The 72,089-nt window shown below is 40.4% G+C and overlaps 2 protein-coding genes and 1 non-coding gene across 3 annotated transcripts; 1 reads left to right on the top strand and 2 right to left on the bottom strand.

The window, feature by feature from the left end:
* The first annotated feature begins 36,518 nt into the window (after nucleotides 1–36,518).
* On the top strand, nucleotides 36,519–40,981 carry LOC122029735 (phosphoribosylformylglycinamidine cyclo-ligase, chloroplastic-like). Its single transcript, XM_042588851.1, has 8 exons — nucleotides 36,519–36,916; nucleotides 38,606–38,700; nucleotides 38,776–38,877; nucleotides 39,002–39,061; nucleotides 39,702–39,874; nucleotides 40,155–40,266; nucleotides 40,352–40,510; nucleotides 40,687–40,981. The coding sequence occupies exons 1-8, from the start codon at nucleotides 36,616–36,618 to the stop codon at nucleotides 40,855–40,857; spliced, it is 1,173 nt and encodes a 390-aa protein (XP_042444785.1). The 5' UTR covers nucleotides 36,519–36,615; the 3' UTR covers nucleotides 40,858–40,981.
* Nucleotides 40,982–46,729: 5,748 nt separating this feature from the next.
* Nucleotides 46,730–47,964, bottom strand: LOC122029072 (RNA-binding protein 39-like). The gene is made up of 5 exons (XM_042588031.1): nucleotides 47,773–47,964; nucleotides 47,429–47,507; nucleotides 47,274–47,353; nucleotides 47,079–47,141; nucleotides 46,730–46,873 (listed from the first exon to the last, which is right to left on the bottom strand). The coding sequence occupies exons 1-5, from the start codon at nucleotides 47,962–47,964 to the stop codon at nucleotides 46,730–46,732; spliced, it is 558 nt and encodes a 185-aa protein (XP_042443965.1).
* Nucleotides 47,965–68,066: 20,102 nt separating this feature from the next.
* TRNAR-UCU lies at nucleotides 68,067–68,139 on the bottom strand. The gene has a single exon. It is a non-coding gene; the product is annotated as a tRNA-Arg (tRNA).
* Between the last annotated feature and the right edge of the window lie 3,950 nt (nucleotides 68,140–72,089).

The raw sequence follows: 72,089 nt of genomic DNA, 5'->3' as shown, positions 1-72,089 counted from the left end.
CCGTCGTTCAGCACATGGCCTCCAGGCGTCCAAAACCAAAAGAAAAGGTATGGACCCCTATGTTCTGTTCCTTCCACCAGTCAACAACTCACAATACTCGCGATTTGTCACGGATACAATTCGGTCGCACAACCGGTGCCCAGAAGTTATCGTCGACGGTCTCCCTCCCCTGACCGGCGACTCGGGCATCAGAATGTTGGGCGGCGAGAGGATGCAAGTGGATCACCCCAACAACCCCATAGGAGAAGTGTCGACCCCGCCTGAGCCGCACGCGAGGGAAGCAGACCGTCCGCTCAGGAGGAGGAGAACAGAAGTAATGCTGCGCGAGGCGAAATCAACATCATCGTCGGCGGTCCAACCAACGGAGACTCCAACCGAGCCAGAAAATTATACTCCCCGCGACTAGAGATCCACGCAGTAGGCTGCAGCCGAGAGCAGACGAATGGGCTAGAGATCATCTTTGGACCCAAAGATCTAGTGGGAGTTGAAGTTCCTCACGACGACACCCTCATCATCCGAGCGGTAATCGCTAACTATACTATTCACTGAATCTTCGTTGACAAGCAGCTCGATGAATATAATTTTCAAGAAGGCGTTTGACTAGCTCCAAATCGACTAGGGCGAGTTACTGCCAATGACAACCCCACTGTACGGGTTTACTGGCAATGAAGTTCTGTCGACCGGCTCGATGAGGTTAGCTATATCTCTCGGGGAGGAGTCACTCAGAAGGACGAGGACCACAAATTTCATCGTGGTGGACGCTCCCTCAGCATACAACGTCATCTTGGGCCGACCGACCCTCAATGAGTTCCGAGTGGTAATCTCCACCTACTGCCAGAAGATCAAATTCCCGGTGGAAGACCGGGTGGGAGAAGTCAAGGGTGACCAGTTGGATGCTCGGCGTTGCTATGTCGAGATGGTCAAGACCGAGGCGAAGTCCGCTCGGAAAACACCCCGGCTGGAGGTAAGTACCATAACCGAAAAGCCCCCTACTTTGGTATACGAAGAGAAGAAAGAGGTGCAGATCCACCCAAGCCGAGCGGAAACTACTACCTTCATAGCTACCGATCTGGAGGCCGAGCAGAAAGTCGAGCTGATCGCGTGTCTCCAACAGAACCACGATATCTTCGCATAGTCGACACACGAGCTTCCAGGGATCTTTCCAAGAGTTGCGTAGCACGCACTCCATATCCAATCGGACGCTCGGTCGGTGAAGCAGAGAAAGAGAGATTTCAGCGCCGAACAAAACCTCATCATCCGGGCAGAAATCGAGAAGCTCCTGGAGGTCGGTCACATACGGGAGGTTCAGTTCCCGAGCTGGCTCGTAAACGTTGTGTTGGTCTCCAAGTCCGGCAATAAGTGGCGAGTCTGCATCGACTTCCGGGACCTCAACAAGGCGTGCCCAAAAGACTTCTATCCCCTGCCCAGGATCGATCAGATGGTAAACTCCACTGTCGGGTGTGAGCTGATATGTATGTTGGACGCATACCAAGGGTACCATCAAGTGTCGCTCGCTCGAGAAGATCGAGAGAAGGTCAGCTTTATCACGATCGACGGAAACGGGAGCCACCTACCAAAGGCTGATGAATAAAGTGTTCCGGGGGCAGATCGATTGCAACATGGAGGTATATGTCGATGACATATTGATCAAGTCCCTCCGAGCTGCTGACCTCTGCGCAGATATCAATGAGACCTGCCAAACACTTAGGACATATGGAATCAAGCTGAATCCCAATAAGTGTTTGTTCGGCGCAAGAAGTGGGTGTTTCCTGGGCTGCATCATCACCAAGCACGGCATTGAGGCAAACTCCAGCAAAGTAAAGGTCTTGCAGGATATGCCACCACTAAGAAATTTGAAGGAAGCACAGAATCTCACTGGTCGGATAACCACCCTGCCACGATTCATTTCTAAGTCATCCAACTGGAGCCTGGCCTTCTTCAAGATTCTATGCTAAGCTACCAAGTTTCAGTGGGACGAGGAGTGCGACCGGGCATTCGAGGAACTTAAAGCATACCTCAACTCGTTGCCTGTACTTGCTAAACCCATTGCCGGTGAGCCGTTTTGAATTTATCTATCTTCGACTGAGCATGCAGTCGGCTTGGCACTAGTCAAGCAGAATGGCGATGAGCAGCCGGTGTACTTTCTTAGTCATATATTGAAGGATGCTGAGTCTTGCTACACTGGTCTTGAGAAGTTGGCTTACGCATTGATACTTGCCGCTCGAAGACTCCAACCATACTTCCTCACACACTCAATAATTGTTATGACCAACAGCCCCTGGGGAGGGTCCTCCTTAATCTTGAGGCTTCCAGATGGCTGATCAAATGGACAACAGAGCTCAGCGAGTTTGACATTCAGTATCAATCCCGAACGGCCATCAAAGCGCAGTCTTTGGCGGATTTTATCACAGAAGTACAAAATTATGAACCAGAGGTTGTCTGGAAGATATATGTGAATAGATCGTCCACTCGGCAAGGAAGCAGGATCGGCATACTGTTGATCTCCCTCCAAGAAGAGCGGATACAGCTGCCCGTTCGACTGAATTATCGGACTACCAACAACGAAGCCGAGTACGAAGCGCTTATAGCTGGGCTGCAGGCTGCTCGGCACGTCGGAGCCCTGATAACAAGTCTGTCACACTCGTAAAACAAATTAACAATGTATATTCACTGAACCCCTTAACTACACAATAATGTTGTAATAACGAGCCCAGGATCGAACCTCAAGGAACTACGGTAGGATGTAATCTAGGATTGTATTTTATTCCTATTTTTAGAATTTTTAATATGAAAATGGAGGAGTTTAAGCCTTGAATCTAAATCTAACAAAAATGAAGCACAACAAATAAGAACTAATCTAATGCATAAAGAAAATCTAACTAGGTGCCAACAATCAAACCATAACGCATTGTCATCCTACATTATGATTAAATTGTTAACACACTTAAACTAAAAAAGAAATACAAAACACAAGTGAATTTAATCTTAAGCATAGAAATAAGTAGCAAGACATCAGAAAAACCTAATCTAAAGCACCAATTAAAACCCTAATTTAAAACCTATCCACTTAACAATTAACCAAGCACAAATTAAACACAAGTAAAGCTTCAACAATGAAATGAAATGCTAAATTACTTGCTAAAAACATAACAAACATAAAAGGAATCAGTGCGAAGCTGTAAAAACAGGAACAAAATGAAATAAAAGGGTAAACCAATCCATTCTCACAATCAATTCCACAAACTTCACACTCTTGCCGTCACACAAGAGGTCGGAGACGAGAACGCCCACTCCAGACCTCAGTGGAGAATCTCAGTGGCGTATCAACTCGAGGTATGCTCAACAGTGCCGACGGAACACCCCCGACATGCTAGAAACACCCCAAAACCAATAATGGCCCGAAATATGGAAATCTAAAATCCTTCACCTCTGAATCTGCAAGGGAAGTGACGGATGATGGATGATCATCGGATGAAGCTCAGGAACACTGGAGGAACGCCGCCGAGTGTCCTGATGGGAGGCGAAGCTCAGATCTGAGCAGTGGCGGATCCAAAAATTCAAGTATAGAGGGTCGATTTACGCGGAACAAGAGGCGGTATCCTCTATCTCTACTAGTGGAATCCTATAATATTAGGGGTTCCACTCCCGGAAAGAGGGGGCGACCGCCGATGCCGCCCCCCCTCTGGATCCGCCCCTGGATCTGAGGGAACGCCCAACAAATCTGGCGAAAATAGAGGATCACAGTGAACAGAATTCCGCCAGAGGGAACACCAGCCGATGACTCCAGATGAACGGGATGAAGTTGTCGTGAAGCTCTACACCGAGGTTGAAGGTTGAGAAGTTGATCGGAGAAGGAAAGGAATCGGAAATCCCGGAGAAATGCCGTGAGACTCGAAGCTCAGCGCGAGGACTCGACGAAGACACGAAGATACTGTAGCTTCTCATTTAAATCAGATCCAGATCTGAACGGACGGCTGTGATTGATTTAGAGCTTGATCAACGGTGAAAAGTCACTTAAAATCCGATCTGAAGGTGCTGATCTTGATCAAGGGTCTGAATCTACTCTCCCTTAGGTCGGATGAACCAGATCTTTACTAGATGGTTCAGATCTATCCAATCTTTGATGAACGACCCATAATGCTCCATAGCTTGATCTTCTCGTTTAAACTCCGATTTGAGCACAACTTCGGTTCAAATAGATCCAAATCCAAGATCCTTTCATGCCTACAAAATAAGAATCAAATATTAGCATCAAATAACACGAAAATAAAATAATTTGCAATTAAGTCCTAAATCAATACAATGCATAAAATGTGATGTAACTATGATTTAAACCTGTGAAATAAACATCAAAGCATGCATATATCAATCAAAATAATACAGTAAAATCATGATTATCAATTCCCCCACACTTAGTTTTGAACGTCCCATGAAAGTAAAGAAAACTAAAAATCATTTCCACACAAATTCCCTAACAATATCTAGAAGATAGTAAAAGGAATTTAACTAAGACCATCTAAAGATCACAAACAATCATGAATACAATCCAAACAATAATTAGTAAGTATGGTAGTTTCAATCCAAATGAAAAATTAAGCAAGTTGCATCTCACAAGGAATTTACCTATTTTAGCTCTCACACTCAAGCATGTGTATAAGTGGAGCTCACTCAATGCAACTCACAACATTTCACTACCATAAGCTTGCTTATTTTCTAATTCTCCACCACTATAAACATAGCATACATGAATCAAAAGGATTTATCAACAAGAATTGAAATGAAAGCAAGAAGAACAATAAAAGTGAATGAAATAGGCAAAAGAAAAGAATTTAGTGAAAAATTGAGGAGATAAGAGAATTGGAGGAATATACTTGATGAGTTAACTAATTTTGATGTGTAAAAGATGAATACCATTTGTCATTATCAATACAAAAGATCAAACTAAACTCTCCTTCAATTTGATGGCTAATATAGAATCTTGATACTCTATCTTCACACCTTGATACTCTTTGTCTTGCCAATTTTCTCTTTTCTATTTTTTCACACTTCAATTTCATCTCTTGAAGACAAAATAAATCTCAAATCCCCTTTTGGAGAAGAACTCCCTCCCCCACACTTAAATAATGGTCGTCTTGGACAATGAAACACATCATGCATTCAATGTATTAACACTCTTGAAGCTACTGTTTTACTCTTCATTCTGCAACAGAATTTGTTCTCTGTTTCTATCTTCTTTTCCCCCCTTTTCTATTTTTTTTAACTCAAACAACTAAGAAACTTAATTCAGAACCTCAAAACTAGCAAGAACCCATATCATTACAGCTTTTCCTGATCCACAAATGTATTGAAAGGTAGACACAATTGCATAGCTCTGATTCCATATCCAGCACTCCATTACATTCTGAATTCGACAAGGTAAAGAACAAAATTCAGCAACAAAATTAGAATTCAGACCTTGAATTCACCCATTCAGACCTTGATGAAATGGATACATCAACAGCAAATCCATTTTTGCACTTATTAAACTTCTCACTTTCTTTACTGAACTTAAGTTATATCCAATCAAAAATTCCACTTCTAAACATTCCAAAGCTTTTGAGTCAATAACAGACTGGTCTCATGGAACAAATAAAACACAAGCTTTTGAGCTTATATCTGCAAATAAATACTGCAGTAACAATTTCAAAAACAGAGTTTACCTACTACAGCAACAACTTATTACAACCCCAAAATTGACTTAAATTCTGAATACATATCCATTATAGTTGCTTGCTTAAAATTATGTAAGATTTGAAAAGATTAGAACACCAAATGGTATACATTGAACTTCACACTGACCAGGAATAAGCTCATAATTACCACTGCTTGATCACAGAGTTCAACGCTATATTATGATTGTAGAAATGGAATTCTGAGATTTTCCTCCTTCTCTTGAACACATCGATCAGTGGGTTCAGCTTAAAAGCATTTCAGTATTCCAGTAACAACATAATTCAAATTCTACATTGGCACAATTTCAGAACTCATTTCTACAGATTTTCCAATTCTTCAGCTTCATGTCAACTTCTTTTCCTAACATCGCCTCTCCAATTTGATCTCTATATTGAAATGTAGGAAAAGAATCTGTTTGTCAAAGAATTAAAGCTACCAAAGAAAGGTTCAGAAGCTCAGCAACCTGGTTCAACATCAAATATCAAGTAGAACTCACTTGGTTATGAATTCTGACTAATAATCTGTAAACAATATGGCACACAGAAATTGAAATGGTCTACTTGACTATCAGCAAAATAGATTCCTTTATTGTTTTTCTTCCAACAGAACCTTGAACTCAAATTTCAGAATTTAGAAGTTAAAGTCATTCCATCTTATCTCATAAACAATTCAGTTAAACACAATTCTGCAACTTCTGCATTCAGGTTGTTACTGATTTTTCCTTCGAACCCACACTCCTCCATTTAAATTCTTCAATGATCCACCATTACTTCTGCTTGTTTTCAGAAGCTCAGAAATCCAGTTCGAATTCAAGCTTAAAAGAAATAAATCTGATTAGTTACATCTCTTGAATTCCATCTTCGACCTTCTTCAACTACTGCAACTACCAGCTGAACTTTTCATAATTCCAAATCTTAGTCTCAAATTCGAAATTGTGATTCCAAAGTAGCTTCCTTGATCCTTTGCAGTTTTGGCCAGCTGCATCACAGTGTTGAAATCAGCAACTTCAATGTCAAAGACTGCCATTCATTCAACTGCAATTTCTGAAACCCTGATTCAGTATTTTTTTCCAGTCCCAGCAATAGGAACTTAAGCAACAACTCAAAAGAAAGGTAAATTCTGCCCTTCAGAAATTCCAACTTCAGTATTCAGCAAATTTGCATTGATTCAGCTTAAACTTCTGGATATGCAACTAGGTAACAAATTCCCAAGTTCATTGTATCAAATTTAAATGTACCATTCAAATCTCAACGTAAGACTTCAGCTTTAATGAAATTGCAGAAGTTACACAGCAAGATCCAATATTTGAATATCTTTCTAAGCATTTCAACTCACTGAATGCAGTTGGCTAATTCCAAAAATCAGTAACTCTATAAGATGTTAGTCTCAGAAATTTGATTTAAGAGCAACTTGGCACACATGTAAATCTGAAACAATTGCTAAATTCTTGTTCCAGTTTCTTAACTCATTGTTTCTTCCTTAATTGGTTTTAAGGCTGCTACTAAATTTTTGATACACCATTTGATTCAAAACAATTTCCAGCTGAATTCATTTCAGAATTATGTCTTAGACCAACTCTTCTTACTGATTTCTTTATTTCTTTTCTGCAGGAAAACAAAACTAGGACTAATCTCAATGGAGTTTCGAAACCTGATAACAAAAGATGACAGAATAAACTCCAAATCAGTTCCGAACTGAAACTGCAAATCTTAATGTGATCTGCAATCAGATTGTTTCTTCTAACAACATCTTCCAATTCATGTTTTAATTTCCAGCATTATGTGCTCACTGATTCGGAATAAATTCAGAATTCTTGGACCTAAAACTTCTTAATAGAAGTGTAAAAGCATCCTTCTTAAAGTATTGTTATCAAATATTGCACTAACATTGTTTGCAGCTCTTGAATTCCAACTCCAGCAACCTGAGAGTTCAGATATTTAAATATCCATGTTCAGAGCATCAATTGAATCATTCAGGAAATCAAAACTAAGATTCAAATTTAATGAAGTTTCAACTTCATACAATTCTCGGAACCCCTCTGTTGTCAACTTGATACAAACGGTTTACAATTCCAAATACATGCTAATATTGTACTTCAGTTTCACATCTTACAACAGGACATTAACAATACTCAGGATTAGGATTTTAGCTTAACAAGGACTCCATTTAACCTAAATTTTTGCATTCCTGCATTTCATCAATTCTAGAAACGTACAACAAAACTTGGCACACTGGAGACTTAACTTGTAATTGGTACATACTTCCAAAGCTTCATCGAATTAGCCTTGGATTGCGAGTTCATCAGTTCTGATTTCTTTCTCTGTACTGTATGACTGGACTCCTCATTTCCGACTTCATTTCTGCTGATTTTTCCCTTTCTGTATATTCCTGTCAGTTTCTGTGTATCAAACATCTTATAAATGCATTCATTTTGCATACCCTTAACTTTGCTTGAGCCTTCCATTAATTCAAGAATCGCAAGGAAAACTTGGCACACAAACAAATCTAAATACTAGGTTCTGGAATTCAGCTACAATCAGCAAAAAATATTTCTAAATTCAGTTTCCATTAAATTTTGTATTACAGAATCAATACTAATTCTATAAAGTTCTAGCTCCTTAGTTTCAGCAATTAAATTTAATAAAATTCTATTTAAAGCATGAAGAAATCAGCTCATATTAATGTATCACTTCAGGCTTTCTTCAAAATTTGAGTTGTTGAAGGTTCTTAGATCTTCCAAAAATCTGAGTTCAGAAACCTGCCAGAAATGATCTTTAGAATTGAATCTGATATCTTAGTTCTGGTTTTCAAACTCCAGTTGCTTCTTACTGATACAATGATTTTCTTAACATGATTCAATTTAGACTTCAACTTAAGGATTCAGCTTCAAGTGGCAAAAGGCGATTCGCTCGCTCCCAGCGCCCCCGCCAACCCGTCCCTAGGCCAACACGGAGGAGGTAAATCACGGGTGGCTACTAGCCATTAGTGCAAATGACCAAGACATGGGGGAGGTTATGCTCGGTCACGCTGAGTTTCGACCCCAAGACCTCATGTGACAACACCCCATGCCTTATCCATCGCACCGCCCCGAGGGGACTAAGGATTCAGCTTCAAGGACATTGCAGAAATGTCAAAGCCTAAGAAGTCCATACAAATTTTCCACTCAATCTTGATATGTATATTTAAATCTAACTGCTGTAATTCCAGTTGCTGCAGTATTTAGATTCAAGCTAAGAACTTGATAAATCATAGACTTCAAATCCAAAATTTTGATTTCCCAAAGAATCCCTTCTTTTTTCAATATAGAAATTCAAGCTTAAAATGCATGCCAACTTCTGAATTCTGGAATTGCTACATAGAAAATGCAATAGCTACATAAATTGGCACCAACAAGCTACACACATTCACTGAAATGTGCCTATTAATTTAGTAACCAATTGACCATGCTTAGCTCCAAATTCCAATAAACCAGTGTCTTGCTAATTGATAGAATTTCAGTGAAAACACAATACAGCCTGACTTGATTTCACAATTTCAGAATTTCCAGTCAATTAGTAATAAGAAACCTCCATAAACCTCAAGCATAAGCAATCCTCCCCCACACTTAAAACTTAATTCATCTTGCAAATCTAACTCATCAAAGATTCAACCAAAACTCTCGATAAGAGAATGACAAGCAAAGGCAATCAAAGGTTAAAATGCTAGATGAGAATGTTTCAAGAAAATTATAGAGGAAGAAATTAGAATTTATGATGAAACAAGAATGACAAACATCCTTCCTTTTCATGCATTATATGCTATTGTGATTTTGAAAAGAAACAAAGCAAGTTCTAGAGTTTAATTTGCTATGAGTGCATGTCACACAAAAGAAATAATAGTGTTTAGGCCTAAAGTGGCCATTCTAAGAATTTTTATATGCAATCAAGCTCAATTGATCAAATTAGAATCCACCACCATTTTAACTAATATCATGTAAGAAAAACATTCAATCATGTCACATGACCTAAACTTGATGATCAAATTTAAGAAACTTTTACCATCTTAATGATATTACTAAACAATTCCATAGAGACTTTTATTCAAAATGAAATGCTATATAACCTAAACTAAATGCAAATTATGGAAGCAAATGTGGAAATAAAATGCAAAATGTAAAAAAAACAAAGTGCAAATGTAAAGCATAGAACTAAAGAAATGTATAAAGAATTTATTAGACACAAAGCATGAATTAAAATGCAAAAGGAAGCGAAATTGGAACCAACTCCCCTTTAATTCCCAGTGGTTGAAGAAGGTTCAAAAGAAGTATTCATGCCGATAGTGGAGTAATCATGGTTCCATTCAAATTCTTCTTATTAATCATTTTTACTTTCACCATTCTTTTTGAAGGTCGAAGGCGGTTCAGTGTAAACTTCCACTCCGAAAGCTTATGTTCTCCTACAACATCAATAAAAGAAAACTCCTCCCACACACATGTGGGATAAAAAGAAAATAGAAGAACATTAGTGTGGGTAAAAGATATTTCAAGAAATGAATCACATCTAATAAAGTCAACAATTAGTACCTCTATGAAATTTTCTGAAAAATCACAAGAAATTCTCACATTGTCATGTTGAAAGGTACCTGGAGTGGTGTTTGTTACCTCTTCCTCATCAAGTAATTGCTCAGACTCCAGTTCTGGTGAATATTCAACCTCATGTAGTGATTCTTGGGTGCTTGGCTGTATAGCACAAGTCCCTACACTTACATCCTCATGATCATCAAATCCAGGTGATTCTTGAGGTAATGCTTCCAATAAGCATTCCCCTACACTTAACTTTTCTTCATCAATTAAATCTTCATTTCCTGCATCTTCAACAACATCTAGAGCAACTCTATTAGTAGAATAAAAAATTTTAACAACTACATCATCATCACAAATTAAACTAGAAAATTCTTGTGAAGAAATGGGAGTAGAGATTCTGTCAAGCCTGACAGAATCACTACTTTCCATCTCTCCACTGGAGTTTCGTGCTTGTAAATCACCGATGGATGATGCAATCTGATCTAACTGACTCTGATTATTCTGTATCCTTGCAAATTGTTGCTCTTGATGTTCACTCATTTGTTGCATAATTTCATTAGATTTCCAAATTGACTCTGCAAATTGTTCTTGTACATCCTCATACTGATATTCAGGCGCATAAATCTCAGTCTGAGGTTGATAATAATAACTCTGACTCCAATCTCCAAAATGTTGATAATATGGATCCATGGTAAAAAGAATTTCCTATTCTTACACTGAAATACTAGCAAATAAAATTAGAAGACTCAGGAACAAATAAAATCAAACGCATGAATATATAATCATGAAAGCAATTGAAACAACAAAATTTTTTAAAGTTTTCCAAAAAAAAGAACAATCCTAAATTATCAAACATCGTTTTCCCAAGCAACGATGTCAAAATTTGATAACAAGTCTATCACACTCGTAAAACAAATTAACAATGTATATTCACTGAACCCCTTAACTACACAATAATGTTGTAATAACGAGCCTAAGATTGAACCTCAAGGAACTACGGTAGGATGTAATCTAGGATTGTATTTTATTCTTATTTTTGGGGTTTTTAATATGAAAATAAGGGAGTTTAAGCCTTGAATCTAAATCTAACAAAAATGAAGCACAGCAAATAAGAACTAATCTAATGCATAAAGAAAATCTAACTAGGTGCCAACAATCAAACCATAACGCATTGTCACCTTACGTTATAATTAAATTGTTAACACACTTAAACAAAAAATGAAATACAAAACACAAGTGAATCTAATCTTAAGCATAGAAATAAGTAGCAAGACATCATAAAAACCTAATCTAAAGCACCAATTAAAACCCTAATTTTAAACCTATCCACATAACAATTAACCAAGCACAAATTAAACACAAGTAGAGCTTCAACAATTAAATGAAATGCTAAACTACTTGCTAAAAATATAACAAACATAAAAGGAATCTGTGCCAAGCTGTAAAAATAGGAACAAAATGAAATAAAAGGGTAAACCAATCCATTCTCATAATCAATTCCACAAACTTCACACTCTTGCTATCACACAAGAGGCCAGAGATGAGAACACCCACTCCGGACCTCAGTGGAAAATCTCAGTGGCGTATCAGCACGAGGTATGCTCAACAGTGCCGATGGAATACCCCCGACACGCTGGAAACACCCCAAAACCAATGACCGGCCCGAAATCTGAAAATCTGCAATCCTTCACCTCTGAATCTGCAAGGGAAGCGATGGATGATGGATGATCGTCGGATGAAGCTCAAGAACATTGGAGGAACGCCGCCGAGTGTCCTGATGGGAGGCAAAGCTCAGATCTGAGGGAACGCCCAACAAATTTGGCGAAAATAGAGGATCACAGTGAACAGAATTCTACTGAAGGGAACACCCGCCGATGGCTCCAAATGAACGGGATGAAGTTGCCATGAAGCTCTCCACCGAGGTTGAAGGTTGAGAAGTTGATCGGAGAAGGAAAGGGATCAAAAATCCTGGAGAAACGACGTGGGACGTGAAGCTCAGCGCGAGGACTCGACGAAGACACGAAGCTACTGTAGCTTCTCATTTAAATCAGATCCAGATCTGAACGGACGACTGTGATTGATTTGGAGCTTGATCAACGGTGAAAAGTCACTTAAAATCTGATCCAAAGGTGCTGAAATTGATCAAGGGTCTGGATCTACTCTCCCTTAGGTCGGATGGACCAGATTTTCACTGGATGGTTCAGATCTATCCAATCTTTGATGAATGACCCATAATGCTCCGCTGCTTGATCTTCTCGTTTAAACTCCGATTTGAGCACAACTTCGGTTCGAATAGATCCAAATCCAAGATCCTTTGATGCCTACAAAATAAGAATCAAATATTAGCATCAAATAACACGAAAATAAAATAATTTGCAATTAAGTCCAAAATCGATACAATGCATAAAATGTGATGTAACTATGATTTAAACCTATGAAATCAACATCAAACCATGCATATACGAATCAAAATAATACAGTAAAATCATGGTTATCAATTTCCCCACACTTAGTCTTGAACGCCCCGTGAAAGTAAAGAAAACTAATAATCATCTCCACACAAATTCCCTAGCAATATCTAGAAGATAGTAAAAGGAATTTAACTAAGACCATCTAAAGATCACAAACAATCATGAATACAATCCAAACAATAATCAGTAAGTATGGTAGTTTCAATCCAAATGAAAAATTAAGCAAGTTGCATCTCACAAGGAATTTACCTATTCTAACTCTCACACTCAAGCATGTGTATAAGTGGAGTTCACTCAATGCAACTCACAACATTTCACTACCATAAGCTTGCTTATTTTCTAATTCTCCACCACTATAAACATAGCATACATGAATCAAAAGGATTTATCAACAAGAATTGAAATGAAAGCAAGAAGAACAATAAAAGTGAATGAAATAAGCAAAAGAAAAGAATTTAGTGAAAAATTGAGGAGATGAGAGAATTGGAGGAATATACTTGATGAGTTGACCAATTTTGATGTGTAAAAGATGAATACCATTTGTCATTATCAATACAAAAGATCAAGCTAAACTCTCCTTCAATTTGATAGCTAACATAGAATCTTGATATTCTATCTCCACACCTTGATACTCTTTGTCTTGCCAATTTTCTCTTTTCTATTTTTTCACACTTCAATTTCATCTCTTGGAGACAAAATCAATCCCAAATCCCCTTGTGGAGAAGAACTCCCTCCCCCACACTTAAACAATGGTCGTCTTGGACAATGAAACACATCATGCATTCAATGTATTAACACTCTTGAAGCTACTGTTTTACTCTTCATTTTGCAACAGAATTTGTTCTCTGTTTCTGTCTTCTTTTTATCCTTTTTCTATTTTTTTTTAACTCAAACAACCAAGAAACATAATTCAGAACCTCAAAACCAGCAAGAACCCATATCATTACAGCTTTCCCTGATCCACAAATGTATTGAAAGGTAGACACAATTGCATGGCTCTGATTCCATATCCAGCATTCCATTACATTCTGAATTTGGCAAGGTAAAGAACAAAATTCAGCAACAAAATTAGAATTAAGACCTTGAATTCACCCATTCAGACCTTGATGAAATGAATACATCAACAGCAAATCCATTTATGCACTTATTAAACTTCCCACTTTCTTTACTGAACTTAAGTTATATCCTATCAGAAATTCCACTTCTAAACATTACAAAGCTTTTGAGTCAATACTGCAGTAACAATTCCAAAAACAGAGTTTACCTACTGCAGTAACAACTTATTACAACCCCAAAATTGACTAAAATTCTGAATACACATCCATTATAGTTGCTTGCTTAAAATTATGTAAGATTTGAAAAGATTAGAACACCAAATGGTATATATTGAACTTCACACTGACCAGGAATAAGCTTAGAATTACCACTGCTTGATCACAGAGTTCAACGCTATATTATGATTGTAGAAATGGAATTCTGAGATTTTCCTCCTTCTCTTGAACACATCGATCAGTGGGTTCAGCTTAAAAGCATTTCAGTATTCCAGTAACAACATAATTCAAATTCTACATTGGCACAATTTCAGAACTCATTTCTACAGATTTTCCAATTCTTCAGCTTCATGTCAACTTCTTTTCCTAACATCGCCTCTCCAATTTGATCTCTATGTTGAAATGTAGGAAAAGAATCTGTTTGTCAAAGAATTAAAGCTACCAAAGAAAGGTACAGAAGCTCAGCAACCTGGTTCAACATCAAATATCAAGTAGAACTCACTTGGTTATGAATTCTGACTAATAATCTGTAAACAATATGGCACACAGAAATTGAAATGGTCTACTTGACTATCAGCAAAATAGATTCCTTTATTGTTTTTCTTCCAACAGAACCTTGAACTCAAATTTTAGAATTTAGAAGTTAAAGCCATTCCATCTTATCTCATAAACAATTCAGTTAAACACAATTCTACAACTTCTGCATTCAGGTTGTTACTGATTTTTCCTTCGAACCCACACTCCTCCATTTAAATTCTGATCCACCATTACTTCTGCTTGTTTTCAGAAGCTCAGAAATCCAGTTCGAATTCAAGCTTAAAAGAAATAAATCTGATTAGTTACATCTCTTGAATTCCATCTTTAACCATCTTCAACTATTGCAGCTACTAGCTGAACTTTTCAGAATTCCAAATCTTAGTCTCAAATTCGAAATTGTGATTCCAAAGTAGCTTCCTTGATCCTTTGCAGTCTTGGTCAGCTGCATCACAGTGTTGAAATCAGCAACTTCAATGTCAAAGACTGCCATTCATTCAACTGCAATTTCTGAAACCCTGATTCAGCATTTTTTTTTTCCAGTCCCAACAATAGGAACTTAAGCAACAACTCAGAAGAAAGGTAAATTCTGCCCTTCAGAAATTCCAACTTCAGTTATTCAGCAAATTTGCATTGATTCAGCTTCAGCTTCTGGATATGCAGCTAGGTAACAAATTCCCAAGTTCATTGTATCAAATTTAAATGTACTCGCCGATTGCTCCAGATGAACGGGATGAAGCTGTCGTGAAGCTCTCCACCGAGGTTGAAGGTTGAGAAGTTGAATCAGAGAAGGAAAGGGATCGAAAATCCCGGAGAAACGCCGCGGGAGGCGAAGCTCAGCGCGACGACTCGACGAAGACACGAAGCTATTGTAGCTTCTCATTTAAATCAGATCCAGATCTGAACGGACGGCTGTGATTGATTTGGAGCTTGATCAATGGTGAAAAGTCACTTAAAATCTGATCCGAAGGTGCTGATCTTGATCAAGGGTCTGGATCTACTCTCCCTTAGGTCGAATGGACCAGATCTTCACTGGATGGTTCAGATCAATCTAATCTTTGATGAACGACCCATAATGCTCTGCAGCTTGATCTTCTCGTTTAAACTCCGATTTGAGCACAACTTCAGTTCGAATAGATCCAAATCCAAGATCCTTTGATGCTTACAAAATAAGAATCAAATATTAGCATCAAATAACACGAAAACAAAATAATTTACAATTAAGTCTGAAATCGATACAATGCATAAAATGTGATGTAACCATGATTTAAACCTATGAAATTAGCATCAAACCATGCATATATGAATCAAAATAATACAGTAAAATCATGGTTATCAAGCCCTCAAAGTCCTAATTCATTCGGATTCACAACTAGCCGCTTAGCAGTTGGTCGAGTCATTTGAGATAAGTAACGTGCGGCTCAGGCTCTATGCAAAAGCCTTCGACAAGCTGAAGGCTGATTTTTGGGAGATCATCATACAAAAGATCCCCTGAGCGGAGAACCAAGCTGTAGATGAATTGGCCAAATTGACCAACTCGCTCTCGTCGATCGTCATCGCACGATCGATCGAGCAGGTATCTCTAGTGGCTCACATCGATCGGATGGAAGGACTAACCTTCCCGAATAATTGGAGAATGGCGCTGATAGAATTTTTACGATCGGGAGCCACACCATCCGATTGGGAGGAGGCTAGTTTGCTAAAAAAGAGGGATGGTCGGTTCACACTCATTGGAGATCAGCTCTACAAAAAATCCTTCTCCACGCCTCTGCTTAAGTGCGTTGGAGCAAAGGACGCCGACTATATATTGCAAGAGGTATATCAAGGATCATGCAGAGGACACCCGAGTGGCCGCTCATTAGCTAGGAAGATTCTACTCGCAGGATACTTTTGGCCGACCCTCCAAGAGGACGCCACTCGGATGGTCGCCACCTGCCTGTCCTGCCAGAAGTATCATATCTCTCTCACCGGCCGACCGAGGAGATGAAGACGTCTACGGTGTCTTGCCCGTTCGACTAGTGGGGCATGGACATCGTGGGACCCTTCCTAATGGCGACAGGACAACGGAGGTTCCTCCTTGTGGCGGTCGATTATTTCTCCAAATGGGTCGAAGCCGAGCCGTTAGCCAGAATAACCGAACAGATGGTCAAGAAGTTCATTTTCAGCACATCATCTGTCGGTTTGGCATCCCGCATCGGCTAGTCTCGGACAACGAGAGGCAGTTCGTGGGTCAAGGGCTCAAAGCATTGTGCGAGGGGTATGACATTAAGCAGACCTTCACCTCAGTGGCATACCCTCAGAGTAATGGGCAGGCCGAAGTCACCAATCGGGAGATCTTGCGGATCCTACGCACGCGGCTCGACCATATGGGAGGTAGTTGGGTGGACGAACTCCCCAACGTGCTCTGGGTGATCCGTACAACCCCCAAAGACGGAACAGGAGCAGCCCCTTTCACTTGGTGTACGGCGGGGAAGCGGTCATCCTTATAGAGGTCGAAGTCGAGTCCGATCGGATACAACACTATAGCGAGGACAACACCGAGCGGAGGCTCCTGAAGCTGGATTTGGAGGATGAGGCACGTGTTAAAGTTGTCGCCGGGCTAATGGCTTACCGGCAGAGGATGAAGCAGATCTACAATCGAAGGTGCCTCATTGAGGTCGTGGAAAAACTCCGCACAGGAGCCTATTACTTGGAGGATGAGGACGGGCAACGACTCGAATGTCCATGGAGCGCGAACCACCTCCAGCCATATCGAGCCAGATGAGAGGTGCGCCAATGTAATCAATGTATTTTAAATACCCCTACACCCTGTGAATTCAGGACTGAAATCAAACGATTCCCGAAATTCATGCCGAATGGTGAGTCTTCATCAAATCATCGAGCAGCAACATTAAACCCAAGTCTCCACCGACGGTCGAGCGGTGACCTTAAACCCGAGTCTTCAATAAATCGTCGAGCGATGACATTAAACCCAGGCCTCCACCGACAGTTGAGCGGCGACCTTAGACCCGAGTCTTCATCAAATCGTCGAGCGGCGACGTTAAACCCAGGTCTCCATGTACGGTCGAACGACAATCCTAAGCCCAAAAAGCAACAACCTAATTCACCTTCAAGGGTCGAAAGATGAATCGGGTCTATACACGCATTACTGGTCATTTGTGGCCTATAGCCAAACCTGTCGTCGGAAGCGAAAGGGGACCAGGCAAATGGGTGATCATCGCCGATTAGGAGGGTCAAAAGCCGACGAAAGAAAAGGAGTGCAATGACTAGGAAAATTTTGTCGAATGGGTAAATATTCATTGCATAAAAGGATAGCCCCGTTGAACGGCTGGCGTACATGCATACTTCAAAATAATTTTTTACAAGGCCCTCACTCAAGATAGTCAAAAACCTCGTCGGGCATAGAGTCATTTAGCTACTGCTGGTTGACGATGTCGTCCGTCAGAGCCTCGGGGAGATGCCTGCTCGCCTTCAACTGGTTGAACGTCTCAGTGATAGTTAGTTCGAAAGACCGAACGACACGATGGTCAACTTTGTCCATGAATTTTTCTGAACGGAGATACTCCTGCTTCATTGTCTCAAAGCAGCTCGGCTCGTCCTCCTGGTACTTCTTTAAGGCAACGTGGGAGGCATCTAAACCTTCTTCAAGGGATTTCAACTACCCCATAAGAGAAGCCACCTCAGCCGAGCGGCTGTCCCGTTCGGTGATCACACAGTCCTCGAGATTCTTGAGCTTCTGGGCCAGATTCCGAGCCTCTTGATTCTTCAGCTCCAGGTCAGCTATGGCTCGGTTCTTCCTTGTTGTGGCCATCTCAATATTTTAGTCGTAGGACTTCACCTGTGTCTCGAGTCAGCTCAGCATAATTGCCCAATTGGTGGACTTCCACTCAACCTCTAGAAGTTTATTGCTCTTGGTCAAATTGGCCTGCAGTTCGGCAATTGAGGGCCCTTGGGATGAGGATGCTCCACCAGAAATCTTGAGCTTCTTGAGCTCATCCTCCACAAGCGCCAAGCGCCGGCACATCGCCACGCTCTCCACCTAGTACTACCGTCGAACTGAAGAATGTTAATGTCGAATGGAGGTAAAACCATGAATTGATCATTGTATACATACCTCGGTGGACATTTGCAGGTGGTTGTTGGCGAGCAGCCCTGGAGGCATGGTTACAGCATGTGCTCGAGCCTCCTCCCAAATCTTGGCGAGCGGCTCGCGGATGAGTATCTGATGTTCTGGAGTTAGCGGTTGATCGTCGGTCGCCAAGAACTCCTCCATTGGGAGGTGAAGAATGGTTGTCACGGATTAGCAGTCGCTCGGGGCCGATTGAGCAGATGTCGTGGGATCAGAGGACTGACCGGTTGAAGCCGGGAGGATGTCGGATCGCAAAATCTTCCGACGAGGAGGCAAGGACGTGATCAGCTCTGCTACAATGGGCTCGGGCGGTAGATCGGAAAGTGATGGGTCCGGTCGGAGGAAATGGCTTCTACCGTTTCACGGATGACCGCGGAAGATGAGGTGGCCCCCTGCTCTGGGACCCGCACCGCTGAAGTGGCAAAACGGGGATGGTGTGGTTGTTCGATGTCGCTTACGCCTATTGAGCGGAAGGCTATCACCCTCAGAATCTGAGCCTTCGGTCCAAGTGGCGGGTGGCACGTCAGGAGGTAGGTCATTCGCCTCTTCTAGGTAGGTTGTCCGATCGGCAGTGCCTTCGTCTACAGTTGGTGCGTTCTCGCTCTCAGGTGTACCTTCATGTGAGTCGACCGACGTTAGGCCGAGGCTCACCATTTCCTTCGCAACGACTGTCTCGATCTCGGTGTCCTTAAGCTTCATCATACCGGTAGCTCGCGCCTGCATCATGATGTCAGCTGCAAAAGAAAAAAGGAAATCAGTTAGACAAAAAGGAAAAGAGCTGAGAAATTCTATACCTAGGCTGCTCGGGAACCTCGTGCAGGTCGGACTGAGCCCAAAAATGTACAGAACACTCTCCAGCAGTAGCTTATGGATGTCATACTTTTGGCCGGCTAGCATGTTCGCTGCATGGAGATAATCCAGTCGGCTCTTGTACTTCTTCAAGTCCGGTTGAGGTGGTAGTCCGACCTGCCATTGGGTCCGGAAGCTGGGCCGCTCGGGGAGTCTCAGGAAGAAGAAGTACACCTTCCAGTGTTTATTTGAAGTGGGCATCTTATCAAAGAATACTAGACCGATCCGAGATTGAAAGAGATAGGTCCCCAGCTCGGACTGCTTAGGATAATAAAAATAATGGAAGACTCGAGGAGTTAGTGGGATGTCGTGCAGCCGGAACAACACGACAACACCGCATAGAAGGTGGAAGGAGTTAGGGATGAGCTGTGGGAGGGGGACACGGAAGTAATTGCAAACTTCAAGTATAAACGGGTGGATGGTGTTAGGACCGAAAAGTAGCTAGAGGGGGGGGGGGGGGGGAATAGCTCTTCGCATGCTCGTTGCTCGGCGTTGCTTGTTTCTTCAAGGATGCGCAGCGGAAATACAAAGAAACAAATACAAACACGCTAACACTTGGATTTTACTTGGTATCCACCTCCAAGGGAGGTGACTAATCCAAGGATCCACACAACGCACGCACCCTCCACTAATGAAACTCTCCTTTATGGTAACTACCAAGGGCGGAGAAGCCCTACAAGACTCAATACAAGAAGAAGAAAGGGTAGTAAAGAAATACAAGCTTACAAGCTTACAATGAGTGCACAAACACTAACCCTAGTTTCTTCTTCTTGCTTTGATCTGCCTCTTGACTTGGAAGAGCCTCCAAGAACCTTCAAGAATTGGCGATCTCAAGCTTGAGAAGAGTTGTGGAGGAGCTGGTGAAGATCTGAAATGAATCTGTGAAGTGATGTCGCAGCCATCGGACGCCTGTAGCTCAAATACGATGCAACGGTCGGATCCCGATCGATTCGAAAACTCCCAATCAATCGGGGAGGCATTGGATCGATCCATGGATCGATCCAGAGCGCCTCTGTGCTCTGGAAAAATGCCTGGATCGATCCATGGATCGATCCAGCGCTTATCGCGCGAAACAGCAACGTCTCAATCGATCCACTGATCGATTGGGACCTCTGGATCGATCCACTGATCGATCCAGAGGCTCTCTGTTCGCTGGGAAAGGCCTGGATCGATCCACTGATCGATCCAGCTCTTGGTTTTTGCCCAAAACCAAGTCCTTAGCCTCTCAAACCAACATCCGGTCAACCTTGACCTATTGGTACATCATGCCTAGCATCTGGTCACTCCTTTGACCTGCTAGGACTTCCCACCAAGTGTCCGATCAATCCCTTTGACCCACTTGGACTTTTCTCTTTGTGCCAACTATCCGGTCACTCCGTTGACCTACTTGGACTTCCCAACACCAGATGTCCGATCTGGATTTTCCCTTGCCTGGCTTCACTCACCAGGACTTCCATTCTGCCTAGCTTCACTCACTAGGACTTTCACCTGGCTTCACTCACCAGGATTTCCTTCTGCCTAGCTTCACTCACTAGGACTTCCCAATTGTCTAGCTACACTCACTAGGTCTTCCCAATTGCCTAGCTTCACTCACTAGGTCTTTCACCTGGCTTCACTCACCAGGATTTTCCTCCTGCCTAGCTTCACTCACTAGGTCTTTCCTTCTGCCTAACATCCCAATTAGGACTTCCCAGTCAAGTATCCGGTCGTCTTTGACCTACTTGACTCTTCTTCAATCAACCTTGCATTGTCAAACATCGAAACCCAAACCAAGACTCAAGCTTGGTCAACCAGGTCAACCTTGACCTGAGGGATGTTGCACCAACAATCTCCCCCTTTTTGATGTTTGACAATACCAACACTGTCACTTACAATACCACATGTAAGTTAGGCTAATCCCATAGCCTAAACCTTCTTCATGCCACTAGGTAATGAATACATAAGTTAAGCCCTTCATTCTCCCCCTAAGAGGGCAAACTCCCTCTAGGTAATAAAAGCCTAAACTTACTCCCTTTCATTCTCCCCCTATTGGCACACATCAAACCATGCCCCATTTTTGGGCACACATCAACAAATTCACTTGTTGAAAACTCTCCCCCCGAAGAGTTGCTCATCGTTGTTCACAACTTCACTCGTTGTGATCAACACGATAATGAAGGTCTCATACCCTCCATTATCCTTAACCCTACATTCTCCCCCAATGTAGGCAAATGCCCATCCTTGAGCATTATCCACTTGAAACCACTTGAACAATGAGGATATCCACTCCCCATTAAGGTTCAAACGCTCAACCTGGAGCATGTTCTTAACGGAAGGTTAACCACCTTCCAAGGTTCATGAAAAAAAAATAATGTTCATGTCTTTAAAGAGTCCCTCCCTCTAAAGACATGGTGGTAACTTATGTCATTGCACCAACAATGACTTGGAATCTCCAAAACTTTAGGAAACCCAAATTTAGAAGTTTTGAGGTTCAAATATTCAAAATTTGAAACAAACCTCAACCTAAACTTCAACTTAGCCTTCCTTAACCAATCCATCCTTGTTTTCCACACGAAAACACCCTTTTTATGTATACAAATGTATTTTCAAGGGTTTGGAATGGTTACCTAGACTAAAATAGGTTCAAAATGCTGAAAATAAGCTTTCCCAGCCAAAATCAGCATCTTCAATCGATTGGAGTTGGGTTCCAATCGATTGAACCTTGCAGAATCGATCCACTGATCGATTCAATCTTCTTGGATCGATCGGCTGATCGATCCAGTGAGCTTCTGCTCACGAGAAATGCCTTTTCAATCGATCGGCTGATCGATTGAGGCACTCCAATCGATCCACTAATCGATTGGAGGCCTGAAATTGCTGAAATTCAATTTCAGCAAATTTCAGAAACCCCTAGAAAATTCTATAAAATTCCAAAAATCGTAAAAATTTGTGTAGACATTATTTAGGGTATAATTTATCATGGAAAAATAGTTTTCTATGAAAATACATCATATTTTCAAAGATTGACACAAACTTGAGAACTTGCAAAAACTTTAGTGTTTTCTTCAAGTTTGTGCCTAACTATTCAATGATGATTACTATCAAAAGATAGCCTTCACCAAGGTTTTCCAAAATTATTTTGAAAACATTTTCAAAACCAATATCCCACCATGCTCCTTGGGCTTAATGCACATGACTTGTACATTAGCTTTCCCAATGATGGGAAAACACATAACTATGTATTTTGATGAACTTAAAACTCAAGGAAATGCACTAACTCAGCATGTTGAGTTTTGTTCGTCTTCCTAACATCTCACTTGTATCTATTGTGCATAAAACACATACAAGTCATCTTATAGGTCTTTGTGAGATGTTAATTTTGGTTTTGCTCTAACCTAGGGTTCATGCACATTTATCTAGTCATCTTGTGGATATTGACCATCCACCTAGGATGTCATTTGGTATGCCACTTGATGATAACTGTCATTTGTCCTTAATTTTAAGGAAATAACATAATGCATGATAATGTTATGGCATACATCAAAAAGAAATAATTTTCAGAAGAAAATTTCCTATAACTACATGATGTATGTATGTCATGACATGATATTTTTGAGTTTTTCATAATAAGTCATGAATGCACAAATAAAACATGATGTCATGGCATATAATGGGCAAACAATCATGGCAAGATTTAGCATAAATAAAATATACCTAGATTACCTATCTAAGTATTCTTAACCACTTAGCTAACTCAAAATATACAACTTGTTTTAACTTAAAACGTTAAACCTAGATTGCCCTAAATGCTTCAAAGAAATGCCAAAACCTAAATTGACATTTCTATTTCTCTTGATTTGTTTATACCACTTAAAAAAATTAAGCATATCCTCAAATGTTGACATATTCCATTTTTCCTCAAGAGTAATCACATAAATCAAGGCCCGGATTGCCTTAAATTTCTAAGAGAATACAAAAATCCCAACTTGGTATTTCTCTAGGTTTTCCCAATTTATGCCATTTTAAGATAAAATCAATTTTTTTTTCACCATTAGGCACATTTTACTCTTTCAAGGAGTAAATAATAATTCCATTTCATTTTCAAAGGTTAACAAAAACCTTGAAAATGCTCCTTGAGTGTCAATTTCCTCAAAGTTGGGTTAACTACCCTTCTAATCGGAGTTGACACTCTCTAACCCATCTATGGGGTAGAGAAGATGCTCCTAGGAACCCAACACCTATTGGTGCTCCTTGGATGCTCTAGGTACTCACGAGGGATAACTTCCCTAGATACCTTCCTAGTGACCTTGTTGGGCTTCTTAGAAGCCTTGGTCACATTTATTGCAAAAATACTCTTAGGGATGACTTCCCTAGTATTCTTGACTTGACCACTAGACCTAGGGTTAGTTCCATAACTATATGGAACCTTATGGTATGAAATTTCATCCTTCTTAGCCTTAGGTTTGTATCCCAAACCTCTATGGCCATTGGATGACTTTGATACTCCTAGACCTAGATTTTTACCCTTAGACCCTTGTGTCATATTTGTGATTTTTCTAAGGGTCTTCTCTAATTTTGTCATGCCCCAAGAAGAGTCCCTGTCCGAGAAAATTTCGGCAGCATCTCCCCTGTACGGCGGACAATCAAATTTTCTACAAGCACTAAATACTCAGCCACAGGCGGCTGGAATAATAACAGTAAATAAAATCAATCACCACGCAGTTAATAAAATAAACAACATAGTAATATTCTGACTCGAAATCAACCCTACTCAACTACACTCATAAAGCCCAAATCTGATTTTTCTTACCTCTTCTGCCGTCCAGGCAGGCATGTAGTAGAGTAAATCTAAATCATACTAAAAGTCCATCCAACGGAAAGATTCCATACAATATCCATATATAAGTCCAAAACAAAACTAAAATAAAGTCTGATAGCGAAAAGCTAAAATGAAACAACTCAAAAACCAGCAGCGGAGTAGCACTACGTGCAGTGGGGAGACAGCATCAACCCGAAAATAACAACAATGGAGGCGGGTGAGTCCAACACTCAGCAGTTGATATGCAAAGTAAAGAAACAACACCTAGCACTAATCATGCGGACTCTGATAAGAAAGATAAGAATGCATCCGAAATAAACAGGAGAATATTACTAACCAGGTCCTGAGTATAAGGTCAAACAGACCGAGGTATGTCTGCATGTCAAACATAGGTATCCAAACAATATGCGGCATACAGCAAAACACAAACACAAGCAATAAATGCATCATGCATATGATGCCAATGATGCGTCTGGTCACCCGACGCCGGTCGATCATCTCACACACAAGTGAGGCCGAGTGGGTAGGGCCACGTGCACTCTGTCGTCACTACTCACGATGAGTGACCGAGTCGGGATGCTGTCGATACACCTATCCTCCTACCCCAAATCATAGATGGGGAGCGCAATGCTCTCAACTCCGGTACTCAAAGACGGGAGGAATCCTGCCGGAACGTTGTGTCACACTACCCATGAGCGGACCAGCGGTGCCTAACAGAGTCCCTGCAACACACTCAGCCTGAATCGACCACTAACCCATGAGTGGTGGTGTGTGCAGATCCATGTAACTGGCGATGTGCTCAACAATAATGGAGCGGACTATCGCTCAGCATGCAATCATGCAAATGGTGCATGGCACTAACCACAAAAATATCCTGACCTAATCCACATGGATATAAAAGTGCATCGTAGGTCAACGAATCAAAACAATCCAAAGGTACACAGAAGGTATAAAACCTAGGTCCTGAACATGGTCAAGCATGGCATATCACTACCCCTATAAGCATGTATAAACAGGTAAAATATACCTGAGATGCAAAACCAATCAATCAATCAAGCATGTAAGATTTGGGTAGTGATTAACCGAAACAGATAAGAAACACAATTAATGCAACATGTTAATTTAATTACTAAGCATATCAAATGACATAAGTCAAAAGTACCCGCCTCCAAAAAGAAAAGATCGTATCCCGTCTCGCGTCAAAGTCCTGAAATACCAATACACAGATATTTTATTTAGCTAAAAATTCAAATGAATTGCTAAATAAAATTCCCAACACAACTTAGGACAAAACCCTAAGTCATAATCATTAACCTACCTAATTAAACACAAATAATTTAGTTACTCAACCTGTATCAAATAACTAAATCAGACTCTTAATTCAATTAGGAAACCCTAATTATCGATTAACCTTAATTGATCATCAATTAACTTGTCCACATAAAAACCTAGATCCACCCAACCGAACAACCCAGAGCACAGAACCTAATCAGCCGACAAATGAATAATCACCTAACAAAATCAAGTACACTATGATCTTCAACTAAGCATATGTTTGATCTGTAGACCACATGATCTCAATACGTACCAAGATTCCCACTCCTTACCTAACTTCACCGCCGCTGTTTGATCTGGAATCAAAGAGTTGATAACGGAAATTGCACCACTAAGGGCTGTTGGCTGCTGTAACAATACAAGCAAACAAAAATCAAAACTTTCCTACCAAGTATAGATTCTTATTCCAACTTCAATCCAGCACTCCCTTACCTACAAGATCACCGGAGATCAGAAAGTAAGACAAATATGGATCGGCGACTGATACTAGAGCACACAGGAAATGGCACGGATGGTCTGCTCGGTGTCCCTGTCGGCTGCACCTTGGCTGGCGTCGGAAATCAGTTGGTCCCAAATCTAGGGCATGGCACTAGGGCAGAGAATGGGTCGCCGGCGTCGGCAGAGGAGAGGAGGAAGAAAAGGGTGTGCGGCAGTGGAGAAGCGGCTGTCGCTGCACTGCTTCGTGCGGGAAGATGGAACTCGGCCGGCGGCAGCGTCGGGTAGAGAAGAAGATGCTCGTGGTGGCTCGGTGCGTCGCCGGCGGCTAAGTCACAGGGAAAGGAGGTCGAGGGTTTTTGTGCACTCGGAAAGGAGAAACCGCCCGTGCGGCCGGTTAGGGCATGGTGATCGCGTGTGAGGAAGAAGGGGGGCGGCACGGTTTCGGCGAGAGAGAAAAGGAAAAAGAATTTAAAAAAGAAAAATCAACTTTTCCTCACTTAAATGGGGTAGCCTAAACAGGCTTTTCTGGGCCCTGTTTTTATCACCGTCAACTCGTCCGTACGAGCTCCGAAAAATTCCCGAAAAATGTCCAAAAATTCCGGAAAATTCCCTTATTCATATTCGCATATTTCCGGTATTTTACAAATTTATCAAGTCTTGACCTCAAGACTTGATTTTCCTTCCATAATCCCTCAACCATAGATTTTTCACTAAAATCATGATTTTTCTTCTTCTTAGGTACATACCTAGAATCCTTAGGGTTCTTACCTAAGTTTCTATCTACCTTTCTAACCCTAGATTGAGAGGTTTTGGCATGATAAGCTACATGATTTTCCTTAACGCTATCATGCTTAATATTTTCATGGTAAATAGCATTAAAATGATATAAATTTGACCTAACATGCTTTTTACCATTTTGCAAGGAAATAGGCTCAATAAAAGATACCTTCTTTTTTACCTTGGAGGCTCCCCCTTGAGTTGAGCTTCCTGCATGAGCCTTGACCATCTTCTTCCCATTAGGGCATTGACTTCGGTAATGCCCCTTTTGATTGCAAGAGAAGCACACAATGTGCTCCTTGTTCTTCTTTGTTCCGGGGATGGTCTCCTTGGGCTTCTCCTTGCCCTTTAATGCCACTTGGCCCTTCTTCTTGGCCAATTTAGGGCATTTGCTCTTGTAATGCCCATGTTCCCTACATTCAAAGCATATAATATGATTTTTATTATTAATTGAAATGTTTATACCTTTTTGTGTAGGGATGGCATTTGCTCCTTCATTTGATATTTCTTGAATTTTGGAGGTGGCACCATCTTCTTCTTCTTCACTTGACCCGGATGTGGAGGCCTCTTCTTGCTCCGGGTTCATTGATCTACACTCCCCCTCAATCCTAGAGGTGGAGGCTTCATCATCTTGTACATAGAACAAGGAGTATGCTCCCTCCTTACTCCTTGTTCTCTTCATTGCACTCACTTGAAGATGAAGCTTCTTCTTGGACTTCTTCTTCGGAGGTTGAGCATCTCTCAACCTCGGAGTCCTCCTCTTGGTCTTGCTCCAAAGAGTCACCCTCTCTGGATTCTTATTGCTCTTGTACAGTGGAGGGGATCTCTTCATGAAGTTTAGCCAATTTACTCCACAATTCCTTTGCATCTTCAAAATTTCCAATTTTGCAAAGGATGGTGCTTGGCAATAGATTGACCAAAAGCTTGGTCACTTTATCATTGGCCTCGCACCTTTGAACTTGCTCTTGGCTCCACTTGCTCCTCTTGAGAACTTTGCCCTTTGAGTTTGTTGGAGTCTTGAAGCCTTCCATAAGAGCAAACCATTGCTCTATCTCCATCATAAGAAAATTTTCGATTCTTGATTTCCAAGAATCGAAGCTCGTGGAAGTGTATGGAGGAGCCACCCTTGTGTCAAATCCAAGTCCATCTTGGAATTGCATCTTGAAGTTGAGCTTCTTGAAATCTTTGACTTTTGATGAATTTGCTTCAACTTCTTCACCCTCTAGCTCTTCTTGTTATGCTTGACCCTTCCGGCGATGATTCCGGTGAAGAGCGGCCTCGCTCTGATACCACTTGTTAGGACCGAAAAGTAGCTAGAGGGGGGGTGAATAGCTCTTCGCGTGCTCGGCGTTGCTTGTTTCTTCAAGGATGCACAGCGGAAATACAAAGAAACAAATACAAACACGCTAACACTTGGATTTTACTTGGTATCCACCTCCAAGGGAGGTGACTAATCCAAGGATCCACACAACGCACGCACCCTCCACTAATGAAACTCTCCTTTATGGTAACTACCAAGGGCGGAGAAGCCCTACAAGACTCAATACAAGAAGAAGAAAGGGTAGTAAAGAAATACAAGCTTACAAGCTTACAATGAGTGCACAAACCCTAACCCTAGTTTCTTCTTCTTGCTTTGATCCGCCTCTTGACTTGGAAGAGCCTCCAAGAACCTTCAAGAACTGGCGATCTCGAGCTTGAGAAGAGTTGTGGAGGAGCTGGTGAAGATCTGGAATGAATCGGTGAAGTACTGCCTGCAGCTCAAATACGATGCAGCGGTCGGATCCCGATCGATTCGAAAACTCCCAATCGATCGGGAGGCTTTGGATCGATCCATGGATCGATCGCAGCTGTGCTCGGAAAAATGCCGGATCGATCCATGGATCGATCCGGCCATTATCGAGCAACGGCTCAATCGATCCGCCGATCGATTGGGACCTCTGATCGATCCACCGATCGATCCAATGCTCGCTGGGAAAGGCCTGGATCGATCCACTGATCGATCCAGCTCTTGGTTTTTGCCCAAAACCAAGTCCTTAGTCTCTCAAACCAACATCCGGTCAACCTTGACCTATTGGTACATCATGCCTAGCATCTGGTCACTCCTTTGACCTGCTAGGACTTCCCACCAAGTGTCCGGTCAATCCCTTTGACCCACTTGGACTTTTCTCTTTGTGCCAACTATCCGGTCACTCCCTTGACCTACTTGGACTTCCCAACACCAGATGTTCGATCTGGATTTTCCCTTGCCTGGCTTCACTCACCAAGACTTCCATTCTGCCTAGCTTCACTCACTAGGACTTTCACCTGGCTTCACTCACCAGGATTTCCTTCTGCCTAGCTTCACTCACTAGGACTTCCCAATTGCCTAGCTTCACTCATTAGGTCTTTCCTTCTGCCTAACATCCCAGTTAGGACTTCCCAGTCAAGTATCCGGTCGTCTTTGACCTACTTGACTCTTCTTCAATCAACCTTGCATTGTCAAACATCGAAACTCAAACCAAGACTCAAGCTTGGTCAACCAGGTCAACCTTGACCTGAGGGATGTTGCACCAACAAATGGGAAACCGTAGGTCGGCGACAAACTGGTCTCTGAATAGACAGATTGTGCCGTCCGGCAGGTCGTTCGACCGATCGAATAGAGAGGCCAGAATTATCTCGTGGTCGGAAGGAATGCCAAAGGCATTTATGAGGCCCGCAGCGTCATCCGCATCGAACTTGGTCTCCATTGTGGTATACCAGAGTCCGGGAGCAGGGTCCGTCGGCGGTAAATTGGCCATTGCCAGAAAATAGAGGAGGACAAAGAGGTCGGGGAAAAAGGAGTTGGGACGGAAAAGCACAGCAGACGTCGGACTGAGGTGTGGGACAAGAAGGGTGGGACTACGTAAGACCAACGACAGGGGAGTACGAGGAGGCTTACAGAAAGGAGGAGTCGCCGTGAGAGAAGACGAGGAGTCGCCGGAGCGCTGGTCACAGGGTCGCCGGCAGCTCTCGAGGAAGAAGAAGACGCAAGGTGAAAAAAGGAGGCGATGCCGCGACTTTATAAAGATAGGACTCGGCCGACCGGAGCCGTCGGATCTAGGTCTCGGTAATCGAAGCACAAATCCGGCTGTTGAATTCAAACTGCCAAGCACCACATCAACAGCTGTCGTCTCGGATATGCGATGACTGCGACGACACATGGCACACTCCCACATGGCGGCATTTAAGGGGCGTCATTATCAGGCGTGGGCGCGTGCTAGGCTTTAATGAGGTGATTTGCACGAATTCCGAGGAGATTCGGATGAGACCAGCTTTGACTGCTCTCGGCCCAGGGGTGCGGATGAAGAATTCTCCAAGTGCGAACATGTGGGGCGCCGATCAGCCTTGAGAGTCAACCCTCGGGCCGATCGACACTCAGAGCTAACTAATGTTACGGTCGATTGACTTGCCGATCCCAGACCCAACTATCCAGTCAGTCGGACTTGCATCCTCCTTCGACTAGACTTGAGGGGAAGACACGTGATCCGGTGGTAAGGTGGGGCCCCCACCTCACGGGGGGTCATGGCCACGTGGAAGGTCAAAGTCAAGGCATGCAGTTAATGCCCTCATACTATCGTCCGCTCAGGGGCAAATCACTTGCCTGATCGGAAGACCTGACCTGATAATATCACAGCTCGGTCACTGAACTGAGCTTCTGATGCTCAGAAAACCTATGTACCAACAGAGCATAGGCCAAGTGGACAGCCTGCTCGGCGCGAACAGTGGATGTGGGCCGAGCAGATACATCACTTGGGCGAAGGGCAAAGCGGCTGGTAGCCTGAGGAAGGTTGGCCGAGCGGCTATCCTGCTCGGCCCAATAACCGACAAAACAAGGATCGACCGCTATCCTCTTAGGGGCTCGTGCCACCGATAGATAGCATGGTGGACGGCATGGTCAGACAGAGAATCGTACGATAGAAGCTTCCACTGTCTTGTCGGGATATGCTTGGGTTGTTGAGGTATGGTGTCAGAGACACTTTTCTGACACATCTTATCAGGGAAATCTTTGAGATGCGTGCACGCCTTGAGAAGCGTGCACTCACGTTTCCGGGAGCCCTATATAGGGGACCCCAAGCTTCGACGGAGGTATGTGGGATTCTACTGTAGCTACTGTTAGTCTGCGGCCACTTTTGTTTCTCTTCGCTTCTTTATTGCTTTCGCCGGAGATCTGACTTGAGCGTCGAAGGGCCAACACTGGGGGACCTCTCCCTGGCTCGGCACTGACGTTTTGTGGTTGCAGGTCTCAGTCATTCGAAGTCCACATCCAGTCAACATGAACGTCACACACCTAGTGTCCACCGCCTCGACTCTCGAACAGGATCAACAATCATAATTACTATCGTTTAAAATAATTTTAATCGATTTAAAATAATTTTAATTGAGTCTAAAGCATAAGTTAATTAGAAGTATTTTCGTATAATTATATTTTATATGTAATATTTTTAAATTAAATTGAGTTGATTTATTTTAATCACCCTATAGTTTTAGGATGAAAAACAGGATGCTAGTTTGATTTTTTTTTTAAAAAAAAAATTACCTTTGATAAAAACAATAATAACAACGCCCTTTTAATTTTTTTACTTTTTGAAAAAATAATTTTTATGAATAAATGAATTCTAAAATAATAGTAATGCTTTTATTGGGACATTATTTAGATAAATTATATTTTTATATTAATAAAAATATTTTTGATAACATATAATTTTTAAATCATTAACTGACCCTTTTTTTATTTTAATCATCCACTAACCAACCTAAGGGTGCCAAGAAACTGAATAGAATTGAATAATGTGAAAATTTTAATATTCAAATTTGAACCGTTCAAATTCGATTCGAACTTTGAAAATACTAATAACTTTGGCTCAAATTCGATTCTAAATAGGATTCGAGCTCAAATTCAATTCGAATAATTCAAATATTAATTCGACCCGAATCAAACTTTTAATTACAAATGCCTTAAGTTGGAGTTCAATTTAAATTATTCGAATCTAAATTTAATTATATTCAAACTAAAATTAGGTGCAATACAACAAAAATAAAATCGCAAAACAAATACACGATAGAATAAAAGAAAAATGATATGCTCAAAAAATAAATCTTAATAAAATACTCAATGATAGACACATAAAATGATGGGGCCCACAAAAAGTAAAATGGTGGACTATGAATTTATGTGTCTATCCTTGAACATTTCATCGAGATTTTTCTTTGAATGTATCATAAGATTAGTCATTAAAGTAGAATATAACACATAACATATACAAACAAGCCAAAACAAATGAACAACATATAACTATACACAATAAAAATACAAAACAAAATGAGATTAGTCATTAAAGTAGAATAATGGTCAAAATGAGATACATATGCTAGAAGCATATGTCTTAATGCAGTCCCCTCGGGGCGGTGCGATGGTTAAGACATGGGGTGTTGCCACATGAGGTATTGGGATCAAAATTCGGCGTGACCGATTATAACCTCCCCCATGTCTTAGTCATTTAAGCTACCCATTCATGCTTCCATTCCAAAGCTCTCCATCCTTCTGCCATTCTAGAAGTTCTCCATTCCTCTTATTGCATCCAAAGTTCACCTGTCATTGCATTTCCATGTTACACAAAACGCTTCCATCTTTTCAATCGGTGCAAAATTCAAAAATAAAATATATAAATGATTAAATACGTTAGCAAACTCAAAATATGTATATCTCAATCTGTGACATAATCATTCAACTTCTAATTATCAACTTTATTTATAGGTAAATCAATTGTCAAATGTTATTTTTCAACCTACAATAATAAGGATAAAATGTATCATTTATTTTTAAATTTATTTTCTGATTAGAAGCAAAAAAAACATAAACAAAATATTTTAACATCATACCTTAGACTTTTTAGTCACTTCATGTCGCTTTTGACACCAATCTCCATCGCACATCAACACTTCTACTGTTGTAGGAGCTAAACAAGCACGATACTTGTCAATAACATAACCTTCAGCACTAAAAGTTGCCTCTGAAGCTACTGTGGAAATGGGTATTGCTAATATATCTCTAGCCAAAGTTAATAACACTAGAAATTTGTATGTATTGAGCTTCCACCAACCAAGAGCATTGAATGCATCATTTGGATTATGCCTATGACACCCTTCCTCTAGATACACATCCAGCTCAGATTTTTCAGGTTGTATCATTTCAATTTCTTTTAAATAAGAAGAGAATTCAGTCCATCGAGAAGAAAACGTAGTATGTTCTTTATTACTTTGAATTGAGGTGTTGCTATCTTGAGATTCAGAGTTGCTTTTTGATCCTTGAAACTTTTCAATAGCAGCATTTGAATATTCCTTATAAATTGCATACAAAAGCCTTTGGACCTCTTTAATATTACTTTCTGATTCAAATGAGTTATAAAGTTTAGGAAAAGTGAATTTAAGTACTCATATTTTCCATCTAGGATCCAAAACTGAACCAACAACCATTAATAAATTGCATTCACCCCAATATTTATCAAACTTTTCCTTCATTTTTTGCACCATTTTTCTAATAAACTCTTCTTCATCATAAGATTTCTCATCCAAGATTACTTTTACTCGATAGATTCATTTAGAAAAAGATTGGCAGTAGGATATTCACTTCCAGAAATATTTTTGGCTTCATATAATACTTTCAAAATTGAAAATACTTTATGCAATTTCTCTCAATCATCTTCTCTTAGACAATGAGTGTAGCTAGGTTCCCGATCTTTAAATCTTGAAAAAACTTCTTTGAAAGTAATTGCTGTTCTCAACATCTCATAAGTTGAATTCCATCTTGTCTTTACCATCATCAACCAATTTTCTTTTTTATAACTTCAATTGTTTCACAATTTCAGTAAATTGAATGAGTCTAGCATCTGTTCTTCTAATGAAATCTACACTCTGACGAATTACATGAATAATATCCTTAATTTCATTTAGGCGATCCTAAGCTATAAGATTTAAAATATGTGTACAACACCGAACATGGAATAATCCTCCCCCCACAAATCAGATTTGTATTAATTTTCAAGAAATCTTGCTTCATATATTTAATTGCAGCATCATTAGCACTTGCATTATCAACAGAAACAATATATATCTTATTTTCAATTTCCCATGCCCTTGCACACTTTAGAAGGGTATCTGAAATTTGAGGATCACCACGAGGAGGAGGAATATGGAAAAAATTAAGAACATGTTTATTCAATTTCCATGAAGAGTCAATCCAAAATGACAAGTGATAATCATATATTCTATTTTTTGACTTTCATAAATCTGTCGTGAGGCTGATCTTTGTTATATTTTTCAGCAAACCATGTAATTTTTTTTCTAGACTTCATATATTGCAAAACAACTCTTTTTTTACTATTGTTCATGATATACGGGTCCACTCAGGCATTCCACGTCTACAAAACATATTAAAAAAAATTTCTTCTAATATTGTAAATGGATGTTCATCCATTAGGATCCATGAGGCAGCTGCTTCTTTCATTCATTCCATACAAAATTTTCCATCAACTAATAAAGGTGACAGTTGTTTCAACACTTTCGAAGCCTAACAATAGTTGTTATTTGAGTTTATCTTCAAGTTTTTTTTTAGACTCCAAGTATTTAGTGCAACGATCCAAATGTCCTTTTAAGTGTGTTGTAGTACCTAACTTCATTTTTGCAAGGAATAGATTATAATGTTTACACTTATACTTATCATCTTTTGGATCCTCAATCTCAATCATGTCTGACCATACTAGAGACCTCTTTTGTTTCCTTGACTTGTGAAGTAAATTATCATCCTCAATCAAATTGTTACTCACACTATCCTTTTTATCTATTATTTGTTTTGGAATTTCATTTGAATCTTATGAAGTTTGAATAGCTAAATTTGTTGCTGGAGCATAATCATCCATATTCTTTGAAAATCAAAAGAGAAACTATAACTAAAAAATATTAATAATGCAATAAATTATTCAAAGTATCCTAAATCCTAATCGACATCTCTTCAAGAATAAAGCATAAATTATGCAAATAACTTATATGGAAATATTACTATATTTAAATATACAAAATTGTAACTCTAAAGTTATCCAAATCAACAACTATTGCATTAAAAATCAATATTTAACAACGGTTTCTTCAAGAAAAAAACAAACAGAAATATTAAAGAAAAAAGAAAATAATTCCTTCCAAAAAAGGATAAAAAAACAACTATAAAAAGGGTTGAATCCATTATGTACTTTAAAGAAAAATTAGATAATGAGGAAAAAAAACATACATCTTATGTTTTTCTAAGCAAAAGTACGCTGGATGAAGAGAGCTTTTGTGTGGACTTTGGCAAGAGCAGTGGCAGCAAGAAAAGTTGTGCTTGATCTTCTGACCGCGGGGGAGGTAGTAGGGCCACCAAGAGCTCTCAACGCCGATAATGCAGAAGAGGCAGTAGGCACAAGGCACAAGCAGTGAAAGCAAGAGAAGTTGCGCTTGATCTTCTAGTAGAGGGGGAGGGGAGGCTGTAGAGCCACCAGAAACTCTCGAGTCTCGACGTCGATAACGCAGAAGAGCCAGTCCCCCAACGCCTTCTCCTTCTCCAACACCAACTCTAGATCCTAAGCACTTGAAGCACAGTCGCACAACCTTATCATCTTCATTCTTCAACTTCAGCACTCTTCGCAATCGCACTTGAAGCACAATCGCATGCCAAGAACCCTAGGTACCTTTCGCCACCATCTGAATTCCTTCACACTTGTTTTGTGGAAAAATTAGGGTTAGCCGGTTTGTAAAATGATTGGGTTATAATATAAATATAAACTATAATCCATTAACCCATAATCCATTAATCCATAATTTTTTAACCCATTAGACATTGTTACTCATCAGATTCAAAGTTTTAAAACTATTACAATACATTTATTGAAAAACATATTATAAAATAATAAATATATAATAAAATTATACAAAATCTCACGAGCGATCCATGAATATTCGAACAAAATATTATAGATTCGAATTTGACTCGAAACCTTATCGAACATGTTCGAGTTCAGCTCAAATTCGATAAATTTGACTACGAATTGAATATCTTTCGAACCAGCTCAAAAAACTCGTGAGCCGACTCGATTCGTTTGCCGCCCTAAACCAACATGTCCCTAAGAAATTTTAATTGATTAAGTAACATATAACTATCAGTCCACGTTTTAGAAATAAAATCGGTTAAATAAATCTGACCAGTTCAATAATATTATTATATTGTAAAAATTATAAAAATATAACTGCTAAAATAATATAACAGCTATAAAATTAACTTATATAATATAAATTTATTTTATTTAATAACAGTTAAATAATTATAAAATTATAATTGCTATACTATAGAAATTGTGTTGTTTAATATAATATAATAATAATAATATGATTAATAATATGATATAATATAATAATAATATGATTAATCAATCCCGTCACACTAAAATTTTCACAGGTCTTTAATTAGAAATTAAAAAAAAGGGACGTACATTTATGCCCTATACTATTTCACCCAATCCGTATCATCATTTTCAAAGAAAAAAATATAAATTAGTTTTATTCTTTTGGAAAGCTATAACGACACTTGCTTTACCAAAACCTACTCGCCCTCGCCCTCGCCCTCACCCTCCCCCTCCCCCTCCCCCTCGCCCACGCCTGCCTTTCTAGACCTTTTAGCTTAATCTTTTTTTCCTACCATGAACGTCAGCTTCAGTTCGCCGACGGAGCATCTGCTTCGCTTCACAGCCTCCGGAGGAAAGCCTTCGGCTCCGGCAACTGTTAGATCAAGCACGGCCTGGCGATCTTTTCGGCTTCCTGCTCCGGCGGGGTCCGCGAGAATAAGGCGAATGAGTATCTCTTGTTCGGGTTCTGGGTCAGAGGTCCGTGGGCTCACTTACAAGGATGCCGGCGTGGACATCGACGCAGGTTCAGAGCTGGTTCGTAGGATCGCTAAGATGGCGCCCGGAATAGGAGGGTTCGGCGGCCTTTTTCCATTAGGTTACTTCTGTTGCTCTTCGGATTCGTTTGACATGATAAGTATTTTATACACGATTTTATGGGCATAAACAAATTATATTTTGATTATCATAGTCTATAAGATATGGTGGGATTTGATCGAATTGTTAATCCCATATGGAGTGGGATTTTGGATACCTATATAGGAGATTGGATTTTGACACATAATCCACACTAAAATATGCAACTATAAAAGTGTCTTTTTGGTGGTACAATTGTGTGTTTTCCCTCATCGGCTTTATACAACTATATTTTGGTTATCAATTATCAAGAAAATATGGAAATGCTGCGTTCTGTATCACAATCCATGCTGTGGCATATCATTAGTCTTTGGAATTCATGTCTGTGTGAATTTGATTGAATAATGTTATCAACTTATAGTCAGTATACACATGTTCAGTTCCCGTATTTACTGTATTTCAGACAAAATTACACATGTTATCAACTGAATCATGTCAAACATAGGCATACAGTTGGACACATGAGCAGCAGTATCAAACTACCTCCCTTATCATTCGCTATATCACCATCTCCAAAGAGTTAAAAATTTGCAAAGCCTATCTGATCATTTTCCCTTTGTGAACAGGAAATTCTGTTTAATCTTTCACATTGCCTTATGCAGTAGTTCTTTCAAGTAATCTTGCTTTCATTTAGCTGAGAAGCATTGTAATACTCCAGACTGCCATGGAGTATTTGCATTTGAAGAAAAGATCATACTTAGCTTTATTTTCATTGTCACAATATAGTTAGTTTTCAAATTTTATTTTTTGCATTTACAAACTTTTGTTACCGGATTAAACACAACACAAAGGAACATCAGTCGGATTAGAAATCTTAGTTTTCAAGATATGTTTTGATGGTTATGGTGATTAAGTATTTGAGTTCCTTGTCTTGACTCCCTACCTAAGGCTATTTAGATATAATCATGTGATTGAGTTATCAATAAAGCGTAAGAAATATATGTATTTATTTATAATAAAGCATGTCATGTATGTTCTCAAACTTGATTATGGCCTTTCATTAATAAGGGCCAAGGATTTCTTCAATACTTTAGTTATGCTTAGATTAAAATTCCAAGGATTGCCTAAGGAACTCTCATTTATTGTACAAAATTATTCAACAGTTACAATGGCCTACCTGATTGATGGTATTTGAAGATTTTCCATGTGGAACTGCATGATATTTATGTTACGGGACTTTAGAAATATGTTTATGTTTGTATCCATTTTTTGAGTACACAGAAACTTTAACATATTTTTGGAGTTGATAGATTCAATGCTTTATCTCAGTAATTGTACAACTATAGTATGCCTGTGTTCATTGTTGTTTTTTCCATCATTACATCATTTTTGGGCATGAGGCCTATATGCCTTGACCACCAAAGTGACAGTTTATTAGCATATTCTACTGCCTATTAACAGAAACTGCATTCCATAGTAGTCCATATATGGTTTGATTTGATGTTATAATTTGCATTGCTATTTTCCTAGTCTCAGTATCGTTGTACTGGGCTACTAGCCTATGATAGTCTGTTCCTGACTATGTTTCCTTAGTATATACTTTTCTTCCTTCATATTAGTTGTAGCATGTTTATGACCTGAGAAAATGTTGTACATGGTAATCTTTTGTAACACAAGCTAGAATGCGTATTCAGCCTCCATCTGTTTACAGGTGACTCCTACCTTGTTGCTGGCACTGATGGTGTTGGCACCAAACTGAAGCTTGCATTTGAAACTGGTATCCATGACACAATTGGGATTGATCTGGTATAAAACTATTATTTCTTGCTTGGTTCGATTACAGTATATGTTAAGCTGACCCTGCATTATACTTATTGCCAGGTGGCTATGAGTGTGAATGACATAATTACTTCTGGAGCAAAACCATTATTCTTCCTTGATTACTTTGCGACCAGTAATCTTGATGTTGACCTTGCTGAAAAGGTATTAGCATTGATGATCAAGGATTTGAATTCTCTTTTCTTTCCTGATTTTTGAGTATTACTGATTAATTTTTATTGAACATAGTGTGTTAGGAAATTTATGACATCTCTGTGAGTATATGTAGGTGATAAAGGGAATTGTTCATGGATGCCAACAATCTGATTGTGCTCTGTTGGGAGGGGAGGTAATCCTTGCTAGATTCTTCTTAATTATTTCCATCTAGTTCAAAGTTAGTCTGTCACTTGATAACATGCTGATTATACATTTTTCTTAAAAAAAAAAAAAAAAAAAAAAGTAGATCCGCTACCTTAGCGGCCCTCCTAGTGCCGGCCCCACGGATATAGAGGGAGGTACATGCAGGTACACAGGTCATAGGCGCATGGTGGGGTAAATCCCAGGTCGTTAGTTCCTGAGAATCGACCCCTAGCCATTACACCAGAAATGTCATGCGTCCATCGTCTGCGCTACGCCCTGGGGGCTACATTTTTCTTAAAATATTCTTAATCTTGATGTTGCCATGCTGATTTTACCTTGTGGTCATGGGTCGAGTCATGGAAACAACCTCTTGCAATGCAAGGTAAGGCTGCCTACAGAAAATCTAATGTGATCTGACACTTCTTTGGAACCCCACATTGGTAGGTGCTTCATGCACGGACTGCCTTTTTTGAAATATCATTTTTTTGGTTTGTTCAAGACATTATATTCTCTCTGTATTTTGTCTTTGATCATTATTCAACTGAATATAATGAGTCAAACTGTTGTATCTGCATACTGGCAATTATTGCATTGGCTGTGAAATATCACATTTTGCTTTGTGCTTTCAGACAGCGGAGATGCCAGATTTTTATGCCAAAGGAGAATACGACTTGAGTGGATTTGCTGTTGGCATTGTTGAGAAGAATAAGGTTATCAATGGTAAGAACATTGAGGCTGGAGATGTTCTTATCGGTCTTCCATCTAGTGGTGTGCACTCTAATGGCTTTTCTCTTGTCAGAAGGTTGGTAATCACATCATATTTTTGATCTTCTTTCCTTAATCTTTTAGAGTTATATAAATATTTAGAGTAAAGGTAATCTATCTATTAGAGATGGGTTTTACCATCACACTGAGGCTCCATGTGTCAGAACAGATTAAGGTACTGTCTAATTGATGGTACCTAACTTCTACTTTGAAGCCACTAATTGGATCGTCTGTGCTGTAAAGTACATGTGAATGCTCTAGTCATTCCAAAGTTCATCAATGTATCTAAAAGTTGCCTGCCCCCTGTTGTTCCACAGGGTTCTGTTACAGAGTGGTCTTTCATTAAATGATCAGCTTCCAAACAACAATGGCGAAAGCATCACTTTAGGCAAAGCTTTAATGGCACCTACAGTCATCTATGTCAAGCAGGTTTGTCTTGGAAATTACTGATTCTTTTATACATTTTTAATGCCGCAAACTTAGCTTTCTCAAGTCTCGTGCATATGCGATGTAGGTGTTGGACATTATCAGCAAGTGGAGTGTCAAAGGAATAGCTCACATCACCGGCGGTGGATTTACTGATAACATCCCAAGAGTATTTCCTACCGGACTCGGAGCTAAAATTTTTATAGATTCCTGGGAAATACCTGCTCTATTCAAATGGTTAAAACAGGTAATAATAATTATGCTTTTCCAGACTTTATTCCCAATAGTTATTTTCTGTGCCCTTATCAAAGAAACAGTTAGATCCTGCTGCTATCGATATTTCTGAGTTTTTCATGCGTGGTTTAATTGTTTAATATAAAATGGAAAACTATTCAAGGAATTCACAATGTTAATTTTGGTTAGGCTGGAGGTATCGAGGAATCAGAGATGAGGCGTACTTTTAACATGGGAATTGGCATGGTTCTTGTAGTGAGCAGGGAAACGGCCACAGGAATTCTATCAGAATGCCAGGGCTCTTCAGGAGCTTTTCTCATTGGGGAGGTCTTAAATGGTGAAGGCGTCGAGTATGTATAACTAAAAAATGCCTTTGCTGTCGTTGTGAAACTTGACAAGAGTGAGTGACAAAACAGTGGCGGCAGAATTTTAAAGATTAAGCCTAATTTAATAAAAAAAAATCTGGGATCTTTTCTCACTGTAAGTTCGCTTTTGTTGAAGATTTCTCTGCCTTTTTGTTAAAAAAAACATTTTTGTTTGTAAATGGAATTGGCGGTCCAGACCGGTTAGAATGGAAATAAAACGCTAATTTGGTTCGGTTAAAATGGTGCGACCTTTGCTGTCAGATTAGATTTTTGACGGTAAATAATTTTAAAATCCCTTAATAATAAATTTAACTTCTTTCTCGATTTTCATGTCAGAAAAATTTATATGTAAATTTTTCTTTCCTTCAATTCTTCAATAAAATTAATTTATTTAATTATTATTATTTTTTAAAATATAAAAATTTAAAATAAAATATAATTCTTACAGTATATATAAATTAAAATATAATATATTTTCTATCTAATTAAATATTAAATTTTTTTAACAATATGTTAATATATTCAATTCTAATTAAATGATATTAAATTTATAAAAAATTATATCTCATTTTAAATTCTTTTATACCTATAAAAATTAATAAGGGATTTTAATCTAAAAATAATTTTTCTTAAATTCAACATCATTTAATTCTAAGTAGAATTGAGCATAACAATAGATTAATCATGTGAAAAAAATCATATTCAATTAGATAGAAAATATATTAGATTTTAATTTAAATTTATCGAATCTAGTAAAAAGTATATTTCATGTTAGACTTTTTTTTAACCTTAAATAATGAGGATAATTAGATAAATCGATATCCATGAGGAGTTAGGTAAAAAAAAAATCATAGGGAATAAAAATTAATTTTTTCTAACGCATGGAGGGAGAAGTTGAGTTTACACTAAGAAAGTTTAGAATAATTTATCCGAGTTTTGACTATTTATTCTTCAAAGTATTGTTCTTTGTTTGCTCTGTGAATTTTTTTAAAAAAAAAGTTTTAAATTTGAGAATAAAAAAGCTTTATGTCAGTTCGATTGTTACATTGAACCCTTTTAAATGTCTGTAGTACTTGAACTATTTGTAATATTGGATTATCCACTCATCTGTATCTGTGCTTGCTCATGTATTCTAATGATTAATAGAAAATTTATATGGTACTGATCACCTATAGATTTGGTTCAGTAAGCTGAATATCTGAAATAAAAAATAACAATTTGTTGATAGCATTATGCACTTTTTAATCTTCTTAAGGGAAAAACAGGCAAATTTGTTCAAAATAGGCCTGCAAGTTAAATTGTGAGTTCTTAGCATTTGCATCCAAGAGTCTCGTATCCCTATAACTTGTCTTTTTCAAGTTTAAATGATAATCCAAATAGCCATAATCGAATAAATGATAAACACAAGAAAAATTCAATATAACAGATAGCTCACCTGTTATATTAATAAATACATAAGAATGTGTAAATTAGAAACCAATATTATTGTACAATCTCAAGTAAATATAATTTCACTAGAACATGAAAAAGGAAAAAAAAAAAAGTACATAGAAATTAAGCTAAGAGGATAATTAAAAACAATCCGTAATTTCTAACCCCCAAAGTAAATCAGTTAAGATAGAAACATGAAAACCCAAAAGAAAGAATTCCAAATTTACGACTGTACCACATTCATCACTAGAATCCAAAGTTCACAAGATTAATGTGTACTCGACCAGAATGAAACACAAATTCAGAATCATTAACACTGGGAACGACTGGTAACTCTAGTACATATCCACTTATGACATCTATAATTCAAGCATAGCCAATCTGAAGAGGGTAACGATGATATCAACTTCAAACACCACGTCCAAATTTTGCTTCGTAATCTAGTCGACGCTGAAAAAAAAATAGAAATCAACGAAACGAGTTAAACATAGAATAATGTGAGTTTGAGGCCAGGCTATAGGTTCAAATAAAAATAAAGATAAAAAAACATCCATGAAAATTCTGAATCAAAAAGTGCCTGTGTCAAAGACTGTATGGAGAACATGATGCCTGATCAACTGAGGTGCAAGCTAAAACAGTGTCAGAAAATGAAAGACAGGCAACACATGTAAGAAGGTGAGTATAGTGAGAGTTTTATAGATGATTAGGTAAATCATTTATAAGGACCATGCAACAACCAGGAAAGGATGTTCCTCAGGGGAAAAAAAAACTAGCCTGAAAATATCAAATCTATGTTTTTTCCAAATAGGTCTAACTACTATTATACCAAATGTCATAAACTAACTGAGGTAATAGATCACATTACAACCTTGTACTCTCATCCTGTTTCATTTGCTGATAAAATGTAAAAACGGCTAGCTGTATAAAGTCTGGGATATTTAGTAAATTTAGTACCTTTGTAGGTTTTAAAAATTGCAGCTTCTAAAAAAGAAGGCCCCTCATAGTAAGTATGACATGCAACGTATTCAGGCTTCATTAACAAGGCTTTATTCTCTGAATAAGAATTGAAGTAATTTTTACAAGAATAGTGAAAATCAAAGTAGGACCAGGAAATACAGAGATGTCGAAGAAAGTTACATCTTTGGCAAAAATTAAAGATGCCATTCAAGTCAAAAGTTCAAATTGGACTTGTGGTTTGTAGGCAGAGGAAAATAGGTTGAGCATTGTGAATCTGATTCTAATCGAATCAGTAAAACTTATCATGATTTTGTTCTATTCTACTTGAACAATATTCCTCATAAGATTTAGGTATCTAGAATCAGCTATCTTGTAACAACCTTGCTAAATCATGATCAAAATCAGATTAGTCAGTGATAAAATGAACAAATATTACTCTGACAAGTCATTTGAAAATTAATTATATTTACCAGCAAGAAAAAGAACAAAAATCATATTTACAACATTAAATCCTCATTTAGCTAATTTTCAATATATTAAATTGATTCACATGCATATCAACATTCACCAAAGAATATAAAAACAATAACGTATTATTCACAAATGCTCAGCGTGAATGATGCATAGAACAACCTGGTCAGATCAATAAATATGTAGTTTAGTTTCTACATTTATGATTTATAGGTCAACAGCATTTTTATTTGCATTACAATATTGTCTGCTACAGTTATGATTTAAAGGTTAATAGCATTTTTTATTTGCATAACTAATATTATAATTCAATATTTATGATGCTTAAGTTATAAATACATTCAAGAAATTAGTAGTATCATAAAAATTGATTAAAAGTTATAGCTGTTTATCAACATTAATTAAAAGTTATACCAGGCTTTCGTCTATATGATTTGTAAGTTTACAGTTATTATATATATATTTATGCAGAAACTCTGAAAGGGCATTGTCACACTTGAATCAGTTGTCCTTCCAACTATGGATGCCATGAGAGTTAAAATTCCACAATGCTAGGCAGGCAACCATAATAGCAGATTCATATTAACTCAGCAGATTCAGATGTCTTATCGTGAATTAGGGGTGTTTGGTTGATGGTTTTGGGAATGAGGGAATGGAATGATAGTAAAAGATAATGTTTGGATTGTGGGTTTGGGAATCACATTTTGAGAATGATTACCAGATTTATGGGAATCAACCAAACCCATATAACTTGATGGGTTTCATTTTCATTCCTATTCTCATTCCACCCTACTATCAAACTCATACTCATAGTCATTCCCATCACCTTTAAATTTGTTTTAAAGATCTAAGTGCTTAACCAAAAGGGAAGCAGAACTAACCTTTCCAACAAGACACTAACTAAGGCCTCATTTCCTACTAAGGAAAGCAAATATAAGGTGATACTTTCCCAGCATCACTTTCCTTCCATTGCCAAATAAAAATTTTTCAAGCTTCACTTTTCCTCCGTTTTCTTTGGTAGAAATGAGGAAGGAAAAAGACTGAAAAGAAAAGATTAAGGAAACCTTTAGAGTTTTTATCTATATTTAAATGGAAAATTCACTTTTGCGTCCATCATATAGCTCAAATCTGGACCTAAAAATATTTTTTAAATTCATTTTTAGTTAATGTTTTTTATTTTCAATAAATAAAATTTTAAAATTGAGTTTCCTTCCCTCCCGCCCAAAGAAAGAGTTGAATGGAAAATATTTTTTAATTATCTTCATATAATTTTTTCTTGTACCCACGGATTAAAATTTTGTTTCATGCCGGGTGACACAGACGGTTTTTATCGTTTCGCTGGGAACCGAAACCGGCAACATATGCGTGGCCATTTCAAGCGCGCGTCGTTAGCCGCAGAGCGTCCCGAATACGTCACCGGTCGCTTTCAATGCCACCGGAAGTGTCGCCAGACGCCTCGTAGAGGCGTAGCACGACGCTTCCCGAGTCGCAGGAAGCATCGTCAGATGCTTCCGGTGCCGCCGTAGGCGTGCGGGGCGCCGAAGGGGTAGCGGGAACGCGGGTATGCGTCACGGGCGTATTGTTCAAAATGAATTGTAATTCAAACAATTCCCAAGTGTGATATTTGAAGAGACTTTATAAATCCTAATTAAATTATCTAAATAAAATATAAAAAGTATATTTAAATTTTTTAAAAATAATAAAATTTATTAAATGATACTCTGAAATTGTTTTTACTTTTTAAATTTTATTTAAAAATTTGAAAAAATCCTAAAATTTTTTATAAAAATTATAATAAATTAAATTTATATTCTAATATTTTTTAATTATTTTATATTTTTTTACTGTTTTAATATTTAATTGATATTTAATTTCTTTATTTTTTAGATATATATTATTTAAATTAATAATTAATTAAATGAATAAATAGTTAATTTATATAATTATTATATATAAGATAACATCTTTGTATTAATTTATATAATTATGATTATTTAATCTGGGTATTGGAAAACTATAGAAGTTTCCTAAGAAAATGTTAGGAGAACCAATGTCTCCATTGATTGACGCTACTCCTTTTTAGTATTAGTAAGATAACGTATTATATTATGATGTATTAATTTTAATTTGAATTATTGATAGATCAATTTTCTTTAGAAAATTATATTTAATTATTTTTCTAACAATATTGAGTTGTTTAATAATGAAGAATTTATATAAAATCAATATATAATTTATTTTTAAATTATACACAATAACACCCTGTTTGGAATCCTATGGAATTGAATTCCTATGGTAATTGGAATTCAATTCCATAGTTTGGAATGAATTTTTGAGATGGATTTGATATGAAATTCAATTCCAATTCCATTCAAAACGTCAACAGTAAATCAAAGCTCAAATGGTCAGATTTGGATAGGGAATTTATCATGAACAACTAAAATTACTTAATTGTCCTTTTAACTTAAAACCCTTTTTTCCATCTGCCGACTCTCTTGTTTTTTCCTGCCTTTCTCCCATGCGCCGTTTTTCCTTGCACCGAAAACTTCTCCTTGCACCGTTTCTCCCGTGGGCCACCTTCTTCATACTGCTGTCTTAACTGTGCGATCTCTTCTTCCTATTCTCTAATACTTAACTTGATTATTAAATAGTTAGTTATGAGGATAAAATGGTAAATGTATAAGAATGAAATTCAATTCAAATAGATTTCAAATTAAGGAATTCAATTCAATTCTATTATTCACTAATCCATTCCAAACATAGGAATTGAATTCAATTCATGTCAGAATTCAATTCCTAATGGAATTCAATTCAATTCCTTCACTTAAGTTGTTTCCAAACAGGGTGTAAATATATTTATCTAATAATTACTATATATAAATAAAAAATATCGAAATCATATCGGCACGACACAATACGATACTGAAACTACATCATTCCAATGTAGGATCGAAACCTCGACATAGGTCGAAATTTAAACCTTGTCTAAACCTCTTCCTTTTCTTTCCCTAGTTGTTTCTTCCATTAGAGAAAAGGCAGCCCAAGTGTCCCTCATCTTTGCATCCCATCAGTGTCATCCAAAAAGCATGGTCATCATCCAAAATCTGTGATCTATCTGTGGCCCTTACAGTTTCAACACAATTCCTCATGATCTGTGACCAAGATTCCAGTAAATTGGCATTTATGGAATTCACTGCCCTAGATCCAGGCTAATTTGGAAAACTGTAGCTTTGTATTTAAAAGGACACACAAAAAGAATCATGTAGAGATGTTACTCTCTGAAAGTGATATGGTTAAATCAATAATGTATATCAGTGATGAGTAGATCATAAAAGAACAACTAGCTGTCTAGCTCACCAAACCACCACCATCTTCATCATCAAAGTCGACAGCAGTTGTCCCAGTCTCCTTAATACCGTTCTATTAATGAACCAAAATTGAAGAGAACAAACATCTAGCAGGAAAACTAAAAACTCATAAAAGTTGCTGCAAGATTAGGATAACAAAATATTTCATGAAAATCTGGACTGGAAAAAGATAACAAAGTTTAACCTTTATGATGCAGCCAGCAATGTCCAATTTCCCATTTAAACTTTGAGCAGCCTTTGCATGCTCAAGCTGAGCAAACTGAAGAAAAGATTATTAAGTCAGCATATTAGATTTGCTGTGGCAAGATAAGTTATTGGTTGTGTGCTTACTTGAATGAATGAATCCATAACCTCGACACTGCCCTGTTTCATCAAGTGGTAATTGAACAAGATCCATAGTCCCAAATGGTTCAAAGATCTAAAAAATATATATAAAAATATTATCATGATTTACTTTTTCTTGCAATAAAAGACTAGCAGGAGACTAAAGAAATTTTGATCATCCACAAGTTTATTCCAAGGTACAGATCAGGCACTTTTTCACTAGACGTATAACACCTTTGATAGTTAAATGGCTTCTTTCTTCCTATTTCCAGATGAAAATAATCATCAAATGATTTTTTTTCCTAACAAATGAACTCAAGCTAATTTTGTTTCAGGGAAATAGCTTTTTGATACTTCACCTGGCGAAGTTGCTCTTCTGTAATGTTATAGTGAAGGTTTCCAACATAAATCTTTCTTTCAGCAGCTCCTGCAACACCAGCATCTGTAGCTGTTGACTGAACAAGATTCTTTTCAGCTTCAGAAGGTTTGATCATTACAGGTTGGCCCAGCAAATGTTGGCCAGACAGTGCAATAGCCAGTGGCACCGACATTACATCTTAAAACTCAATATATCTGTAACTCAGCAACAAGAATAATTTAAGTTTCAAAGTCTGCAGGAGAATACAGAAACAAGTATTAACTATGTAATAAAGGAAGTGGATAAGAAGGAAAAAACAAACAAACAACTACAAACATTAAAAAGAGAAGTACAGTTATGAAAATCCACAAAGATAAACCAATCTAAGCACCAAAACACAGTCCTCTATGTACAATGAATAAAATTAATCAAAAAAGAAGTAATACTCCGCATGACTGCCACCAATCTCAGGACAAAACTACTATATGAGCAATTCAAAATAAACAAGGTAGATAACACTCATCGAAGATGAGATGTCATATGAGAGAATTTTCTAAGGAAGTGAAATATCAATTACAAAAGGAAACTTTATATTTCCCCTGTCAGAGTTCATAAGATATTTTCCACAGCTAGTAAAATGTAGGAAGAAAAACATTGTTTTATAAAAAAAATACAAAATACAGTATGGAATTAAAGTGAGAAAGAGGATAAAAATATCTATAAGTTAAGATGATTAGACCATTAGGAAGAATGTGTCGATATGTTTTATTTGATGGGTTCAAAATAATAAATTAATTTTCTATTATGTCACCTATATTAACTTTTCATTCTTCTATAGTGATCCTGTCCAGAAATTGAGTCGGATAAAGGCGGGCCTTGTTATACTGGAAGTTGACGGAAAGTCACTGAAGCGTTGGATCTACCTGGTATCCCCTGGAAAGGTTCGCACGGGCGGCTGACGAAGAAAGATGACCAGGACAATGACGTTGTTGCTCTGCACACACTCAGACGAGCCCACGAGTCGTTAGAGACCAGAAACCAGGAAAAAAGTTCTCGGGTCAGGCCCTCCGACGCTCAAGTCAGGTACTTTTTTCCCAGAAAATCACAGAGAAAGGACGAAAAGTAAAGACTAGTGAGAAATGACGAGTGAGCGTACCTGCATAAGGGACAAAGCATCCCTTTTTATACTGCAACGGATATCTCTGGGACCTGGCGAGTGTCAGGGAATGCCGGTTGTCAGACTTTGTCTCGCGGTAACTGACACGTGGCTCTTCCTAATAGGCTGGCGGCAAAACCAAAGACGTAGCGAGCCCCAACTGTTAGCATATTCCCTGACACATTGATTGTTCTCTGACATTCTCTGACAAGCGGTTACGATTCCTTAGCTTGTTTGTCCTGTAGTGCCTAAGCGCTAGGTCTGCATCCTGACCTGCTTTGATCCATTGCTATCCATGGCTTGTACATTCCAACCTGCCCGACCGGTCTGTTTCCTGACCTGCATTTGTCTACTGTAATCCATAGCTTGCACGTTCCGACCTGCTCGACCGGTCTGTTTCCTGACCTGCATTTGTCTACTGTAATCCATGGCTTGCACGTTCCGATCTGCCCGATCGATTTGTTTCCTGACCTGCATTGGTCTACTGTAATCCATGGCTTGCACGTTCCGACCTACACGTTAGGTCTGTTTCCCGACCTGCTTCTGTTTGCCATTCTGACCTGCCCGACCGGTCTGTTTCCTGACCTGCATTGGTCTACTGCAATCCATGGCTTCCACGTTCCGACCTGCACGTTAGGTCTGTTTCCTGACATGCTTCCGTTTGCCATTATCCTTGGCTTGTATGTCCCCGACCTGCACGTTAGGTCTGTTTCTCGACCTACTTCCATTTACCATTATCCTTGGCTTGTATGTTCCGACCTGCACGTTAGGTCTGTTTCCCGACCTGCTTCCGTTTGCCATTATCCTTGGCTTGTACGTCCCGACCTGCATGTTAAGTCTGTTTCCCGACCTGCTTCCATTTACCATTATCCTTGGCTTGTATGTCCTGACCTGAACGCCAGGTTTGTTTTCGACCTGCTCCTGTTTACCATTTATCCTTGGCTTATATGTCCCGACCTGCACGTTAGGTCTGTTTCCCGACCTGCTTCTATTTACCATTATCCTTGGCTTGTACGTCCTGACTTGTACGCCAGGTCTGTTTCTCGACCTGCTTCTGTTTACCGTTATCCTTGGCTTGTACGTCCCGACCTGTACGCCAGGTCTATTTCCCGACCTGCTTCTGTTTACCGTTATCCTTTGCTTGTACGTCCCGACCTGTACGCTAAGTTTGTTTATTTTACGCCCAGGGCCTTCCTTCCTTCACCTTTACTAGGTTTGTGGGCTCAATCTTCAACTGTACCTGACCCATGGGCTCTGTCCTTGATCACTATCAGGGCTGGCCCTTGTCCGACTTATACTCCTATCCGTTGACTGCCCCCCGTCAGCTGAGACTTTGACCCAGGCCATGTAAGTTTGACTTCTGACCAGCCAAGTAGGCTTGACTTCTGACCTCCACGTAAGCTTGACTTCTGACCACCTCATAAGCTTGACTTCTGATCACCTCATCTTACAGACCACACGAACATACACCGTATCACAAGCCTCCCCCTCAAGTCTAGTCGAAGGAGGATCTAGTCCGACTGATTAGACCCATGTCCTTGAGTTACCTGCCCTGGCTCTCGCGTTCTCCACCGACCTGTCTTCCATCTATATTCTACAAAGTTTCCCTCCATCCTGGGAGATAAACGAACTCCTTCTATATGTATGCTGACTCCTCAACTTCCGAGCGTACTTTTTTCTCATATATGTCGCACGGTTCTCCAAGCGTCAACTCAAATTCCGAGGAAACTTGCTTCTTTACTTCGGCAGACTTCTCATCCTTTCACCTTCTCCTTCCTTATAAAAGGTCCGAGCCCCTCCTACCTCAAGTTATCCGCTTGCCAACACAGTATTTTGCCTTCATGGAACCCCCGATAGAACCCAGCGAACTTGCTTCTTTACTTCGACAAACTTCTCATCTATTGGAGTTATCGGCTCAGAAAGAGGAAGCCTCGCTTTAGCAAATTGTCGCTCTGACGGAGTTACTGTCTCAAAACGAAGAAATCCTGCTGGAGATGACTGTGAGCAGAGATCTTCAAGCGTCCCTTACCCACGAAATGGAAAGCCTCTGGTTGGCTGCCAAGTCCAGAACCCGAGCCGAAATCGCCCTCAAGCTTAAAACTCAATCGGACTTCCAGAGCCAGGTGCACTATATTATTTATTTGAAGATAAAGCATGAAGATGAGGTGGCTCTCTTGAAAGAGAAAGGACGGATCAAAGACAAGACCATCGGGCAACTGAAACGCGCCATCGATCTTATTAAGGAAGATTTGACTAAAGTTCGGACTCATCTGACTAGAAAAGATCAAGCCTCTGGTTCTGGTAGTCATGTAAACCCTTGAAAAATGTATCTCTGTTTTAACAGAATAAAACCTGTTTTCTGCGCCCTACTCGTGGTTACTGCTCGGGTAGCATTATGTCTTTATAGAACACCTGCGTTTGTCTAATATTTCTAGCAAAATAGCAAAAAATAATAAAGATAGCTTGCTTACCCCATCTTCTTTTTACCTCATAACATTTGAGCCTTTGGCCAAAGCAAATGAAACGCTTGAGGATGTGCCTGCAAGATTTCATATTTAGCCAGAACCCTTGAAATATAGCTTACTGACCGGTCCAACCTGATAACTTAGATTCCTACCTTTTACGTCAGCGAATATAGGGAGTACTGATCAAGAAAATCATTGCCCTGACCGAGAAGGTCGTTGGTCGTAAGAGCATGTTCACTTATAACTCGCACTGGGGCGAGAGTCTGGGACAGTTGACCTAGAAGGTCGTTGGGCGTGAGAGCCTTGCTCACTTATAACTCGCACTGGGGCGAGAGTCTGGGACAGCCGACCTGGAAGGTCGTTGGGCGTGGGAGCCTTGCTCACTTATAACTCGCACTGGGACGAGAGTCTAGGACCGCTGACCTAGAAGGTCGTTGAGCGTGAGAGCCTTGCTCACTTATAACTCGCACTGGGACGAGAGTCTGGGACAACAGACCTGGAAGGTCGTTACTCGTTGGGCGTGAGAGCCTTGCTCACTTATAACTCGCACTGGGACGAGAGTCTGGGACAACCGACCTGGAAGGTCGTTGGGCGTGAGAGCCTTGCTCACTTATAACTCGAACTGAGGTGAGAGCTAGTCTGGGACCCGACCTGGGCAATCGTTGGACGTGAAAGCCTTGCTCACTTATAACTCACACTGGGGCGAGAATCTGGGACAGCCGACCTAGAAGGTCGTTGGGCGTGAGAGCCTTACTCACTTATAACTCGCATTGGGGCGAGAGTCTGGGACAGCCGACCTGGAAGGTCGTTGGGCGTGAGAGTCTTGCTCACTTATAGCTCGCACTGGGGCGAGAGTCTGGGACAACTGACCTGGAACGTCGTTGGACATGAGAGCTTTGCTCACTTATAACTCGCACTAGGGCGAGAGTCTGGGACAGCCGACCTGGAAGGTCGTTGGGCGTGAGAGCCTTGCTCACTTATAACTCACACTGGGGCGAGAGTCTGGGACAGCCGACTTGGAAGGTCGTTGGGCGTGAGAGCCTTGCTCACTTATAACTCGCACTGGGGCAAGAGTCTGGGATCCGACCTGGATGGTCGTTGGGCGCGAGAGCCTTTCTCACTTATAACTCGCACTGCGGCGAGAGTCTGGGGCAGCCGACCTGGAAGGTCGTTAGGCATGAGAGCCTTGGTCACTTATAACTCGCACTAGGGCGAGAGTCTGGGACCCGACCTGGACGGTCGTTGGGTGTGAAAGCCTTGCTCACTTATAACTCGCACTGGAGCGAGAGTGTGGGACCCGACCTGGACGATCGTTGGACGTGAAAGCCTTGCTCACTTATAACTCGCACTGGGGCGAAAGTCTGGGACAACTGACCTGGAAGGTCGTTGGGCGTGAGAGTCTTGCTCACTTATAACTCGTACTAGGGCGAGAGTCTGGGACAACCGACTTGGACGGTCATTGGGCGTGAGAGCCTTGCTCACTTATAACTCGCACTGGGGCGAGAGTCTGGGACAACCGACCTGGAAGGTCGTTGGGCGTGAGAGCCTTGCTCACTTATAACTCGCACTGGGGTGAGAGTCTGAGAAACGACCTGGATATATATATTGCCAGCCCGGGGGCATTCCCGACCAAGGTAGATGTAGCCGAACTTGGGGGTGTATTCCCGACCAGGGATTACTCGAGGAGATTGCTTCAACTTCGTCTGCAATCTAGAAATATACCATATCAGAGGTATTGTGAGGAAAAAATATTAAAATCTTACTCAGTCCCGGCCTCGCCACATTCAAATTTCTTTCCTGCCACTTTTCTTCGCCGCTTCCCGAGAAAATCGCGTGGTAAGCGTTTCCGTACACCCTCTTTATCTCATGATTTTCTTATCACGTCCATCATTAATACGCTTCATAGGAGCTCGACACCTATCCCACGCCTTTATTGCTTACGCTGTATGACGTTGCCGACTCCACTCCTTTTTGTACATGCCCTCCCAGAAAAGCTTGTCGTTCTATGATCGAACGACCTTGGGTGCTTTATCCAAAAACATACTTGACGCATCTTTTCGATATTCCCTAGGAAGACCCTCTTTATAAGCCCTAAAGGTAGTCCGTCGTCGTTGCCTTAGCGTTTCGACTGCCTTTGTCTTCTTGTTGCTTCGCCGTCTCCGGGGCATCGACCCTTCCCTTCCTAGACTCTTCCCGCCTGGTGCTCTTCTTCTTCTCGACTGACCTCTTCTCCAACCTTCCCTACCTTGATAATGGCTGACGGTAAGACCACCCTTTGGTATTCGTGCTTCATTTCTGACATAGATGATCATGACCTATCTGTGATTCGGTCTGACCTGCGACTTAGTAATGCTTATGAACTTAGAGTTCCTGCACCCCATGAACACCCCGCGAACCCTCCTGAAGGCTTCATGGCTACTTTTAGAGACCAGATTTTAGGAGGTCTTCGATTTCCTATACCTCCATTCATCTCCTCATTGAGCTGCTACTTTGGTATCTCCACCTCTCAATTTACTCTCAACTTTTTTAGGGCTGTATGCGGCACTGTCATCCTATGTCACATACACCAGATTCCCCTGACCACTCAACTCTTCTATCATTTTTATTCTTTCAAACGCTCGGAACCAGGAGTTTTTATAGTACAGGCTAGGCCTGGTTTTAACTTCTTTTCTGACATGCCCTCTTCCAACAAGGGGTGGAAGTCACACTTCTTCTTTATTAGATTACCTACATCTTCACCCTTCGTCGAACCGACCCCTTGGGGCTTTGATATTCCCTCCAACCTTCCTGTACATCACCATCAGCCTTCCTGCGACGTCGCTTCAGAAAAACTTCAGGGAGTGAGCGTTCGCTTGTCTATACTACTACTGGAAGACTTTTTGTATTTGTTCGGGCTCAGCCCAGTTCAGGCGGAGATAGGGGCTCCGTTAGGTAAGATCTCATTTTCCTCTTTACTATTCTTCGCTAACTGAGGTATTTTTCTTTCACTTTACAGAGGCTGCCGTGCTCCGGGCTTATTCTTCAGATATAAAACGCCAATCCTTCACCATTTTGAAACCTTTAAGTGTGGAGTTTAAGCAGGGCTTAGCGGCCCCTTCCCGGTCTACCCCTTATATCGCACAGATGGTTCCGTCCGCCTCACAACCTGCTCCACCGGCGCCAGCTCAGGAGGAAGCTTCCTCAGTTCTTCCCCTGGACGTGGCTCCTGTAGAAGACCTAGCCACTGTGGAGCAGGTCGAGGAAGAGCGAGCCGCATCTCCCCCGCCGACCTAAAGTCTAAGGCTCCAACGCAAGAGGAAAAGGGTCACTCCAGCGACTCAAGCGTCCCCTCCACCGCTTCCTTCTGGCCGCCGCCCCTCAACCACCTCTCAATCTTCGGAGGCCAAGACTATTACCCCGGACCAGGAAGCAGCTTTGGGATCAGAGGTTCCCATTCTAACGTCTCAAATATCAACCCCAACCCCCGGTCGGGCTATAACTCCCGATCAGGCCTCTTTTCCCGCTCAAGCCTCCTCCCCCGGGCAGCTACCCCTTCCTCTAATGGACCAGCCCGGGAGTTCTGCAACTCAATTGGCCTCCCTTCCGTTAGCTGTTCCAGCCTCTACTTCTCGATCTAGGGGGAAAATTCACAAGAAGTACGTCTTTACTGACTCTTGGCGCATGCCTTCTTCCACAGAGTCCGGCGCCGCCGAAGAGGCTACAGGAGAGGCTCCTCCCCCTATTGCCCTGGTTGAACTACAGGGCGATTTGGCGGCGTCCTGGAGATCGGGCAATCGAAAGTTTTGGAAGAATCCTCCGATGGAGGGGCTGGATTAAGCTGCTTGTCAGATAATTTCCGTAAGTTTTCTTGTATCAAGGCTCCTCTGCAGGAATCTCTTATAATCTTTCTTCCTATATCTAACGCAGACCTGCTCTTCCAATCTGAGTACCATTCAGTACGCCTCCCGCTTGCAGAGGGAGAATGAAGTGTTAAAAGCTCGTCTTGAGGAGTTAGAGTTGTCGCTAACTCCCCGCGATCCCCTCAACCCGACCCTTGGGGACTTAGCACATTATCTTTGATTGATTGGGGAGTCTGCAGAGTCTACCCGCAACATTTCTCATGAGGCTTTTGACAAAATAAAGACTTTGGAAGCGGCTCTGCAGACAAGCGAGTCCAAATTAGCTTCTGAGGCGGAGAGACATCGCTCTCTGGTGGTGGAGCTGGATGCAAGGGACGCCCGGTTGACGAGTCTACAGGAAACCTGAGAGGCTCTTCAAAAGACTTTAACTGATGTCCAGGGTCAACTGGCCTCCAGTTCAGACCGGGAGAAGGCCCTTCACAGCCAGTGGGAGGCCAGCCAAGCAACCCTTAAATCAATGCAGGCCGACCTTTTGAAAGCTCAAGAGAATGTTTCCCAGGGTCAACAAGATTTGACTTTGGCCCGAGCTGACACGGAGAAGGCCAGAGCTGATACTGAGAAGGCCCGGACAGAGTTGACAGACTACCAGGCGGGAGAAGTTGGTTGTCTGAGAGCCTACAGACGAGCCTACGTCACCTCCCCCTTCTTTTTAAGGAAAATAGCGGGTTTGATGAATTTCATACTTTGTTGCGGCGCGATTGGTGGGGCTCAACAAATGTTTGAGCAGGATCTGCTTCACTCTGCTCCTTCAAAAGATTTCTTAGACACTGCCCGTCTAATGAACGAGCTCCCGGACGGGTCACTCCCTTCCTTCAGAGATGATGATGACCTATTCCTCCTCCCAGAGCCTCCAGTTGACGCTGCGCCTTGCCCCCCTGAGCCTCCTGCTGACAATAATCCTTGAGATGGCACTATGTACTTCACTTTAATGTAAACATGAAGCTGTCAAACTTTCACTTGGCTTGTAATCTTGAACTTGAATTTACTTTGGCCTATTTAATCTTCTTGTGATATGACCTGACCGCTGGCTTTTGGTTTTCTCTTATAGTATATTAACCGTCTTATAGTATGTTCACCCTCTTATTTATAGTCTCGTATATTTCCTGACCGAAACGACCCATGGCCCTGCGAATGTGTAATTTGGCCTTCTAGTTTAAGTCTTATTTGACCCCGGTCGGGAATCCCTTTTTTACCCCAACTTGTCTTCCTTGTCTTTTTCTGCTGACTGTTCAACTAAGCTTAACAAAGAGCCCTGGTCTGTGTTGATATCCTGACCTGCTTAGCTTGCCTTTTTCTGCTGACCGCCATGGCTCAGCCATACCCCCTGGCCTGTTCTTTTCCCCATAATCCAGGTCAAGCTAACTTCAGACCGGGAAATTGAGGGTTAAGCCCAGGCCGGGAAAGCGAGGGCACTTTTCCATAAGACAACTGTTGTGTCTTTTCCCGAGATCCATCTCCTCGTACTTTACGTCGGTACTTTTCCAAATATACCCTTGGGTGTTATTTTCAAAGAAGATTCGTCGGTTCTCTTTGTTCCCGCCAATTATTGTACATTGGTGGATGATGCCTGACAAAATTGCCCCTCTACCCAGCGGCTATAAATAATCTCCTCTAGCTTTGCCTCCAGACTTTGCACGTCTTCTTCTTTCTACTGCTGGAATCAAGTATCATTCCCGAATCTCTGCTTTTGCGTTGATAGCTTCCCGCTCGATCTCTTCTTCTTCTGTTTCTTTTCTCATGGCATCCCCTTCTTTTCTTCCTTCTTATTGCTATGGGGATTTACACCCTCTTATTGCTATGGGTTATACTCTCTCGTATTGTTATGAGCTCCGCTCTCTTTGATGGTTAGGGCTCAGACTATTCTCTCCTTGACTCCGTGGACATTTGGAAGTCAAGGGATCAACACTATTTCTCTCCCCGACTCTACGGGTATTTAAGAGTCGAGGGATCAAATCAGATCCTCAGTCGATCGACACCACTCTACAGTCATGATAAAGGCTCCGTTCCCTCATATTGCTATAGGTTTAGCTTCCATTGACTTCAAGGCTCAACCTCCCCCATTTGGGGTCGAGCTATCACCACAGGTCTCAAATTAGAGTATCTCCACTGGTCTCAGACCAGAGTATCACCACCGGTCTTGGACCAGGGTATCTCCACTAGTCTTGGACTAAAGTATCATCACTGGTCTTAGACCAGAGTATCCCACGAGTTCTACTCTCTTCAATCTCACGGATCCAACACCCACTTGGCTCATGGGCTCTATGCCTTTTTGTTGGTGCAACATCCCTTAGGTCAAGGTTGACCTGGGTGACCAAGCTGAGTCTTGGTTTGAGTTTAGATGTTTGACAATAAGAAATTGATTGAAGAAGAGTCAAGTAGGTCAAGGTTGACCGGATACTTGACAGGGAAGTCCTGGTGAGTGAAGCCAGGCAAAAGGAAAACCCTAGTGAGTGAAGCTAGGTGAAAGTCCTGGTGAGTGAAACCAGGTGAAAACCCTAGTGAGTGAAGCTAGGTGAAAGTCCTGGTGAGTGAAGCTAGGCAGAAGGAAAACCCTAGTGAGTGAAGCTAGGTGAAAGTCCTGGTGAGTGAAGCCAGGCAGAAGGAAAACCCTAGTGAGTGAAGCTAGGTGAAAGTCCCGTGAGTGAAGCCGGTGAAAGCCCTAGTGAGTGAAGCTAGGCATATGGAAAACCCTAGTGAGTGAAGCTAGGTGAAAGTCCCAGTGAGTGAAGCCGTGGCAGGAAAATCCGATGGATCGAGGATGATCGGACATCCGGTGTTGGGAAGTCCAAGTAGGTCAAAGGATTGTTGGATACTTGCACGAGGAAATCGATAGGTCAAAGGATTGACCAGACACTTGGTGGGAAGTCCTAGCGGTCAAAGGTGACCGGATGCTAGGCATGATGTACCAACAGGTCAAGGTTGACCGGATGTTGGTTTGAAGGCTTGGAACTTGGTTTTGGGCAAAACCAAGTGTTGGATCGATCGATGAATCGATCCAGGTGGATCGATCGGTGGATCGATCCAGAGCTCCCAAGCGAAAAGGTCGGATCGATCCGTGGATCGATCAGATGTTCCAATCGATCGATGGATCGATTGGGGCCCCTACGCGCGATAAGCGCCGGATCGATCCGTGGATCGATCGGCAGCTAGCTAGGGGCGCTCTGGATCGATCCGTGGATCGATCCAAAGCCTCCCGATCGATTGGGAACATTCGAATCGATGCGTCGGATACGAGCTGCAGGCGTTCATTTCCTTCGGCATCTCTTCTCCGATTCACTCCAGATTTCTCGCCAGCTCCTCCACAGCACTCACAAAGCTCAGATCACCAATTCTTGAAGGATCTTGGAAGTTTTCCAAGTCAAGAGGCGGATCAAAGCCAAGAAGAGAAGCTAGGGTTAGGGTTTATACTCATTGTAAGCTTGTAAGCTTGTATTTCTTGTATCCTTTCCCTCTCTTCTTGTATTGAGTCTTGTAGGGCTTCTCCGCTCTTGGTAGTTACCATAAAGGAGAGTTTTATTTAGTGGAGGGTGTGTGTGTTGGTGTGGATCCTTGGATTAGTCACCTCTTGTGAGGTGGATACCAAGTAAACCAACCATGTTAGCGTTGTGTGATTGTTTCTTTGTATTTCCGCTGCACATCTTTGAAGGAACAAGCAACGCCGAGCAACGAGCGAACGCGACGAGCTATTCCCCCCCCCCCCCCCTCTAGCTACTTTTGGTCCTGACACTTTTGATGTCACAGGCTTCCCATCCTTCTATCTCATGAACTCCATTTCCGTTCGCTTTCGATCTCTCGGGATTCACTCCCGCTCTGCTCATGGGCTTGACTCCCGTTCGCCTTTGATCTCTCAAGATTCATTCTCAGTTGGTATTCTCTCGTTCGCCTGATCGGTACTGCTTGCCCGTTCGCTTGGTATCGCTCGCCAGCTGCTCAAAACTCATAGATCGTCGCTTGCTCGGCATTCATCACATATCGCCACTCGCAAGGCACCGCTTGGTCGCCCGTTCGACATTCGCTTGGTCTCTCTCTCTTGGCATTTGATCGATCACTTCGCTCAGTATCCATCCATTGTTCCACTTAACACTCCTTACGTCGCTTGTCTTGACATTCCTTATATCGCTGGGATCGACATTCCTTATGCCACTCGGCTCAACATTTCTTATGCCGCTAAGCTCGACATTCCTTATGTTGCTCTGCTCGATACTCGTCGCTCGGTCAGTACTTATCTCACTTGCCGCTTTGCTCGACACTCGCCACTCGGTCAGCACTTGCCTCACTCGTTGCTTCGTCGGTATTCGTCTCATTCAACACTCATTCAATACTATTTTTTGTCACTCGCTATGTATTGCTATTTTCATTCGATTGACATCGCTACTGTCACTTGCTCGACACCGCTTTCGTCGTTCGATCGACATCGTCACAGCTACAAGCTCAACGTTATACGATGAACCTAGCGATTTGACTCTATACTTAGGAGCGATTCAACCTCTGTGACAGACTATCAAGTCAATTAGACTCACACCTCTTTTGACTAGACTTGAAGGGGAGGCTTGTGATACGATAAGAGAAGAGCAGGTGGGCAAAAAGGTCATTAGGGTCATTTCACTATTTTAGGTTTTAGAAAAGGAGAGGGAGTACTGTTCTTGAGGAGGTCTAGGATTTTTGGTCGTGGCTGCCAAGCTCCAGCACGTGGCTACCCTCACGCACACTTGGAGCCCCCTCTTCTTCTCCCTATTCATTCTCGCGGCCGCCTCCTCCCTCCTCGTCGTCGTCACCGGGTATGCCACCTTCGTCCTCTAATCAACCTTCGACACCACACTCGCATCTCCACGTCGACGCTACCCCACCGCCTTAGCCACCCGACGACGACCACACCCACGCACTACTCACAATGCTGACAACCTCCTCCCCCTCTCTCCTGCACAGCCGCCTCCGGCCACTGTCATCAAGGGCACACACAGTTGCTGCCTCCTCCTCTTCTCCCTCTTCACGTGCTGCAACCCCCCTCATTGGTAGGTGCCACATGTCACAATCCCTCTCGCTAGCAGCCTCCATGTGCCAGCAACCCACATGTCAGTAGTCCATGCGCTGACTTGGTCCAACCTTCACGCTGATGTGGTGGTTCAGCCTTCGTGCTCTATTATGTTTCGGTCTATGTGCCACTATCGTATTCCGACCCTCTGCCACAGTCAGCTCCATGCCATTAGATCTAGCTTCTCATCTAGCTCATATTCATCTACTCTTTCGGGTCACAACGACTCGATCAATGTCATGACCAGCTCATCGGTCTACTAAAGGGCCCGCCCCTGGGCTAGGGTATGTTTTTCATATTTATTTTTCATGCATTTCATTATTTTATTATTTAGCCTGCTTCTTGTATATTATTGGGACCTACCTCGAGCATTGGGGTATCAGAAATCGAGGTAACCTGGTCGTTGTCTACAGGTAGCATTGACTAGAAGCCTACTGACGACTTGATTGACATAGAAGACAACTCATTATATCGCTCCGGGTCATGGCAACTCGGTCAATATTCTAGCCATATTATTCCGGCTGTTCCATCTTATAAGCTTCCAGACGGGATCACTAGTAATTTATGTTTCAGAAATATTAGTTTGTATTTTATATTTTATATTATATTCTTTATAAATATTATATAAGAATATTATTAGGATTAGAAGAAGAAAAAATTTTAAATGAAATTAAAGCATCATAATACAGACTTAATATTTCTGGTAAAACTTTTAATTTATATCTAGGGTCTAAAGTAAATGTAACTAAATAAATTTTAGAAATATGGAAAAAATTATTTTTCTCATTTCGTTTTCATTGTTAATACACAAGAAGATAAAAATTTATTAGTAATATTTTCATTTAAAACTAATACTATATTACAAAAATTTCCTAAAACTAAATAAGAACTAGGATAATAAAAATTGAAAAGTTATTCAGTTTCATTACATATTTTAAAATTTCACAAATACTACTATAAATATTTTATGTTGTGAAAATAAATATATATTAGTATTATTAATATTTTATGTAAAAAATAAATATAATAATTTTCTATATTAAAATGAATATTGTAACAATTGATCTGTTTAATTCTAACATATTGGTAGATCAAGTGGAAAATTTTTAGTTCTCATTCAATTATTTTTACAAAATTTAACATATTATTTCATCATAGATGGATGCGACCATAGATATGAAATAATATTTTTAATTGGGATAATATGATTTGCTAAAATTCATAATCTATCTTAAATACATAAATTTAAAACATAACAAATGTAACGAATATGAAAAAAATAAACCACTGATAATAAGTTGATATATAAACTTTAGTTCATCAATACTAGCGATATTAGAACTAACATTATGAAATGATATTAAAAATATTTTATAAGTTAATATATATTCTTTTAAAATTAAACATAATAATTATGAGATATTGTGAGTACTATGTGATTCATCTAAAACTCTATAAGCTAAACAATCTTTTTTAAATAATCTAAGATTTATCGATCCAATGGCAAATTATATCCATATATGAATGTATTTGTCAATGATCATTCAAATATCAGAACATAAAAAAATTTATTATTTAATTTACTCAATTCTTCAATTATTTTTCTCCCTTATTTCATTATTTTTTTAATTATTTTCTTGCTTTGGCAAGTATCCCGTCAATATGCTCGATCCTCTCCTCTCTTAGTGACGACTTGGTGGTGGCCTCATAGCGAGGTTTTACCTTGGTTGCGGCCTCGCAGAGAGGTTGCGAGGCTAGGCGCGACCTCAACAGTGTGCCCTTACTAGCTTGAATTCACCCCTAATTGAAAATTCTAACTACTTCACTGATGCTTGTTGATATACGCTCATATTCTAATGTTGTAGTTGCAATTGAAAAACAAACAGACATAAATTTCTATATTGTAACCACATATATCACGACTATCTTGTAGAAATTCAGAAGAGAAAAAAACTATCCATATTATTAAATCCAAAAAGAATATTAGAAATACAAAGTATAAAGCCTTATATAACTAAGTTAAGAAAGCCTAAATCATAAACCCTAAATAGAAAAGGGAAAATACTAAATTGCCCTAAAAGCTATAAACAAATAAATATATATAATCTAACATTTCTCCTCAAACTCACGATGCTACAACTAGAAACATTGAGAGTTTGTCAAACAAAAAATGAAAATGTGAAGCAAAATGTGTATTGGTAAACATATCTATCAACAATCTGTAGGTTTGAAGGAATAAAAGGTAATGTGATGGTGCCAATTTGAAGTTGATGACGAGTAATGTGACAATCAATTTCAATATATAGACAGCTTCAACTTACCAAGACTTCACCGATCCCATAGACCAGGACTTCCTTGTCTTGCCACATCTAGGACTTTCACTTTGCCTAAGATTACTTAGGACTTTCCTGAACACTTAATTAAACTTGTTAGAATAATAATAAGACTTAACTTTGAACTATTTGTCAATATCAAAACTCAGGTTCGATCATCTGTTGCTCCTTGCACCAATAGATAGAACCCTGCATGTCCTAGAAAACTCCTTACCTCCTTTACATCGACTGGAGGGGGTAATTTCTCGACTACCTCTACCTTTACCTGATCAACTTCAATCCCCCGCTCAGATATCTTGTCCTAAAATAATCCCCTCTTTAATAATGAAATGACACTTTTCCCAGTTTAAAACTAAGTTTTATTCTTTACATCTCTATAATACTTTGGATATATTTTCTAAGCATGAATCAAAGCTGGTGTTATACACAGAGAAATCATCCATAAAGACTTCCAAAATATCTTCGAACGACATCCTTCTAAATGCAAAGGTCCCGTAGGGGCATGTGAACGTGATCTTCTCTTGATCATTTGGATGAATGGGAATTTGATAGAACCCTGAGTACCCATCTAAGAAATAGTAATCCGAGTGTTTGACCAACTGTTCTAGCATTTAATCAATAAAAGATAGGGGGAAATGGTTTTTTTTGGTTTTCTTGTTCAACTTCCTATAATCAATGCACATACGTCATCCTATCATTATTCTAGTTGAGATCAATTTGTTGTTCTCATTTTTGATGACGGTCACCTCCCTTTCTTGAGGACTACATATACAAGACTTACCCACGGACTATCAGAAATGAGATATATGATTCATACATCTAGGAGTTTGATTACCTCTGCTCTGACTACTTCTTTCATGTTAGGATGTTAACCTTCTCTGATGTTCAATAGAGCTCTTATGATCATCTTCCAACAAAATTCTCTGCATACATAGTGCCAGATTAATCCCTCTAATATCATCAATTGTATATCTCACTACTTTCCTGTGGTGGCTTAGTATCTCGAGCAATTTCTGTCTCAAGGATGCTCAAATTTGCACTAACAATCACTGGAAGCATAGAGTGTGGCCCATGAAATTCATACCTGAGATTGATAGGAAGAGGTTTGAGTTTTACTTTGGGTACTATGTTCTCTGGAATTCAATTCCATAGTTGAAATTCGTTCATACTCCTGAGTTGCCTTTGTGGGTTAGTCTGCTCCTAGTTCACTATCTTCTATCTCATCATCTTGGATTTCTAGCATTCCACAATCCCACGTTGCCTTGAAGGGGTTTCCTCTTAAGACTTGCAAGATCTCTTCAAAGTCATCCTTTCGATCATGGTGCTTATCAAGATTTGCTTCATACAAAGAAGTAGATTTAGATAACATTGTTTCAAAAGTTCATTGCACCACAGTGGTAATACCTCTTCGTTATAATCTTGTTGTTTTGGGTTTTCAACTCCATGGTCCCTTGGATGAAGTTCCTTTTCCATGTTAGAGTTTACTCCCTTGTTCTATAGCTTGGTGATTTTGAGTGGAGGGGTGATCAAATTCCCCCCCCCCCCCCCCCCCCCCCCAACCATCTATTGAGGTTGTCTATCAGTCGGTCAATTAAATCACATGCTTCATTGATATTTTGTTTAAAAGGGACCCCCAACGGTTAAGTCTAAATGAGTCTTGTTTGAAGATGATAGCTTGATATAGAATAAATGGATAAACAACCATTCTTCAAGCCTGTGGTGTGGACATTGTCATATTATGACCACATATCTATTCCATGCTCTCATAAAGTCTCTCCTTCATTCTGCTCGAACTTTAGGATTTGGTTCTTTAAATCAATAGTCTTAAGTTTTTGTTGAATCCCTAAGGCTAAATGGAAAGGTCAGTAGTAATATAGTTTCTGTAGGAACTCCTTTATATTTCAGTGTGTTGTAGTATCTATAAAACTCTAGTAGATGCAAATAAGAATTTTCAAATTTTGTACCATTGAACTGCTCTTCTTAGACTTTAGAAATGAATGTTGCAGCTAGTATGAAATTTTGAACTTGAATCTTGGGCACACAATTTTATTTAACCCTTTGCCCGACTTGGGGGGCAGCGTAGTCTTTCAGAGGCCTGTGTTCCATAATGACAGGTGCAAACAACAGTCAAATGCAAAACTAAGGAAGGGTGAAGGAAATGTATAAACAACTAACTAGAAGGAAATGTTTAAACTAATTTGGATGCTAGTCACCTAATGTTGCTTAACGCCAGTCCTTGGCAATGACGTCACAAATTTGTTAACCTCTTCTATAAGTGCACGGAATAATCATCAAATAATAAATATCGATCCACATGGATTGGGTAGTAAGTACTAGAGATGTCACATAATGAATTATCTAGATTGATGAAGGTGTTGGTGATCTTCAAACTAGAGGTCATGGGAGAGTCTAAGAGAGAGAGATTAGCAAAGAGAGTTGTTATAAGGAGGTCTAATTTGGGAAGGTAGTTCTAGGATTCAAGTTTTGTTATGATGCTCATCGATGCAATATGGTTAGCCAATTCTTTGTTCTCTAGGTTTATGCTTAACAGAGATTATAAGTAATTACTAATGCTACCCCATGATGGTCTCATGGGAGTATTCTCCTATTATTATTCCAATACTAACAAGTGAGACGGGTAACCTAAAAGGTAATCCAGTCTAACAGTTACCCTTGTCACCTAGGGACCCCTGGACATATAGTTCAAGTTACCCTGACTACCTACTAGAAATATAATTTGGGAAATCTCTTTAGGCCTACAGTAAGGTGTCAGATTTAGCCTCTGTTTCAAGAGAATCTCCGAGATGACCGAGTTGATGATTACCCTCTATCACCAAGGGATCTCCGGTCATACGATCTTGAGTATTCCCGCTACGTGGCAGCTAAACCATACCTCCATTCAATTCAACAAAATGCATTAGCTAGAAGGTTTACACATTCATTCCATCAAACAAGAAATAAGCATAAACATGTCCTTGAAACAAAGGAAAGATATATCCATAGAGTTTTACATCGATTTACATCACAACTACTCTCATAGTTCTAGGATAAGAGGAATCTACTCCATAAACAAAGGAGATGAACACGAAGATATTAAATAAGAATTCTACAATTCAATAGGTGAGAGAGGAAAGAGATACTTATCCAAAACAAGAAGTGGGGTCTTCGAATCCAATCCAATGCTTCGGGACGTAGACAATGAAAGATATAGCCTCGGATCGCCTCCAAGAACTCTCCAAACAGATGACGGCTTCTCGTTATGTCTCCTCCAAAGGAGAAAATTTTCTCCCAAAGAAAAAGGGAGGAGTCCCCCTTTTATAGGGTCAAGGCCATGTGCCCTGACTGAAATGTTACATGACCATGGCAATTGGCATGACCAAGTCGTGCACGTGGCGAACGCCCGGAGGCAAGGTCGTGCCTATCAACATGATCGTGTCGTGTGGTTTTCTGGAGGGAGGGCATGACAGTGCCATTTGTCACGACTGAATTGTGTTTCCTACTAGAGGAAGGGCACGGTCTGCCTCCTAGTACGGTCGACCTGTGCTGGCCCTGGATGAGGGAGCACGACCATGCTGAATGGCACGACCTGCCTAAAGTTAGCTTCCGGATGTACTTTTCTTTGCATTCTTCATCTAATTCTGATCCTTATCGTGCCCTATCAATTAAAAGGGAAAAGAGCAAACTCTAAATAAGAAAATAGTCATGCGGGCAATAATAAGTTGTGATTTCTGTCATTGATCTTCTCTTCATGCTTCAAAACATTGTTGAAATCTCCAAGCACTGGCCAAGCACGCTCATGGTTTTGTGCCCATCAGGTGAGACCCTCCCAAAGTATCTGTAAACTCACTATAATGTATCAACCATAAACAAGGGTGACTTGCATAGTACTGGATGAGGTAAGGTGGGCATTACTACATAATGTCGGCCAACAAATTTACTTCGCATTATTATCTCAAGTTTTTTCTTAATCAACTTTTTCTATAATATGTCAATTTTATCTCTATCGAAACTCTCTCACCCCTCATCATTTCACGTGAGTCATCTATTTTATCGGATATAAAAAACACTCCTCTCGAGATGGTACAGTAATTAAGACATAAGGTATTATCATATGAGATTTTGATATTAAAATTTGACGTATTCGAGTATGTCTTCCCTTATGCCATGATCACTTATACTAATAGTTAGTAGTCATCCATGATTTACCTCTTCCATGTTGACCTATGGACGGGATTAGTGGGGCCGAACGAATTACCTTTTGCTACATGTGGTGCATCTATTTACCCAATTAATTAGAGGATGATAAACTTATTATAATGAAATAAGAGATATATTTCCATCGAATGCATGCTTTCATTAAAAAAGAACTGCTTCCACCTCTATCCAATTGACAATAAACTGACCCTATATAAATCTGAGGCTAACTGTAAGAAAATAATACTTTTGCATAAGAAATCTCCTTAACGAACAATAGAATCTCTCGTTATTTTTTGAAGTTTTTTTTGTAAATTCTTCTTGATGGGCATTATGATCTCTTATTATTTTTGTTATAATAACAAAAAAATAATCTTGAATCAAATAGGCACAGTATGGAATTTATCAATTAATTCGGTCACTAATAAATTAGATATAAAGAACATTAGACATAGAGCCTTAAAGTTTAAAATGTGTAATTAGTTATAAATTTTTGGGTAAAAATCAAAAGATGTCATTCATTTTTGTTTGTGTCAAAAAGCACGTTATTTAAAAAATATATATATCAAAAAGGCACTGCATCGTATTTTTCATCTTCAAAATATCCTAACTCTAATGATATTACAGTGGCTATGATTGTAGTTGTTATAAGCAATTTTTATCAAATTGCTAAATGTTATAGTAATATGGACAAGATTTCTACGAGTTAAAGTTGTGACTAAGATGAAATGTTTTGATTAAATTTATGCAATTTTAATTAAGTTGAACTAATTTTACTCTACGTTATGAGAGTCATAGTAACGTTATGAGAGTCATAGCAATAGTTGGCTATAAATTCTCAAAAATTTATGACAAAATTTATATAACTTTATACTATTTTTAAATATATGTTAATTTATTAAAAATTAACTAATGTATTAGTTTTGATAAGTATAAATTTAATCTGTGCAAAAGCTAACCGATTGGAAAATCCGTCAAACTTTTGTAAAATACATGTGAAGATAATTTTAAAAATATAAGACTAAACATTTTCTATAATGAAGAATAAAAAAGAAAATTTCTGAAAATACACCTTTTTGAATTTTACCCGCATATTTACTATATATTTTATTTAGATTAATTATAAAATTCTGTCTATATAGTAATCGGAAAATTAGTACTTTTTTATTTGCTTAAAGCCCTAGCCGTAGTGTATTATCTAAAAAATGTTTTTGTGCACGCCCGGTGGGACTCGAACCCACAATCGCCTGATTAGAAGTCAGACGCCTTATCCATTAGGCCACGGGCGCTCTGTTGTACTAATCGAATTAAATAATATTATAAACACATATAATTTTATAAAAATCTGCTTGGAAATTTCTATCTATCATTTTTTTTTAAAATTAACTAATGTATTAGTTTTGATCAAAAGTATAAATTTAATCACTGCAAAAGCTAACCGATTGGAAAATCCGTCAAACTTTTCTAAAATGCATGTGAAGATAATTTTAAAAATGTAAGACGAAACATTTTGTATAATGATGAATAAAAAAGAATATTTCTGAAAATACATTGATGCGGTGATTAGGAGGAGAGATTCTATCTTGTTATCATGATGGAGATCAAAGTTAAGATGATTAATGGATAGGCAGTGTTGGTCGGTTGGGCGAGACATATTCCGACCACGGATTGAGCGCCGACCCATTATCTCCGACACGGAGTAATCAAACCGACGCTCAAGGGACGCGCAGAAGCCGAGCCGAGCGACTCCTCCGCTTGGCCTAGTAGCAAATTCAACATTAGTTGAGCACGCAAACAGTGAACTATCCACAGAGAGGCTATCGCGCTCGACCCATCAATCGAGCATATGGAAAGTGGGCTTCCGGTCGAGCGGTCCTCTCGCTCGGACCGACAACAGGCAACATTTGGACAGCGGACTTTCAGCAGAGTGGCTATCCCGCTCGGCAGGACAATAGACAGCGCAAGGATAGCAGAATTCCACCCGAACGGTCATTCTGTTCGGCCAAGCAATAGACGCAACAGGGTATCCTTTGATATCCTTTTGGGAGCGAGTGCTGCTAACAGGCGGCATGGTCAGGCAGAGGATCATACGGCGAAACCTTCTACTATCACTTTAGAGATATGCTTGGCCCGTTAAGGTACTGTGTCAGGAACACTTTACTGATACGACTTTTCAAGGAAAACTTTGAGATGCGTGCTCGCCTTGGGAAGCATGCACGCGTGCTCCCAGGCTCTATATAAAGGGCGTCCAAGTATCGACAGAGGTAGGCCTTTCTCGCGATTTCTACTGTTGTGCTATAGTTCTCTTTGTTTCTTTTTGCTTCAGCGGAGATTGACTTGAGCATTGGAGGGTCATCGCCGGGGACCCCTTCCCTGGCTCGGCACTGACGCTGCTTGTGTTGCAGGCGGGAGAGGAGTCCATAGGACGTCAGTAGGAGCGCCACGTCCCCAGCATCAATCTCATCGACTTTCGGACAGGATCATATTTGGCATCGTCTGTAGGAACGTCACCTGAATCAGAGCTGAGAAGATGGAAGATGCTGGACGACTAACCACCGTGACACTTACTCAAGAGGAGATGGATATGCTCGTGTAAGCAAGGGTAGCAAAAATAATAGAGCAACAACAACAACAAGCGTTAGTCGATCGGTTAGCGCTGCAACCTGCAATATCGGTGGCCGATAGGCGAGCGGGGCAAGAAGACCGAGCGGAGCAACTCTCCGTATGGGGGCAGAACCGGAGACTGACTGACACCCAAGGGGAAGCACCGCCTACGCCGATCTCCTTCCACCGAGCTCTGTTCCAAATCCTCTCGGAGATAGCCGAAGCGCATTAGGAGAAGGGATCATCTTCCAATGATGCGCCCGTTCTGGATGCACGGAAAGGAAAAACGCCCCGAAGCGTCGCGTCTCCCGAATGGATCAACAGATAGTTCTCAGAGGAGATCTTACAAGACCCTTTGCCTCGACACTACACCCCGTTAGCGATCGGGACGTACAACGGATTGACCGACCTAGATGATCATCTGGATTGGTTCGACAATGAGGCTATGCTGCACAAGTACACGGACGGAGTAAAGTGCAGAGTCTTTCTCACAACCCTCTCCGGATCGACGCAACGCTGGTTCAGAAGACTGCCAGATGGCTCGATACGAAGCTTCAAAGACTTCTGAGCCACCTTTCAGCACCACTTCGCCAGCAGTCGACGCTACCAGAAGATGAGCGTTAGCCTCTTCGTCCTGAAATAAGGGCACAAGGAAGCTCTCCGAGCGTACATCCAGCGCTTCAACCAAGTGGCCATGGACATCTCCTCAGTCTTGTCCGAGACCATGATGAATACCTTCACCCCAGGGGCTCGCCAAGGGATATTTCTTCCGATCACTCATCTGGAAGCCGCCTAGAGACTTTGACCACATGCTCAAGAAGGCCACTGAGTACATCAACGTGGAAGAAGCCCAGATGGCTGGAAGAAAGGAGGCGTCGACCGAGCATTCAGCGCCTACCGACTAGTAGCCATCTGCCGCCCAAGGGGCCGAGCGCTGAAGGGGCACGACCTCACCAGGAGATCAGGGCACATGTCGCACAACATGTGGCATCCAATTAGTCTAGGGCATCAAAGGGCAAGGTATGGACGCCTATGTTTTGTTCATTCCATCAGTCTGTGACGCATAACACACGGGACTGCCGAGGGTTGACGCCAATCGTCAGCCGATCGGCCCCCAGAGAAAATCATCGTCGCTCCCCACCTCCCGATCGACGAGATCGTCGTCGCTCGATTGAGCAGTAAGAGGAAGAAAGAAGGGAGCCCGGCCCGAGTGCCATCACCATTAGCGAAAGGAGGAAACCGATCCCTCCAGGGTCCCAACCGAGCACAACAGATCATCCGCTTGGGAAGAGAAAAACAAGAACAACGCTTCCTGGGGAGAGATAGGCATGATCGCAGGAGGGCCGACCGACGGAGACTCCAACCTAGCCAGGAAGTCATACGCTTGGTGGTTGGAGATCCATGTCGTGAGGTGCAGCGAGGAGAAGGCTGAAGGGCCTCGGTGTTGGGTTTTTCGGGCCGCGAAAATCGCTTTTCGCGTCGCGGAAACCCCGAATTTCCCTAGCCAACGGATCCGTGCGAAGAATAAAATTCGAAAAACTTTCGAGTACGAGTTTCAAACTCTAGATCTACAATAGATAAGAGTATTACCCTTGTAGCGAAGCCCTTCGCGTTCCCACTCGTCCAAATGGTGCCGGATCTCGAAGTTGTCAACGTAGACAACTCTCTATATGTATCCACACAAACAACTCAATGGAGAGAGAGCCTTAGAGTGTGCTAGCACTCCAAAGGGTCTCGGCAATGGTAGAGGAGGAGAGGGAGAGGGAGAGCTTGAGGAAGAGGATGAAGTGAATGTGCCTTGAATGAAAAATTCATTTCATTCCATCACAATAGTGGCCGACCACTTTCAAAAAGGCGTAACCCCCATTTCCACATTAAGTGCAATTAATGTGGAGCAATTAAAGTGAAGAATTGTAACCTCCATGAGGTGACATCTCACTTAAGTAACCATGATGATGTGGAGCATCATCATTGGTCCACATCTTGCCAACTCACTAATGATGTGGCAAAAAGTCAAGTCAAACTTGACTTTTCCTCTTCCTCTCAAGTCAAGTCAAACTTGACTTAATCTCTGTCATGGTTGATCTAATCCAACCATTTAATTCAAGCCAATTTAATATAATGAATCTAATTCATTTAATTAAATTGATTCAATGAGTCATAATCTAAATTAGACTCATTGAACACATGAATCAACTTGAGTCCAACTCAATTAGCCCAATTAGGATTACTCTTAATCAAATTTGATTCATCAAATGAATCTAATCCTCTTGGTTCATCATATGAACGTAATCTCCATCTAATTGTCCTTAGTGTGTGACCCTATAGGTTCTTGTAACGTTGGCAATACCCTAAACCCATTTAGGAGCATAAGTAATGAGCGGTATCTAGCAACACATCATTACTACCCAAGTTACAAGAATGTTGAGATCCAACATCACCTTGTGACTACTAATTGTGACTCCTCACAAAATATGACAAGTGTCCTTCTATCCTAGACATCTAGATTGATCAATGTGAGGCATAGACCGTGTCATCCTATGATCAATCTAAATCCTGAACTCCAAGTAGACTCACTAAATCAAATGAGCTCAATATCTCATATTGACTCATTTGGGCATGACCATGCACTTCG

This window comes from Zingiber officinale, chromosome 10B, assembly GCF_018446385.1.
Source record: "Zingiber officinale cultivar Zhangliang chromosome 10B, Zo_v1.1, whole genome shotgun sequence".
Taxonomy (NCBI): domain Eukaryota; kingdom Viridiplantae; phylum Streptophyta; class Magnoliopsida; order Zingiberales; family Zingiberaceae; genus Zingiber; species Zingiber officinale.
This window is presented reverse-complemented; position numbering and strand designations above follow the sequence as displayed.

Bases quoted from the DNA above. Each gene is read 5' to 3' on its own strand.
- LOC122029735 (XM_042588851.1), top strand. From the start codon at position 36,616: ATGAACGTCAGCTTCAGTTCGCCGACGGAGCATCTGCTTCGCTTCACA. The intron at 39,062-39,701 runs GTAATCCTTGCT...TTGTGCTTTCAG, and splicing joins GTGCTCTGTTGGGAGGGGAG to ACAGCGGAGATGCCAGATTT. The intron at 39,875-40,154 runs GTTGGTAATCAC...GTTGTTCCACAG, and splicing joins GGCTTTTCTCTTGTCAGAAG to GGTTCTGTTACAGAGTGGTC.
- LOC122029072 (XM_042588031.1), bottom strand. From the start codon at position 47,964: ATGTCGGTGCCACTGGCTATTGCACTGTCTGGCCAACATTTGCTGGGC. The intron at 47,354-47,428 runs TTCATTCAAGTA...AATAATCTTTTC, and splicing joins GTGTCGAGGTTATGGATTCA to TTCAGTTTGCTCAGCTTGAG. The intron at 47,142-47,273 runs GTTAAACTTTGT...GTTCATTAATAG, and splicing joins TTGCTGGCTGCATCATAAAG to AACGGTATTAAGGAGACTGG.